The following is a 72,089-nucleotide window of genomic DNA, read 5'->3' as shown; positions in this document are numbered from 1 at the left end:
ACGTGCGGATTCAACTTGACCTTCTCATTGCAAATCATAACTTTAAAAAGAAAGTTGAGATTTTTTCCTATTAAATTTTGTTGCATTGTGAGTATGTGAGTTCTTTATGCTTTTTATTTTCATTTTATAGCTTCGAACTAATGTAGAAGTCCATATTTGTTACCAAACTGTTTCGGCTATTTAATCATATGAAAACATGATTTGAAGTGAAGAAATACCAACACACAATATTCGGAGCATATCACCGAGTGACATTTATATACGAACTGTAATTAGCCGGCTGCTCGAGCAGCCACTAATATCAGTTTACAGCACCAACAACCGAAACACTCACAACAATAGAAGTCCATAATTATTATTAAACTATTTTGGCTATTTAATCATCTGAAAAAATCATTTAAAGTGAAGAAATGCCAATGCACGTGGTTTCAGAGCACATCATTCAAAGACACACACACACACACATATATATATATATATATATATATATATATATATAGAGAGAGAGAGAGAGAGAGAGAGAGAAAGAAGTACTAGGCACTTAAATGATAAATAGATAAGAAACAATTTCAACCTTTGATCATTTCTAAATTTGTGGTTGAGAGGGAAACAATGGGAGAAAGGTGATGAAGCATTTCAGCTATATAGTATTAGTTCACACATATTTTTTCTTGTTTTTCTCTCAATTATTGATTTATAAAAAATCAAGGACTAAGATTGTTTTTCATCTATCTTGTTTTTGTCCTATTCAAGTGCTTGTTTTCTTTGTATCTGATTCCAATCAACCATTCTATCATGCCCTGTCCTCTCCTCTATCAACTCCTTCAGCCTGTCCGTTAACAATCAGCCTTGCATTTGACTATGTGGGAGGACCTCTTGAACACTTTGACTGTCAAAGATTCTCCACCTCCCTTGCAGGTTTCATGACACAACCACCTTCAATGCTCAATATCCACTTGTTAGATGAAACAATGTAATCCATCACCTCGTCAATCACTAAACACATAGGTACCATGCATCAGTATCGTCGGGTTCATGCACATGTCTGTGCTTCAAATCTCTCTTGTGCATCCTCCACAAGAGCAGACTGCTCCGTTGTTGCCTTGGTGCCCTAGTCTGATGTGCTCCTCACCTTCTTAGATGTCTGACTCTATGCATCTAATCTAAGGCTCTCCGAGGGCTTTTTTTTTTCCAACCTCTTGATTGAGATGTTTGAGATGCATATCAACTTCCTTTGGCTCGCGGATTCAAATAATGGTGGGGTAAAGGCTAGCCAACATTTTTTTTTTAATTTGTTCTTTTGCTTCTTCTTTACTTAATTTTCTCCTCCTGACATATGCTTATCTCAGTAATGCTTTCTACTTCTTATCTTCTCTATGCATTTCCTAGCTCTTTGAACTGTTACTAGTTATAGTGTGGTTTTGGAGTTCCAATTTTTTATTGGAATTCTTAGTAACTTTGTTTATAATTCTCTCCATCTCTTCCCCTACATGGTGGGCAACATCTCTTAAATCGTGTATTGTTGCTAACAAATTCAGAATATTGCTTCATAATGGAGTGCTTTGCTTTTCACTTCCATTCATTATTAGTGATGTGTATGGTGGACTTTAACTTAGTTCATCTCTGTAGACCAAGTTTACTTAAGTAAAGTTGGCTCTTTCTCTTTCCCTCTCTCTCAGTCTTACAAACCTACATTCATCATCTCCTCTTATAGAGTAGAACAACGAGAGGATCTACAAGGCTCCAACATAGCTTAGTCATTCTTCTTGAGTGTCCACTGTCATCTTCTAGTGTTTGAAGGGAAGCAGAGCCTATATATGGCAGAGCATGAGCACCCACCATGGTGACCCTCTCTTTCTCTCGCTCTCTCTCTCTCTTTCAACCTTCAATTTCTGCATGTTGTGCCTAAGCTTCTTTTTGTCAAGGACTTTGTTAATTTTGGGGGTTGAAAGTAGGGTTCTTTTTTTTCTTCAATCTTTTCCTTTTCTATTTCAACTCTAATATTGCTCTTCGAGGAAATAGATATTGAGAATATTTTTCTTTGTGCTTGTGAGCTATCAGACAAAGATCTTTTAAAACTAATGTTCCCTTTTCTTTCATTTAGAAATGTTTGATATAGTTGAATAACGAGAAGAATAAACAACAATTATTACATAATTCTTTTCATAAAAGACAAGTTTATTAGAGTTGCCAACATCCAACATTTAATGATAATAAATTTTCATCGATTCTGCGCTATTGAATATCTTCATTTAAGATAATGTTGATCTCAATCACATATGTACAACCACTTTCCTTATCATTTCCTTGTGAAGATATTTATCACCCAGTTTACAAACCAAATAAGAAAATGATTCTCATCCCAAGGCAGGAACTTGATCATTGCATTGAATATGTCATGTTCTAAGGACTCCTTTGGCAGCTGGTTCCAAACGACATAATGTTTCTTGTGAAATGTCATATTAACAACAACATAGAGAGCTGTTTGATTTTCAAAATAAGGTTTTGTTTAAGAGGTAATTGAAAGTCTAATAATATTTCTTTCAGCCAATAACTTCACATATTGCATTGGCATGACATGATATTTTCACTCACTTGTCGATCATGGCATAGTAGCTCGATTCCTGCTCTTCTAAGAAATTGGATTGGCTCCAACATAAGTGTAGTAGATATTAACTATGTATTGAGTTTGTGGACATGCTGCACAATCTGGATCTCACAAGGAACCGAATTTTAATCTATTGTGAAACTTGAATAACATTCCTTGCCTTTGACGAGGTATCTAAGATTATGTGAGTTGTCTTGTAATTGTAAGAATCTTCACATAAACATGTCTCTCCGTCTGAAAATCTGATAGATTGAGAATAGAGAAGAAAGAGTAAAAGAGTGAAAGAGAGGACGATGGAGGAAAGGAAGAACAGTCGGCCAAGCACAGCCCCTGCGTTCCTTAATCTTTCATTAAAACGTAACCCTAATTAGGTTACAACAGATTTGTACATAAAAATATAAAATATTACAAGGAAGCCACCGCTTAGTGACCTTAGGCGCGTGGATATAAAGAGAATGGATCGGGTCTGAATAGGCCCGATCCCCATACGCTAACAGCCCCCCTCAAGTTGTGCATTAGATTTGATCATGCACAACTTGTTCTTCAAATCCCAAAAATGCTGCCCTGTGAGACCTTTGGTAAAAAGATCAGCTATCTGTGCATGTGTGGATATATAAGTAGGCAAAATCTCGGCTTCTTCAACTTTTTGACGAATGAAGTGTTGATCAACCTCTATATGCTTGATACGATTATGCAAATGGGATTGAAAGCAATTTTTATTGCACTCTGATTGTCACATAGTAATGATGATCGAGCAATAGTGAGATTGAGCTCTCCAAATAAATGACGTAACCATGATGCTTCAGCCGTCCCTGCAGCCATTGCTCTATACTCTGCCTCAGTGCTAGATCGTGCAACAGCACACTGCTTTTTACTGCTCCAACAAATGAGATTAGAATCAAGGAAGAGACAGAAACCTGAAACTGATCGGTGGTCATCGGGATCGCCTGCCCAGTTTGCATCAGTATATGTATATATGCTGTGTCAAAGAGAAACATTTGGACATTTTGTGTAAACTAGTCCATCCCCAAGAGTAGCTTTGAGATATCGTAGGATCCGCTTAGCGGCATCCATATGTCCTTCAGTGGGTGCATGCATAAACTGAGAAATTTGATTTACAGCATATACTATGTCTGGGCGAGTAAAAGTAAGGTATTGTAACATACCAATAATGTTGTGATAGAATGTAGGATTGGAGTATGTAGGAGTTCCATCAAATGCAGTCAATTTAGTATTCAGAACACTAGGGGTAGTGATGAGTTTGCAGTTAGTCATACCTGTATACTTGTGTTGGGTAAGAGTTAAACTTTCATTTGTCCTGTCAAGTTCAACACCCAAAAAATATCGTAGCTTGCACAGATCCTTCATCTCGAATTCTTGCTTCAACATACCTTTAACATAAGATATATGTGAAGGAGAATTCCCAGTTATAACATTATCATCATCATAGATAAGTAACCAGGTGGTAGCTTCTCCAGTATGATAGATAAACAAAGAATGATTGAGAGAGCTTCGGAGAAAACCAACTTGTTGTATATGATGAGAAAAACGATCAAACCATGATCTAGAAGCTTGCTTCAACCCATATAAAGACTTGTGTAATTTGCAAACCCATTTTTGAGGATCATGAGTTGTATAGCCGGGAGGTTGCTCCATGTATACCTCTTCCTTAAGAATTCTATGAAGAAAGGCATTTTTGACGTCTAACTGATAAAGAGGCCATCCATATGAGACTGCAAGAGAAATAATCACACGGATTGTTCCCATCTTGATGACTAGACTAAATGTTTCATCATAATCTTCCCCATATTGTTGAGTGAAACCGCGCACGATAAGTCTTGCTTTATGCGGATCAATGCTACCATCTGGCTTATATTTCAGTTTATAAACTCATTTGGATCCCACAACATTTTTATCAGCTGGATGAGGGACAATCTGCCAAGTCTAACATTCATGCAAGGCTGCCATTTCCTCATTCATAGCTTCAACCCAACATTTTTCCTTACTCACATGAAGATAAGATTTTGGTTCCACCTTTTTGCTGACTTCTGTCATGAATAGCTGAAAATCCAAAGAAAAGTTGTTATAGCTCACCCATCTATCAATAGGATGTCGCACGCGTTGTGATTTGCGTGGAGCTGCAGTAGGAACTGATCGCCTAGAATGCACCAGGCCTGAGAACCGATTATGCATAGGTGGACCACTGGGCTGAGAAGATGAAGGCATGCTGTCCAAAGAAGTAGTGTTTTTCAAGGAACTACTTACAACTGTCTCGGGCTCATTAACATCTTGCACCTTGTGCTCAGTTAACATTTCCGCTCCTTGTCTTAAGATTTCAGCATGTAGCCAAGTATCATAAAACTCATTTTTGTCCTTGAGTGTCACAAGAGGAGCCTTGGGATCCTGTAACCTGCTTTCATAAAAAACAACATGCCGTGAAATATATACACACCCAGTTTTAGGGTTGTAACACCTATAACCCTTGTAGTTATCTGCATACCCAATAAATCTGCACAAAATAGCACGATCTTGAAATTTGTTTCGTAAGGAAACATCAACATGCACATAACACACACATCCAAAAACACGCAATTCCTCATAACTTGGTTGATCTTGATGTAATAGAAAAAATGGTGATTTTCCATCAAGCAAGGCCAATGGCAGTCGGTTTATAACATGGACAGCCGTGTGAAAAGCCTCGGTCCACAATGTCATGGGTAAGTCTGTGTCATGCATCATGCTGAGCACGCTTTCAACAATATGCATATGTTTCCTTTCAGCAATTCCATTTTACTGAGGTATATATGGACATGAGATTTGTCTAGTGATCCCATTATCTAGCAGGTACTCAGTAAATTCATTAGAAATAAATTCACCACCACCATCACATTGAAAATATACAATATTACTGGAATATTTATTTCGAACCAAGGCATGAAATTGAGTAAACAAGCGGAAAACTTCAGATTTGTGTTTCATGAAATGGATCCAAGTATAGCGGGAATATGAATCAATAAAAATGACATAGTATCTACTCCCAGAAGAAGAAGGAATTGGAGCAAGCCCCCAAACATCGGAATATATAGTATCAAAAACTTTTGAAGCTCTTTTATTGATTAACTGAAAGGGAAGGGCATGACTCTTACAAATATGACAACTCGAGCACATGCTGGACTCATTAACTGAACTCAGACTGGACTTATCTAAGAGCCCGTCTATAACAAGACTTCGAACAAAAGATTGACTATAATGAGCCAATCGACCATGCCAAATGGATGGCTTATTATACTCTGCGACATTGACTTCACTATGACTTGGAAGACATGAATCTGAGATGTGAGGTGTTGACAACTTTGGAGCTTCTTCAAGGACATACATATTTCCTTTGTGAGTGCCCTCAGCGAATGTCTTCTTGGTTCGAGCATCCTTGACATAAACAAAAGATGGCGTGAATTCAACAGAAGAGTGAGTATCATCTATAAGTTTGGATATTGAAATAATATTATTCTTGACACTTGGAACGACAAGGACATTCTTTAATGGAATGAAAGAAGAGCCCATATATATTTGTGCATTTCCAACGTGTGATATTGTATGATGGGAACCATCTCTTGTAACAACTGAACCTTGATCTAAATAAGGGAAAACACTAGAGAGATTACCTGTGTCACCAGTAACATGGGCTACTGCTCCAGAGTCCACATACCACTCTCCTTGCTCATTTTGCTTCAAGTGGAGCTTAGATAAGGCTGTCATGAGAAGTTGTTGTACGCCTGCTGAAACATTTGATGTTGGATTTGAGCCAGATGATTATAAAACTGACCCTGCGGCTGCTTTGTTTTCACGCCTGACTTGATTATGTTTGTTCTGATGATTGTGCCAACATTCTGATTTTACATGCCCTTTCTTGTTGCAATAGAAGCAAGTCGGAACCCTTCTAGATGTGGCAGAAGTAGCATTCATGTATGGTGATGTCGAAAGAATCCCTCTTTCCATTCCTTCTGAGAAGTCCAAGGATGAGTGCGATTCCCTTGCAGTGCATGTGTCTCTGTGATCAATACATTGTGGCTATTGCAAGGGATTAAATTCTGCCGCTGAACACGACTAGCTTCGTGTTGAAATAACTTAGCTTTCAGATCTTCAAAAGATGGAAGGACGGGTAGGACTTCTAAAGTTGTGCAAAAAATGTCAAACTCTGTTCCCAGGCCTCTCAAGGCTTGTTGCACCTTGTCTTTATCGCTGACGGGATGTCCAATGGCAGCAAGCTGATCACTTACATTTTTTATTTCATTCAAGTATTCCAAAACTGTACGCGTCCCACGCTTTATATCCTGAAATTGCCTCCTTAATTGCAGAAATCGTGCTTTAGATACTTGAGAATATGTTGTGGCAAGGGTAGTCCACAACTCCAGGGCTGTCAAATCATCATCAATGCTTCCTAATACCTCCTCTGACAAGGTAGAAGTAATATACGCAACAAGGGACTGATCGTGAGGCAGCCAAAGTTCATATTCAGGATTGTTTTCAGTAAGAGTCTCATACTCAATTCGAACTTCACTCCCAGCCGAAGCCCCAGCAGTTTCATCTCCCACCACGGTCTTCTTCACTTCACGGATAATATACTTTGGAGGTGCCACAGTGGTCCCATCGACATGCCCATAGAGTCTATGGCTTTTAATAAATGGAACAATTTGACATTTCCAAGTCAAATAGTTACTATGATTCAGTTTTTGAGAAATAAGTTGGGAGATAAAGCTAGAGGATAGAAGAGAAGGAGTCGACTGATCCATGATTGTAAAGATATGATTAGGGCAGACGACGTGAGGCAAAAATTAGGGCAGCAACAGAAATTAGGGCAAATCGATTTAGGAAAATCGATTAGGGTAAATCACGCAAAATTAGGGCACAAAGCGGAGGACGATGTAACCTGGCTCTGATACCATGTAAGAATCTTCACATAAACATGTCTCTCCGTCTGAAAATCTGATAGATTGAGAATAGAGAAGAAAGAGTAAAAGAGTGAAAGAGAGGACGATGGAGGAAAGGAAGAACAGTCGGCCAAGCACAGCCCCTGCGTTCCTTAATCTTTCATTAAAACGTAACCCTAATTAGGTTACAACAGATTTGTACATAAAAATATAAAATATTACAAGGAAGCCACCGCTTAGTGACCTTAGGCGCGTGGATATAAAGAGAATGGATCGGGTCTGAATAGGCCCGATCCCCATACGCTAACAGTAATGTGCTACATGAATCTACTTAAAACAATAATTTTGTATTGTATAAGGTGACATATATGAGTTTCTCACCAATAATGAGGAGTTGAATAATTCAAAGGTAAGCTTTTGTCATGCTTATGAAATTATTGATATGTGAGTAGATTTATGTAGCACATTACATAACAAGATCATTCATATAAACCAAAATTTCCAAAAAAAAATTAGACCAAATTAACAACACAAAGTAATCTACTAAAGATTGAGCTTTTTTTTTTTTAATGCCTAGGAAAATATTTAAAACCAACTGTGTGGAGACTGTTTAAGGTCGTATAGCCTTATAAATAATAAAGAGTCCCATAAGTAAATAAAGACCATTGGATTCTCTATTTCTAGTTCTATAATTAAACAAAGACTAACCTGCTCTAGCTTTAGTGAATCCATTTGCATCCAACTACCTTTACTCCATCATGTAAAGGTGCAATGGACTAACTATGATTTTGTCTAATGCATGCATTTTCAAGGCATGGATTCTCTCCAACACTTTGTCTTTACGACACTTTCCTTGATTTGAAGAGGGCTATGACAAAACTTTGATAGGTCTGAAAAAAAATTGGAAGTAATAGATAAGGGATAGCTTATTCCTTTCTTGGTCACTTGCATCCATTTCAACATTGATAATGTGACAAAGTTAGTGAGAATTAAAAATCCTTCAAACATATTGATGGTTTAGGTGTTTATTTTGACTGGTATTTTGCCATTTCAGGTTGTTGCTCCAATAAATTTGTGGGTAAGGATTTTGTTCAGTTGCACTAGGTTGAGGCATACTGGCTTTCACCAACTGTTTTTAACTTCTTCTATATGTGGTCAGCACATGTCTAACTATTCATCAAGGAAGCATTTGATTCACTTGGAACCAATAAAATTTTAAAATAAATTCTCGAAGATTAAAAATAGGAATTTCATTATCAAACAAAAAATTTGACTATGCAATTATAGGCTCATTTTGATTGGAATAATGATCTCACCCTATGGAGTGGAATTATGATTCTAAAATTAGCAATTTTTTGCATCTCTTTGGAGCAATGAAGACTTTAATTCATGAATTCTAGAATTTTAACTTTTTTATCAAACAAGTTATTTTTAATTTAAAATCAAAATTTTACACTATCAAAGTAAAAAAAATTGAAACTGTAATTTCATTCCAATTTCAAGTTGAGGTGGAATTGATTCCAAATAAAAATTATAAGACATCAAATTGTCCCAAAGCGACATAATTGGCATAGGTAGAATCAATTAATGTTCAATTGGTTTACTTAACTCAAAATTGAAATATTATTTATGAAAAATAGTACCCTTTACACTCTAAAGCAGACAATTTGTAGGCCTTTTGCCCATTTGTGTAGCCTATAGAAATAGGTTGGGCAGCCTTAGTATTGAATTTGTGTTTATGATGATTCATTTTTGTGGCATAATATAGGAAACCAAACACTCTAAAATAACCAGAAATTCAATTCCTTAAAAAGTGTTTCTAATTGAAGACATTATGTGGGTAATATATTTATCAAATATGTTGTTATGAAGACACACTCTCCCTAAAATCTAAGAGGAAAATTTGCTTAGAAATGATGAACCCTTCCAACTTCCAAAAGACGTTGGTGTTTTCATTTAACCACGCCTTTATGTTATGGTGTTGACATCCAACTCCTTTGCTCATCAAATTTATCCTCAAGAATAGTTATATATCTTCAAAGCAAACTCATACCCACTATCAAAACTTAGAGTTCCAATATATCTTTAAAATTGGACTGTTGTTTGTGCAAGAAATCTTTGATAAGTTGCAAGGATAATATACATATATTATTAACAATGCTAAGAAATAAGTGCTTTTGCAAGTTAATTTATCAATTGTTTATTTTCATAATTAGATTATTTTGAATAATTTATAGTTCTATAAATAAAGGACTTAGATCATATTCAAATCATTGTTACGTGTATGTAATTACAATACTTCAAACATAAGTCTACATGTGATTATAGGTCAATTTCAATCTCTTAGTCTATGAATTATAATTACGTAAATGAAGAATCTATATTTTGTTTTGATCTTAGTCATTCACACCATTTATGTAAAAGTGAATACAATGTTTTAAAAGTGCTTATATACATGTGATTACAAGTTAATCACAGCTTGTTCACATGGGTGCATATATATGACTAGAATCCTCAAAATGCAACTCTGTAAATATAATTACAAGTTAATTTAATTATGAATTTATAATTCTACAAAAAAAAGATTTACAATTTGTTTGAATTGTAATGTACAAGCAATTATAATATTTCAAATGTGACATTTTATATGTAATTATAAGTTAATTGCATTAGATGATTGATATTTTACAAGGGAATGACTTACATCTCATTTAAATTGTTACATACATGTGATTGCAATTTTTTACATATGACAACACATACAATTACAAGTTAATTTTATTAAACGATTACTAGTTTTATAAATGAAGGAGTTACACTTCATTCATATTGTTGTGTAGATGTGATTATAATACTTCAAATATATGGTTCATAATGTGTGTGTGTATAATTACAAGTTAATTTTACTGAAAGACTTACATCTCAATCAAATTGTTACATACATGTGATTTCAATTCCTCAGATATGACTCTATGCATGTGATTATATATTAATATAATTATTTAATTTATAAGTACTATAAATAAAAGACTTAAATTTTTTTATATTGATACTTTCTATATGATTTCAATCCATCATAATCCCATTAAAAGATTTACAATTTTATAAATGAATATCTCATTAGATCATTACTACGTTCATGCGATTATATTCATTCAAGTCTAACTTAACATATGTAATTATATATTAGTTTCAATCAACAATTTATAACTCTAAAAAAAAGGATTTACATATTATTTTAATTATTACATGCACGTAATTACAGTCTTTCAAATGTGACTATATACATGTGATTACAAGTTATTGCCATTTGACAAAGTTACAATGTATAAATGAATGACTTACATCTCATTCATATCATCATTATGTAAATGCGACTATAATCAAATTTAACTTTACATATTTGATTATAGGTTATTCTCAATCAAATATTTATAGTTATTCTAGTAAAATAGTTAATCTCATTCAGTTTATTACATACATGTGGTGTGATCCTTTAAATGTAACTCTATACATGTGACAATAAATTGATCTCCTTAAATGATTTACATCTATAAAAAAGAAGGGCTTATACCTCATTAAAATTATTGTGTATATATGATTACAATCATTCTATATTACCTGATATATGTGATTTCAAGTTAATATCTTTGAACAATTTACAATTCTACAACACATTGAAATCATTATGCATTTGTAATTACAATCCTTCTATGAACTTATAAATTTAATTATAAATTAATCTCATTAGATATTATTCTACAAATCAAAAACTTTTATCTTGTTCACATTACTAAGAAGGATTGGTTAAAATATTTCAAATGTGACTTTATATTTGTGAGAATCTCTTTAAATTATTTATAGTTTTAAAAATGATAGACTTACATATCATTCAGATCATAATATATATATATAGTTGCAATTATTCAAATGTGAATCTATACATGTGATTATTAGTTAATTTCATTGAATGATTTGTAGTTTAAAATATGAAGGACTACATTTCTATTATATCATTGCACACACCTGATTGTAATTCATATAATGTAAATCTATATATATTTTACAAGTTAATATCACTGAACAATTAAAATTTACTTTCCTACAAATGGACTTACATTTTGCTCATCTTGCAACATACATGTGATTAGAATCTTTTAAATGTGCCTTTGTTGATGTTGTTATAAGTTAATCTAATTGTATGATTTATTATTATACAAATGAAAGACTTACATCTTGTTTAAATTGTTACATACATGTGATTGCAATAAAATGTAACTCTATGCATTTGATTTTAAGTTAAGTTCATTGACCTATTTATAGTTATAGAAAGGAATGACATACATCTTGTACAAATTGCTATGTACATGTGACTGTAATCACTCAAATAGTTTTTGCGCGTGATACAAGTTAATTTTATGGTATGATTTATAATTCTACAAATGAAAGCCTACATTTCATTAATGTTGTTACCTATATGTGACTGCATTCATTCAGTTATGATTATATGCATGTAATTACAAGTTATTTTATTAACTATTTACAGTTTTGTAAATGAAAGGTTTACATCTTGTTTATATCGTTATTTACATGTGTTTACAATCCTATAATGTAATTATGTACATATGACTATAAGTTGATATCATTGAATAATTTACGATTCTACAAATGAATGAATGAATGACTTATATTTCATTCAAACCATTACATGCAAGGCCCTCTATACATGTAATTATTGGTTAATCTTGTCGTATGATCTACAGTTTTATAAATGAATGACTTATATTTCATTCAAATCTTCATTTATATGTGACTAACTCTTGTACAATCTCATTATACAATGTATGAGTCTATAAATAATTGATTTACATTTCTTTTACATCATTATGTGCATATACTTTAAATCTCCAAATGTGTCTTTGTACAAGTGATAGTAAGTTAATCTTATTATGTGATTTATAGTGCTATAAATGAAAGACTTACATCTCGTTTAAATCATTATGTATATGTGATGAGTATCCTTCATATGCGTCTACACATATAGTTACAAGTTAATCTCATTGATGATTTATTGTTATACAAATGAATGACTTATTTTTCATTTGAACCATTAATACATGTGATTACAATATTTTAAATGTGATTATAAAATAATCTCATTAAACAATGTATTGTTTTACAAATAAAGGACTTACAAATTCTTCATATTGTTATGTGCATATAGTTAGAACCTTTCAAATATGTCTTTGTGCATGTGATTACAAGTTAAAAATCATATTGTATGTTCTACAACTCTCCAAAGAAAGTACTTACGGTTGTTAAGTTTTTACATATATGTGCCTACAATGGTTTAACTTTTATGCATGTGATTACAAGTTAATTTTATTGAACGATTTACAGTTCTACAAATAAAAAATCTACATATCATTTAGATGATTATGTATATGTGATTACAGGCCCACAAATATAGATCTAGGGCTACCAATTAATCTCATTGTACAATTTTTAGTCTTATGAATGAAAGATCTTTAGATGACACCACAAAAACATCATTTTATAAAATTGAGGTTTTATTAAAACTTAGATTATATATTTGAGTGATACTCTAGGAGATGTACTTGTTACAAAAATCTTAAGGGCTTGCATAAATACATTGAACTAAATACTCGAGCTTAAATATGTTAAGTATTTAGTACAGGTATTTTTTTTTGTGGAACTTTTGTTTCACCTTTTGTTTTCTTTATTTGTTTAATTTCATTGAAACTTTTGTCCCTGACATTAAGAACTTGACGTGCAAAATATTTTTCTCTGTGTTAAAGTTCTACCAAAACAGGTGAAACTTTAATACTGGTACTAAAAAGTTCCATTGTAACTCTAAACCTCCCAACGCTAAAGTACCATATAGTAGTTATAACTTTTCATGAAATTTGAATAAAGTTTTAACTTTACAATGAAATAACATATATTCAAAGAGGCTCTTAAAAAAAATTGTTGACTTTCTTGTACTGTTTCTTTTGGTCTTTTTGTAAACAATTTTGACTATTACCTAGGGGCCATTTGACGCATTGAAAATATGAAAATAGAAAGAAGTTTCCAAAAACTTATTTCATGACTTAAGGAAATGAAAACAAAATCCACATTTCCAAAACCCTATTGTGTTTGCTGGATATGGATTTATATTTCTCAAAACAAATTTCATCATTTGATAGGGAAAAAGATAAAAATCATAATCGGTGGCAAAGGATGAAAACACACACAAGGGTTTTCTTGTTTTGTTTCATTTATGTTTTTGATATTTTTTTTAACACCTAAAAATTGACTACAAGCAGTTGGTGACAGATGACCAGTGATCGTCGACAAGCGAGAAAACTAATCAATGGTAAAGGATGAAAATGTAGTGAGTTTTCTCGTTTTGTTTTATTTCTGTTTTTTGATATTTTTTTAACATCGAAAAACAGATGACAAGCGGCCCACGATAGATGACTGGCAACCAACGACCACTGCCCGGCGATTGACGACAAGCGAGGGTTTTTGCTGTTCATAGGAAAACAAAAATGCTTAGTTTCTGTCATTCCCTATTCGCATGGTTTCTACTGTTCGCTGATGATCATCAATGGTTTCTGCCATTCCTAGGAAAACAAAAACAATAAGTTTCCACATTTTGTTGTTTGCAAGGTTTTTGATGTTTGCTGGGTTTTTGCCATTCGTTGGTGCTCATCGAGGGTTCTCTCGTTCATAGAAAAACAAAAACATTGGAAGTTGTTGAAGGTTGCCATCGTTCGCAAAATCGACCGACGAGTGATGCTAGAATCCACTATTCACAGGAAAACAACAACCTACTCTACATTCACAATTAGGACTAAGCACTGGCGCAAAGAGTATTCGGTATGCAGCCTGACTGAAGCCCCAGCCCAAGAAAAAGGGCATCGGGCAAGCTCGATTGAACCCGATAAGCTCGTATGGGCTCGATAATTTTTTTAATATTTACTTTATTAATATATATATATATATAATATTTTATTATGATTATTTATATTTATATATTTTTTTAATGAAATATATATATATTTTAATTTTATCGAGCCGAATACGAACCCAAACTTTAATGGCCGATTCCAACATGGCCGTTCCAACCCAGGTTTCGGGTGTCGAGATAGCCAGGCCTTGCTCCTTATTGGGCCGTTATTGGGCTTATTCATAATTGTGACCCATTGGTGCGGAACAATTTTTTTTTTTTTTTTGTCTCAAAAGTTTTTTTTTTTCACTTTCTAATACGATGAATTTTTTAAATTTTTAAATAAGGACAACATTTATAAACATGAAAAAAACAGTTTTCTAAAGTCAACCCAACTTAAGTTTTTTCAAGAGAATAAAAAAAAATTAAATTTTATTTTTAATGCTACAAGATTTTTCTTGTGTCCATCACACTTGCGCTGATAGGAAATAAAACCTTATTTTACTACCTCCAGAAAGCCAAACCCTGCCTTTCGAAGCTACGGCTTTGTAAAACAAGAAAAAAAGGTTTTTTTCATTCACCTTGTACTTTAGAGCGTTGTACTTTTATCGTGAAGTCCCCTTCCCCCCATCTCTGGCTCCGGTTTCCTCTCTCTGTCGTTCTGTCTGTGTCTCTCTCTCTTTCTGCATATGACCCACATTCGAAGATGTGATTCTGCAGCTCCTTCAACGTTCACCTTTGGTTCATATTCTCTTCCATTGGCGAGACCGTGTTTTCTTCTGTTGTTTCATTCCCAACAAGACTCTTTCATGGATCCATTCCGGGAGAAAGCGGCAGATAAATGACAGTGCCGCCTCCATGGAAGAGTTGGAAACACTGAAAACAGATACAATCTGATAGCAAACAGATAAGAGAGGCATGACCCAGCGGCAAACTAGCACCTCAGGTTGCAAAAATATGTTTCTTTCCTTGAAATGGATGACTGTTGCATGTAGTTTGCATTAGGCCTTTCATTGTTTCTTAATATTATGAGCTATTTTGGGCTTTATCCTGAAATTCATTGTTGAACTTTTAGGTCTTAACAGAAGAGCATCTGTCTCCACAATGTACATTAACTAACCTCTCATTCAAATGTCCGCGTCTTCAACCACAATGAAATGCTACAACAAGAGGCATAAGCGACCCAAGACGCGTTCTAGTGGCGGCAGGCCACCCAAGTCTCTAAACAGGCCCAGCCATGAGACGCCGACCGTCGTCATAGGTGATGATGAGCAGTTGCAGGAACAGCCACAAAAACCTAAAACAGGAGCCTCTGTTTTCTGGACTAAATGTGATGACTGCAATGTTGCTTACCTCTACAACAGGACAATGTTAGGAGAAAGAATCCACTGCCGCCATTGCCTTAAGAGTTTCATTGCTGTTGAGGCCACTTCCCTCAGTCCTCACATTGATAAATACATAAGATTGGGAAGCGCAACATCCCCGCACCACGGAATCGTGACAGGAATTGATTCAGCTTCCTCCCCGCATCAGCAACGCGACAAACAGGATCAGAATTGTAGTACTCATTCTATGGCATTTGTCAAATTTGAGTCTGTGAACCGGGAGAGGAAGAAAGCATGCAATGAAAGAGAACAAGAGAACATGAACGAAAAAGATACGGTTGTAGCAGGAGCAGAGTCGCCCAGTACATCTGTCCCAGTGACAACAAATTCATTGGCGGATTCTGACTTCTCAGGCGATAATAGTTTGTTTAGGCAAGGAATTTGGCTGCTGATAAGAGGCTTCAAGGACAAGCTCCAGTCTGCTGATGTGAAACAGCTTGATGATCTCTTGCTCTGTGGAGGAATGATACTAAGAACCATATCTGACCTTGGTCTTCCTGATCCTGGAATCGGTGTTTTGCTTGAGAATTTGAAGCTGCAGGCCGCTGAAATAATAAAACATTGTTCAGATATTTCATGTCTTAAAGAAGTGCATGTGTCATGTGCTGACAAAGTAAACAGGAGTTGCTTGCAATTATCTGACATGCAAGTCTCAATGGCATCCCTCGGTGAGCAAGTGGTTGGTCTCACTGAGTCAATAAGCAGAACACGGAAATCTTGGTTTGAACTAATAGCAAAAGAGGAGGCTATACGGAAAACGAGAATTAAAGTGGACGGGGACTTGGCTTGCAAGGAGAAGCAGTTATTGGCTTGTCAAAAATCAATTGCGGAGGCAACAGATGCTTGGAAAGAAATGGAGGAGAGACACAGCAAGACGAAGGAACTGATGGCAAAGGCGCAGAAGGACCTGCAAAGTGCTATTGAAATGTTGACAGAGAGTGAAGCAAAATGGAAGCGCCTCTGTGAGGAAGCAGTCAAGGAGGAGGCTTTGCTTGTTTAAATTTGAGTTGGTTGGCAATGGAGTTTCCCTGGTTCTTTACTTTTTCCTGATCTTTTTGCCTTTACAATGATTTCTGCTGTCTGTTGGACATTTCTTTTCTTCCTTTTTTTTTTGTGATGATAAAAGTCTAGATTGTCAATTGATGTGCATGACTAGGATATGTGATATTCAACCTGAAAGCTTACAATGGTAGCCCTGTGACAATTCATTTATAATGCTTCTGTAAGATTCAGTCTTTTGGCTACCTCATTTCTTTCCTGCTTCATTCTTTAGTTCAATATTGACATAGTGAATTAGTTAGGAATGCAGAATTCGCTGTTGAACTACTGGTGTTTTTGCATAGATGGTGACACAACTGTTGTCTAGTTCTTTGTGATTCATACCTGTACTTAGGTTGTGAGGAAGAGTGAAGCTGAAAGCTGTCATGCTGTGGTGTATGTAATGAAGGAAAAATGGAAGTTTTTTTCTCAAGAAAGAAGAATCAAGACTTGAAGATTTATCTGTATATTGAGGTACCTCAGTATTCTCTAGGTTGTTCTTAGCAAGCAGGGTTGTCACTATGAACTCCCATATGTTTTAGCACTTCAAATATTTTCTTTGGTGAAGTCCAGCAAGAAGATTTTCTTTACCTAGCGGACAATGATTGTGACGCCACACACAAATTTTGATACTGGCATTCCTCTATGATACAATCCTTTCAACGAGCCAAAGAAATTGTTTCTTGAAAAGTACGATGTGAAACTTGCAACATAGAATAGAAGATTAACAAAGTATTGGGGCCATAGTATATCTAAAGAACCCTCTCAGATTTTGCTTGTTTTGAGAATATTGATTTTCTCTTTTTTTATAAAGAACGAACCCTCTCAGACCAATACCATGTAGTTGCTTGTGAGATGTAAACCACATGGCAACCCCTGACCATCATGTCTTAGAGGACAGCACTATATGAAAACTCAGAGTGCAGAGTGACAGGGTTGGAACTTAATTCCAGTTGTTCCTTTGAGCATCCTTTGTAACTCTGCCATGCCACCACGTCTCTCTCCATCTTTTGGTGTCATTATACTTAGAGGAGCTTGATTATGAAGAATACCACTTTCTTGCAAATTATGAGCCTGTATTATGATGCAAACAACGGACATGCAGTTGATGTTTTTTCGGTTCTGCACATGCAAACGTTTATCATTGTGTGTCCGTGTAACATAGTGAATTTGGATTGCCCATGCCCATCTGATTGCAGTACATGTTTTTTCGGTTCTGCACATGCAAACGTTTATCATTGTGTCTGTATAACATAGTGAATTTGGATTGCCCATGCCCATCTGATTAATACTAAATTACGTGCTGTTTCCTTTATTGAGTCGGACTCCAAAATAAGTGGGTTGCTTAACAAACATTGGACCTTCAAAGTCAGCAACTAGGGTGGCAGATGTAAGGGGTGTCAATTGGTCAAGCCCCTTCTAAAACTTGGGCTCCAAACTGGGTCCGGCTTCCACATATTTATATGTACAGGATACCTTGACCTAGATCCCATCAGATTTTCACATGAAAAATCACAACCAGGTCCAGTCAAAAGCATACAAGTCTCACTAATTCATCACTGTAAATAAAGTTGTCTTTTTAGATTGAAATACTGCAGATCTCAATTGGTGGCATTCAATAGAAAAATTTTGAAACCATGCGCGATCTGCTTATGAATCATTTAGACAGGCTTGACCTACATAATAAACTCCACATCTTTTTTTTTTTTGGTTTCAGTTCCTGTTTATATCAGATTCACAACAGGTGGAAAGGTCGTTCTTCCAATCCATTGACACCACTAGGCTGGTTGAAATCAAGCCAGGTTATGTTTTGCTTGGGGGGTCCATTAGAAGTTAGAACTTTAGCACCATTCTACCTCCAAAGCAAGGTTAGGAAATCACATGAAAGTTAACATGATTCTTAAGCTAGCAACTTTATATTGTACTTTATCCAATAAAGAGAAGCGGTTCCATGAAGGTATTTATCCTAAAAATGATGAATTATCATGAGTATGTTCGGACATATGACAATGATTATGAAATATGAAGTACAAAGCATATATTTTACTCTAAAAGCATGCAAGTATAGAACTTATAACTCATTTGAACTCCAAAATTGATGAATGGACGTAACATTGATACTTACATACATCTCCTGTGCAGGCGGACGACCAGGTTGATGGCCTTTTGCAAACAAAACGGCCCACAAAAATTCATTTTCCAGCATGCAGCCCATTTACTGATTTACGGGTACTTGTTTTTTTGCTAAAAAACACATCCAATAAAAATATTCATTTAGATAGAAAGGTTTTCTTCTTTTGTAATCTCTCTCATAAGTTCAGAATTTCTAGGACCAGGAATCCCTTGGCAAAAAAATCATCACTTGTTTTTAACAGTTTTCAATGACTCTGATATTAGCTTGTCGAGCCAATTCTTGTAGGTAAAATGAAGTCTTTGCTTCGTCAATTTGTTGAAATAGATGGTTATGTTAACGATAAGGTTGAAAGACAACCATTTCAGGGAGATTCAAGGAAAGAATCCCAGCAAGATTAATCAAAATTAATGATAAAGGAAAATAAAATCTTTCCACAAAGTCAGATTTAGTTTCTTATATTTGTAGTTGCCAAGATTATGAGAACTTCACCTATTTAAGTTCTTTCTATACTTTGTGTAACCAAGGCTCATGATAGTCTTTTATGATAAGGACCCATGTTTAATGAAAATAAGTTTTTCATTGTTTGTTCTTATTTGTTCTACTTCTTTTATAGCCTGCAGACAACCAAATTGTTATGCTCTATTTTAGTCTTATTTCATTTTTGCATTCCTTACTTTTGAGTTTATTAGAGTTTAGTACGTTTATTAGTTTGGATCGGGACCTTAGTGAGGACCTAGACCCGCTTTCCTTAAGATGTAAGCTTTTATTGGGTGTGTCTAACCCTAATGAAATTACGTTGGATTGTTCTCTCTTTTTCTCTCTCTCTCTCTCTCGTCTCCCTTTCCTTCTTGCCGCCAGTCCTTGATAGCCGTAGAGGCTATCAACTGATATCAAAGCCATGACAAATCCCACTGCTGCCGACGTGGCTCTCGCTGCCATTGAAGCCCATCGTGACGAAATAAACTATCATTGAAGTCAACCGACGCCTCCAAACGATCAAGCGATCACACGCCGACATCGAGGCCTGATTGCATAGTGCCATCCAAGCCGCTGTCGATTCCGGCCTCCATGACGCCTTCCAACCACACCGCAGCCCTGTCGGTCCCCCTGCGTTGTTGCCGCTGCCATTGTCTCTCCTAACTGTTGGCGATTTGCTTCTTGGTATGCCCAGGGTGGTCCACAGCACACCATCAGGCGCAGGTGCACACGTTCACCCACGAACCAGCAACATGATGGGAGCCGTTCTGCCCACCCTACAACCGCCTGCCAATCGTGGGTTTGGCGTCTCCTTCGACGCTACCCAGGCTGGTCCCGGACCAACTTTTGGTGGCGGTTTTCCTGTCAAACATGCATTTGGCGCCCACTGGGGGCAGTTCAGCCTCGCCGCCGCCTACTTTCCCATAGGGTGGGGGGGGGGAAGCAAACCCATGGAAGCCGATCAAGATGGATTTTCCCCGTTTCAATTGAGATGACCTACCAAGTTGGATCTTCAATGTTGAACTGTTCTTTGAGTGCCAAGGAATTTTGGAGACAATGAAGGTTAGACATGCTGCCATGAATTTTGACAGACCCGCCATTCAGGGGTTTCAGTGGTTGGTTTTGCAGCATGGTCGACCCGACTGGCAGCAACTAGTGACCGCCATGACAGTTCGATTTAGACCCTCAATATATGTGGACTATAATGCAGAACTCTCTAAGATATGCCAGAGAGGAAGTGTGGTAGAGTATCAAGAACAGTTTGAACAAACTAGCAACATGGTTCGAGGCTGGCCCATGGAAGCACTCATAGGAGCATTCGTGAGTGGCCTAAAGGACGAGTTGAGGATCAAAGTGCAAGCGCTGCGACCCACTACACTACATGCATGCTTTGTCGCGGCTCATATGACTAAAAAAAGCACCAGCGCTTCTCCCAATTCAACAGGCCATCCAATGTTTTTGTGCACAACCCCAAAGTATTCGATGGAACAAGAAAAAGCGATAAGCAAGGCATTGACCACAGCCGGTCCCAACCAGCCAATCATGCGTCGCCTCGCACCCGAACAGATTGGAGAAAAACGATGCCAAGGAATCTACTTCCATTGTGACCAACCGTGGACAGGGCTTCATGCAAGCGCCTTCACATGTACTTAGTGGAGGAAGAAGAAGAAGAAGTGGCACCAATCGAGGAGAACACCACCGGGGCAGCAGGGGAATCTTCGGCCATGAATATGACAGTGGGGTGCCTGCCAGAAATATCTCTGCATGCACTTGCCGGGAATGAGGTGCCTCAACTGATGAGAGTGGAGGGAAAGCTCAGAGGCCGAACCGTGAGTGTGCTAGTCGATACAGGCTCTATTCACAACTTTATTAGTGAGAAATTGGCAAAGGCATTGGGTTGCAAGATTGATACACAACCGGTGTTTGATGTGGTGGTAGGAGATGGCAACACTCTGAAATTCAAAGGGCGCTGCAACGAAGAAAAGTTGGAAATTCAAGGCCATTGTTTTGCTGTGCAGGTGTATACGTTGGCCATGGTGGGCGCCGACCTCGTGTTGGGCGTGCATTGGTTACTAGGGTTCGATGAAGTGATGTGGGATTTTGTGGGCATGCGCATGCACTTTACACAAAATGGAGACCGCCGACTCACGTTATCAGCGAGAAAGCGACCCGCAGCTATAGAAGCTTCTAACTACAAAATATTTAGAGGAGCAGCAGCAAGTTTGGTTTTACTCATGAGTAAGACAGGGCCAACCACAACAACCATAGATGGAGTACGTCTATCCTCTCCTCTTGATGATTTTTTTTTATGTGTTTGCAGTTCCTAAAGGACTACCACCGCCGCGCTCAAGTGACCACAGGATCGATCTTCAACCTAGGGCGGTGGCCATCAAACTATGGCCCTATCGGTATAACCCGTTTCAACAGGAAGTACTCACACGACTTGTACAAGAGATGCTAGCTCAAGGCGTCATCCAGCCTAGTCGGAGCCCGTTTGCTTCACCAGCATTACTGGTACTAAAGAAAGATGGAAGTTGGCGTTGGCATTTTTACGTCGACTATCGAGCCCTCAATGCCATCACGATCAAGGATCGATAACCTATCCCTATGGTGGTGGATCTCCTGGATGAGTTGCAAGGTGGTTCCTTCTTTTCCAAGGTCGACTTGCCAGCTGGCTACCATCAGATCAAAGTGCTTGAGGCTGATGTGCCTAAGCCTGCCTTTCTCACCCCCGATGGCCATTATGAGTTTTGTGTTATGCCTTCTGGACTTACCAACGTGCCGACAACGTTTCAGTCTCTCATGAATGACGTGTTTCGGTCTGATTTGCACAGTTCATGTAATGCTCGTTGGTTCGACGGGTCGGGTCGAGCTAGGGTCCAGACCCGGAACCGACCCCCACTCGCGTAAGGGCCCGACGCGAGGCCCTTCTCCCTCGCCTTTCTCTTCCTTCTTCGTTGTCTCCGGTGGTCTCCTGTGGCAGTGCAGAGGGAGGAGAGTGACGGTCGGGTGGTGGTGGCTGGAACGGCGACGGCGACGGCGACGGAGGTGGCAGCGGCGACGGCGGCGGCGGCTGCTGGGTAAACCCTCTCTCTCTCGTGCGATTTTTCTTGCTCTGCCACTCATGCCCTTTTTTCTGTTTTGCTCTCTGCCGCACGTCCCCTCTTCTTCTCTCTCGCCATTTTCTTTCCCCTCTTTCCGCTGGTTCTCTACCGCTCGACCCTCTTCTCACTCACCCGCACTCCCCCGCCTGCTCTTTCTCTCTCTTCTCACCCCACGGCTGTTTTCCCCCTTGACCGAACCCTTCCTCTCTCTGTCTCTCCTCTCTGTCAGCGTCCCTTTTCTTTGTTTATTTCAGTTTTTTTTCCCCAACTACTACCGTGGGTCTTTCCTAGCAACAGAGTTGTGTTAAACTTTTTGGGCGTTTGGGGTTGGTTTGCAGTTTTGGGGACGTTTTTCCCCTCTTACCTGCTAGTAGGGTGTGTAGTGAGCAGCGACAGCAAGCAATCTCGAGCATTGGCACTTGATCGGACGTGTGAAGTGGTTGCTAGAAGGGTTGTAGCAGTTTGGACGCTTGTTTGGGGTGAGCAATACCTAATCAAGCTCAAAATGATGAGTATTTATCTTTTAGAGCATGTATAATTATGGTTCGAGCATGCTAGAGCTTAGAATTGATGATTTTGGGACACATGTTAGTAATTTTGTTTTTGGGGGAAACTTAGGATTTGCGTTGGAAAGTGATGATTCACGTACTTAATGATCGTTTTAGCATGATGGATTAAGTTTCGAAGCTTTAAGGAAACATGGTAGAGATTGTGAGGTTGTGGGAAAGTTTTGGAACCGTCTTAGGGAGTGTAGCGCAGACTTCGGTGAACGGGTGTATCATGAAGTTAATTAGAGATATATGCGTTTTGGGATGTGACTTGAGGTTGATGTCTTACTTAAAGAACGTTATTGATGAAGGATTTAGTGACGGTTTGATTGATGGTTGAAGGCCTTGATAATTCAAGGCAACGTCAAGACGTAAAGGAGGAGGCCTTGTGGAGAGCCTGTTGGTCGACACTACCTGTCGATGCCCTCTTGAGGCGCTGACACGTGCCTCAAGGATTTTATTTTTGTATCTGTTCATTTCTGGTTGATTGGTGTAGGAATCTAGTAGAAACCTTATTCTTGTTTATGTTTGCAGGTGCACCGGGCTCATCCCGTCGACCTTGAGTTCGAAGCTTGAGGCATTTTGAAGAATTTGGTGAGCGCGCCACAGGTATGGCAACTTTCCAGGCAAATTCCTGCCTGGGGCAATTGTGTGATTGGGTGCTCCTAGGATCAAGGGATCCTAGGATTGTGATGTTAATTGATTGACGGTTTTGTGATTGAGTATGTGTATGTTGCTTACATAATATGAATGGGTTAGAAAGATTATTAGTCATTCGATTTAAAAATGTTACGCATTGGCATGTGCATGCTAGAATTGATATCTGTTTAGGACAGATGAGGTGGGGTATCGAGTCGAGTGTCTCCTCGACCCCAATTGTGCATTAGAAAACATCATAGAATGATAACTGCATAGGACAGCTACGAGCCAACCGCAGATCGAGACTACTCTCTGTGGATTGGCTATGTTTTTCAAAGAGGTGATTGACATGACTGATGTGATGATTGATATAAATGTGTATGTTGTTGCATATGCATTGCCATGGGCAATGATGCAAATGGATGTTTGGAGGGTAGTTGTACCCGTATGGTATGACGGCTAGCAATGACTGTTACTGTATGTATAGACCTCATGTGGAGGTAATCGGAGGTGTAGGTGCACTCGGGAAGTGTACTAACCTCGTGTGTTAGCCAGTCTTCTTGTGAATGTGTAACTGTAATGATAAGAATGAATAACTAAGAGATGAGAGGCCAATGGGATGTGGCTATGTGTTTGGGAGACGTTCCCCTTGATTGCCACTGGTCTCGCCTGTCAGAGCGCAGGCGGTGCAAGGCCCCAGGGTTCTGTTGTGTGTTGTGCTTGGAGCGTTGGGCTCCTGCCTTCCCAACCTGGGTGTCCTAGGGAAGGCTGAGTATCTCACCTTGGACGTCACACATCCAGGGATGAGTGCTCTACCGCTGCAGCGGGTGAAATGGATCCATACTGTTATGGGCCACCACGGGGGTTGTCTCTCGGCTGTAGGCCGCCCGCGGTGTGCACGTGCCTGTGTTGCACCCACAGGAACTATTAATGCACTAAAGTTAATGAAAATGCAAAGTGTTTGACAGAATGCATGTGACTGACGTATATGTGATTGATATGAATGCAAGTGTTATGTTTAAGCATGCTTCGCATGTGACTGATGTTGTGTTAGTGTGGCCATCAAGTGGCTTTTACGTGTCGCACTCAGACGTGACATGACGATAGATGGGTTGATATTTGTCCCTTTATTTGAGCCTTACTTGAGAGGGTTTGGCATTTTTCTGGCTTGTTGCCATACTGCGAAGGCTGAGCCTTCAGTTGTTTTCTTTTTCAGGTTTTGGCGGACCCGGGGCAACAGGTTGAGCGGATGGCTTCACTCACGTCCTACTGGGGTGGTTTCGGGATTGTCGTTTGTAGTGCCGGCGCGTCATGTTTTGGTTTTATTGATGTCTTCTTTTTGTTAGGCATCAATGTTATTGATTTTGGGGCATTTTGGTCATGCACATAGATGTGAATTTGTATGAAACAAAATGGTTATATTAATGAAAGTTCGCCCCATTGTTTTGAATTGCTTGGCTCATCGTCAATTTGAATTGTTTGGTAGTCACATCTCGATGCTTTATGTTTTGAGAAAAAAAAAATGTTTGAGTGTCAAAAAGGTCGGGGTGTGACAGTTCATCCTTATCTTCTTTGATGACATTTTGGTATTTAGCGCAAATGAGGAAGCACATTTTAGCATTTGCACGTTGTCCTATCCCTTATGCGGCAGCACGTACTGCGCGCCAAACTATCAAAGTGTACATTCGGCATGTCTCACGTCACGTACCTGGGCCATGTAATCAGTCGCAGTAGTGTCCAAATGAAGGTGGATAAGGTACTAGCTGTAAAAGAATGGCTAGCACCCCGCACAGTCAAGCAGCTTTGTGGTTTTCTTGGATTGGCAACGATTTGTCTGCAATTTTGGCACCATAGCTGTCCCATTGACAAAGAGGAGTGGTTCCAGTGGACTCCCCAAGCAAAAAAGGCATTTGCGGCATTAATGCAAGCGGTCATGTCGGTGCCAGTACAAGCAATGCCCAACTTCGATATTCCCTTTGAAGTTGAAGCCAACGCCTCCGACATAGGCATCAGGACAATTTTGAGTCAAAACCAACACCCACTTGCATTCTTCGGTTGCGCAATGGGCTCGACCTTCCATAGTAAGTCGGCTTATGTTCGCGAACTGACTGCTATTGTGCTAGCAGTGTTGCATTGGAGACACTACCAATTGGGACGAAAATTCATAGTACCTACATATCATCATAGCCTTCGCTATTGTATGCAACAGTCGACCCTACTCCTTGAGGTCCAGAAATGGGTATTAAAACTTAGTGGCCTTGACTTCAAGGTCAAACATCGAAAGGAAAGAGATAACCTCGCGGCAGATGGACTCTCCAAGCGAGGGGGGAATCCTCTAGTCAGTTCTTGGCTGCGACTTCTATACAGTGTTAGATTTGGGATTAGATAGCCAGGCACACAGTACAACAGCTTCGGTTCAGCGCATTCGCGCCACCATGCAGGAGGATCCTACGCGTAAGTATGGGTACATATGGAATCCCCCCTATCTCTACTTCTGGGATCACATTTATCTACCCACTGACACAGATTTGCCAGGCGTCTTGATAACGCATTTCCATGATTCTAAAGATGCTGGTCACGAGGGAGTGGAAGGGACGTATCGCCGACTGTGGACCGCGTTCTTTTGGCCAAGCATGAAACGACATATTCGTGACTATATCAAGGGGTATGATGTTTGTCAGCGTAATAAGTACAAAACACATAAACCAGCCGGATTATTGCAGCCATTACCCATTTCTGAGCAGATTTGGGAAGATATTTCGATGGACTTCATCGAAGGCTTACCCAGGTCGCGCGGCAAATCAGTAAACTTAGTGGTGGTAGATCGACTTTCCAAGTATGCACACTTCGTCGCGCTGGGTCACCCTTTCACGGCCAAGACTGTCGCCCATGCCTTCCAAGAACATGTGGGGAAGCTTCTTGGTATGCCTCAATCCATTATCAGTGACCGAGACTGGATGTTTCTTAGTGTGTTCTGGAGAGAGTATTTCCACTTGCAGGTTACTAATCTAAAGATGAGTACAGCTTACCACCCGCAGACGGATGGCCAAACTGAGATAATAAATCGCTGTGTAGAAACCTACCTCTGATGTTTCGCAGGGCAGCACCCCAAGGAGTGGGCAACCTATTTAACTTGGGCGGAATTGGCATACAACACCGGTTGGTGCACTTCCACAAACATCACCCTTTTTGAGGCCGTGTATGGGCGACCACCTCCGTACGGTTCACCGCTATTTGCTGGGCACTGCAGGTGATGACATGGTCGACACTCAGTTATGCTGCCGAGATGTTATTTTGAAGGACCTCAAAGACCATCTAGCGACTGTCAGAAATCGCATGGTCTTACAATACAACCACCGGCATCGGGACGTGACCTACCAAGAGGGCGATTGGGTATTCCTGAAAAGACCACCGCAGCGCACGGTGCAATTCAAGGGAGTTGGACAGCAGTTACTCTCTCGTTATGTGGGACCCTATAAGATCAGCCGCCGGATAAGTAAACTCACTTACGAGCTCCTTCTTCCAGCCGGTAGTTCAATAGATCTGGTATTCCACGTCTCTAAATTGAAGCCCTGCACCATGGTTCCCACCAGCAACGATATCCAATTTGCTCCCATCTTGGAAGAACCTCCTGCCCTTTCATCTCGAGATGCATTGGCATAAAGAAAGTTAAGATAGATGACAAGTGGCGTCACCAATGGCTAATTTGAATGGTTGTCCAATGAAAATGCACCGTCTCGTTTTCCTTTATTGAGACCTTGAGGACAAGGTGTTTTTTGGAAGGGGGAGTAATGTTATGCTCTGATTTAGTTTTATTTGAGCTTTGCTTTCCTTATCTTTGGGTTTATTAAAGTTTACTAAGTTTATCAGTTTGGATCGGGACCTTAGTGAGGATCGAGACCCACTTTGCTTAAGATGTAATCTTTTATTGGGCGTGTCTAACCCTAATGAAATTACGTTGGATTGTTTTCTCTTTTAATCTCTCTCTCTCCTTGCCGCCAGTCCTTGATAGCCCTAGAGGCAACCATAAATACATCGTTGCCTTCTTCACCAAAGCAAGGACTCGATCCTGTGAACAAAATCTTGAAGAATCAAACTTGGGATTTTTGAATCGCTGCCAAATTTGGGTTTGCCAAATCACTGTCCAACAGATGACATGATTACTTTTTACAAAGTTCTGTAGCAAACTTGGACTTTTAGATCCATGTCAGTTTGAGGGAGGATGTTAACGATAAGGTTGTGTTCTAGAGAGATTCAAGGAAAGAATCCTAGTAAGATCAATCAAAATTAATGATAAAAGAAAATAAAATCTTTCCACAAAATCAGATTTAGTTCTTCAAGTTTATCGTTGCCAAGATTATGGCAACTTCACCTATTTAAGTTTTTTCTATGCTTTGTGTAACAATCAAGGCTTGTGATAGCTTTCCATGGTAAAAAACAAAATAAGTTTTTCATTGTTTGTTCTTATTTGTTATGTTTCTTTTTTATATTTTCTACTTAGCTTTTGAGAATTCACAAAGGTCATGCTCATATGTACTTGGGTTTGGCCCCCGTTATTCTGTTGCTCCAATCAACTTTGCTCCATGGACAGCAAGACCGGCTGCATGGCTAATCCGGGTGGCGTGCCTCCTCCGCGGCAGCCCGGGGCCTGATTGTTGTGGGAACACATGTGTTAACCTGCTGAATGATGGAGAGAACTGTGGCCTGGGGGCCTGATTGTTGTGGGAACACATGTGTTAACCTGCTGAATGATGGAGAGATCTGTGGCCAGTGTAGACACAGGTGCAGGGATCCTCAGTCATGCTGTGGAGGTGAGTGTGTTGATCTCTGTCGCAACTGGAAGTATTGTGGGATATGCTATTATAACAAATGCAACAAACGGGATTCCTGCCCGAATGGCATGTGCAACTATGCCTAGCTGCACCTTGGCGTTTGGCTCAACTCCTTGTTTTATTTTCTCTTTCTAAACCTTTTTTTTCCGCTTTATTATGTTACGGTTCTTGGATTTTCTGCTTTTGCATGTTGGCTGAAGACAATGCACGTACCCACAAAAATGCTGTCGTGAGTGGTGGTGCCACTTAATGTTTCTTTATTTTCACATTAATATATTTAAATATTTGCCTTCGGCTCCGACATTGAGCTGTTGACTAAATCTTTCTAGACTTTTGTGTGATATCGTCCTTAGAATTGTTGCATAAAACAACTATTTAATCACGAGTTATCAAGAGCACAATTGAAATGCTTTGGAAGGGATCGTTGAGAGAAGGAGTTTGATAACTACGGTCGTTCGAACGGTTCATTAATGTTCATGACCGATCCTCATGACCAAAAAAACATAAAAAAATAAATTGAAAAAGGAGACGGTAAATGGAAAAGTTTAATTTCTATCTTAATCAAGCTGTTGAGTATCATTTCTTATTGGAAATTTACTCTAGTTGACAAGGGCAGAGTCCAAATTTTTTGACTAAGGAGTACCAGTAATAAATTTTAAATTTTTAAGAAGCATGAATATTTAAACTAAAAAAATGAGCCTATCAATATAAAAAACAGATATTTTGTGGATTTGTGTAACACCTCATAAATTTAGTCTCGTATGGAAGATTATGAAAGATCTTCATAAAGGGAGACCATTAAAGAAATGTTTGTCTGATTCTTAGTCTTTTTCTAGTTAGGGTTGAAACTATTAGCAGACGGGTTGTGATCTATTGAACTAAGACCCCGAGCTCATGAGTGGGTCCCATCAGGCGGCTCCCCCTGTTTCCCTGTGGGACCAAAAAACATGATAGTTCTGCTCTGGTAACAGCACACTTATCCTGCACTTTAGATGATTATACACAAAGAACCACTATAGCCACATGTGACTTTTCAAGCATGCTCACTTACCTCACCCCATTTCCCCTTGCTTCATAGGCCATGGGGGTCTAACATCACTTTTGTTTCTTAGGGGAGTAAATATGGATTCTAGTCTGTTTCCCTTTCCTCCTCCTAGAGGCTCGTTCATTTTATCTTTGGAGAACTATTGCTATGCCTTTGTTACAGAGAGGATGGAATTAAGAGCTATGACAGAAGCCACCTGGAGCTCCTGGTTTAATGCAGAGCGGCAGTTCATTCCTTAGGAGATGAGGGACTTGTACATGGTGCTGACGTTCTTGCGAGATTATTGGACAATTACTTTATATTGTCCTAATAGGGTGTAAACTGTAGAGGCACTTGTGGCTTCCCTAGCTCTAGATATTAGCAATGCCTTCCAAAAACTAGGAATATAAAATAAATAAATAAATAAGTGTATATATATATATATAATTTTTTAAATAGTTATTTAACTATTTAGTAGCCTTACTTAAGTATAAACTTTTTGTATTAAAGCTAGTTTAGTCAAGCATGCATTTAAAACAATTAGTTTTGGCCCAACCAGCATCTACATGGGTGTGACAGATGTTTAGGAGCATCCATGTGACGGAAGCTGCTGGCTATTCTGCTATCGAATTTCACCATCGGTGAAAATTTACAAACATTCCAAATATATATATATATATATATATATATATATATATATATATATTTATTTATTTATTTATTTATTTAACATCCTCACTGCGTCTACATCTAAATTGTTTTGAAAAATTACACTCTCACGAGGGACACATCACAGGTAATCCACAGGCAGCTCAAAGCCTAGAAAAAGTTATATTGCCTAATATATATTTGGAGCTGTAAAAGGATCATCATGATAAATCCTAATCTTTATCATTACACCTGGCATCGGGCAGGGTACTAAATTGGTACTTGTTATCCCGGCTCGAAAAAACAGACCCGATTGGGGCCCGATAACAAATGTTTTTTTATTTTATTAAAAATATACATTTTACTATTAAAAATATATTTTATATTCATAAAAATATTTTATATGTTAAAAATTATTTTTTCTTGCGATCGGACCGGCTTGGGCCCGAGCTCGGGCTCAAGTTTCGAATATCGAGTCGGCACTATACCTAGGTCTATAGCAGAAGAAGAAGAGCAGCCCAAGCACAAATACAATTCTAGTAGTGTATTTCATAACAAGGTTCTAATAAAGATAAATACCTAGTGAACTTAGATGGTTGAGAACTACTAAAGACAAGTACCTAGTTAACTTAAATGGTTGAAAACTACGAGAGTTTTCACCACTTGTTTATGGGATCGATGCGATGTGTTGGGAATGCTATCTATAAAGCTATGTCACATGAGTGTGGGGTGTGGATGTGGATGCGGGTGTGGATGTGGATGCAGTAATTTTTAAAATAATTTACTTTATATATATATCATTTGTCATATAGTTATTTAACTATTTAGTAGTCTTATTTACATATAAACTTTTTGCATTAGAACTAATTTACTCAAGTGAACATTTAAAGTAATTAGTTTTGTCTCTATTGAACTGACCGTATCGGACGTGCTCCAACAAAGAAGCACCAGTACCATACCACCGTCGACGCGGGTGTGACATAAGTGCGGCAGGTGTTTAGGAATATAAAAAGCTTGCTAAGAAATATAAACCATGGTAGCATAAAAAATATGTTTAAAAAGAATTTGTTTAAAATTCTTTTATACTTAAAAAATATAAACAGAATAAAACTGTAAAAGTCCCGTGTTTTGAAAAATACAAAACAAAAAAAAATCCCAAAAAAGGAAAAACATTTTTTTTTGCACTTTTGTAGTTTTCCATGTTTTCTATTACTCCATTTTTATTTTTGCATTTTTTTGCGTTTTATTTGTAGGATTTTTCATTTTAATTTTTTTTTACACAAACATTGGTAAGCTGCCAATTCTCCCTACAGGAAATAATGTTTATATTAAAAATTCATAACAGACGGCAACAGCCTTAAGACTACAAGTTATCTATCACAAACATAGGTTAATGACTCATAGGAAATGTCAAAAGCTAGAATAAAGAGAATGACAGTGAACATAATTTAGTCATCAATTGTGAAACATTAGCATGGAGCGTTTGCAGGGTGGAAACTTTCTTTTCCTTATGTCATTCCGAGAGGTGGCAAGGTAGTCCAGTTTATCTAAGGACTAATGTTCGAATCTTGTAACGGTCACTGTTACGTCTCAGTGCGTTTTATTTCTGAACCGTAAAAAGTTTCGAAACATGTTCTATGAACACAAGGATGCGGGCACAGAGGAAAGTCAGTGGCCTCTTTTAAGGGTGATAGAATGAACCACTTACACTTAAAAAAATATATATACATATATACTAGGAACTTCACATCATAGTCACAAACATCGTTAATGCATTTTAAATGAAGACAATTTTTTTTCATATTTTACGATAAAGCTGAAAATTTCTGCAATTTTTTTAGAAAGGAAAAAAATCATAAAAAATTGGAAAAAGTAAAATAAATGAAAAACTGACAAGAAACATACAAAAGAATTAGATAAAATGATAAAAATAAATGTTTAGTAATGAGTTTAGAGTAAAAATAATGAAAAAATGTGAAAAAACCATTTTAGATTAAAAACAAAAAAGAAAAAGTCACATTTTTTTTGTTTTCACCATACGTTATTATCAAGTTTTATTTAAAAAAAACACACATATTTTCTGTTACTACGCTACAAATGCAAGACCAAAATGGGTGTTCAATGAGTAACATCATATCATATGATATGAAGCAGGTCATAGAACATGAAAATTTTGAAATTCGTTATCCAAATAAAGAACTCATGCGCAAAATCTGCCTGGCACGAAAATCACCTCCAACGTTGAGCGACTTGTCGCCTCAAATGGAAGATGTAACTGCTAGCAACAGCGCGTGCTCCACAGCAGATGTTGCCAATACCAAAATAGGGAGCAGTGTAATTGTCCTAATTCTCAGTATAAATTGCTGTTCAATCCAATATTTGGGGACATTCATATAAAAAAGCGTAGCAAGCAAAAATAACTAAATTATTGTTACTAAAGAATAAAAAAAATACTTGCAGAAACAAATCATTCTAAGATCGAACTGTTCAATGTTTACTTATAGGAAACCACTTTCAATGTAAAACTCTCAAAACTATACTCTTATACATTCAAGTTCTAGCTTGCTTTGGAGGTTCCATGGACCTATGGTATATCATTCAGCTTGAGTGTTGTGCTTGCCACTATTTGTAGCCTAAAGAAATAATACACCAGAGGATAATCACATGATTCAAACCTCATACCCCTAAAGTGTGAGCTGTTTTACTCAGTGTTGTACGTATCGTATGGTACGAGGCCATATCATATGATACGTAACATCGTGTTTCAAAAATGCGATACGATGCACACCTGTATCATAAACAGGTGGTGTATTCGTACCTGTATCGCATGTATCTTAATACAAGCACTGTATTGCATGATACAGTTATGATACGTTACAATATAGTTACGATACGTTGATTTTTTATGATTTTTGGGATTTTTTTATTATTTTTTATTATTATTTTTAAATATGATATAGTTACCATATCTTAAAGCCAGACCAATATGAGGTTTTATCACAAGTTGCACCAAACATATAGTTCAACAATGTCATATTTAGGATATCTACATGTTCATTGACCTAACTTAGTCAAGGAATGTTTGCATTGATTCCTGACACTTTCAATTAGCGGTTCCACCAACAGAAACAGCAAATGAGAACCTTTTTGCTATGCGGGTACACATGCCCATATGACTTAAATTAAATTAACTATGACGAGCAAAGTCGCATACTTCTTTGATGAGCAGTAGACAACAATGTAGGTCGACAGGGGCAGGTCTCTCATACAGAAGGAAAGCGTCAGTTCACAATCCTAACTGAACCAGAGAATGTATCGTCCTCCATTCTTTGATCGTGAAGAGACGATGTATATACCTCTCTTAAAAGTTTGCGTTCAATTATTGTGTGAACTGTTCCCTTGTGCCCCTACGAATTCTCTTCCCATTCATAAGGCAACTATTTGTCTTCACATAAGGGACATTTAATGTTTGGATCTAGATCCATTATGGCTGGATTCAAACCTTTGAGATCCAATATTCTTCCACTCACACATTATGGAAAGGAAGACTGCGACACTTGTCAAGTGTTTTGGGTATGCATTCTCATCTAACATACGATGAGATGAGGTCGCACCACCTGCGAGCAATGACAAAAATTGACCAACTAGGGTTAGTGTGACATAGTGACCCAACATTGCAAGAAAAAGAATTTTGTGCAGTGAATTGTGTAGAAACTCATGCAAGTGCAGCTTAATCTAGTGTGCCCTCTTGGAGGATAGCTTTTAAAACCATAGAACTCTCAGACCAACTTCATATCTCTTTTGAGTTTTTATTTTTATTATTTTATATCTTTTAGGGCGTGTTTGGCGGAAGTGGGATCCTCATCCTATTCCGGCTCCATAATGTATGAGCCGCCCTCGACCTAGGCATTGGGTTGGCTCGGCCTGGCCCGGTTAAAATAAAAAAAATTAAAGTAAAATAAAAATATTTGAATATAATATATATTTTTAATAATAAAATATATATCATTATTAAATAAAAGTAATATAAAAAATTAATCAGATACCATCAGGCCGACCCAGGTTGATTTTTTTGAACTCAGGCTGATTTTTTCAGAGTCGAGTACCGGGTTCTCGATGTTCATGCTTAATTTTTTTGAGCTGATTTTTTCAGGGCCGAGTACCAGGTTCTGGTTGGTTGGGGAGGCCCGATGTCCATGCTTAATCTGCCCAATGAAGATCCCAAATGTATCAGAAGTACAATCTTAGGGCCATCGCCGCCCCCGGATGCCACTGGGGACGGCGATGGGGAAGGCAAAGTAAAAAAAAAAAGAAAAAAAAGGGCGGCGGTTGCTACCCTTGACCTTAAAACAGTTGTCTGAACGGCAAATTTTTTTACCCAACGCTATCATAAACAGCGGGGGGGCCGCCAATGCCGTGAAAGGGAGGCGACAGCCTCCCCCATGTCCGGCAGCTTTTTGGTATTGTTCCTAAAAGCTATTGCATGAAGTATGAGGGATAGTCACCCCAGTCATTCCTATATGCAAATTAAAATATAATTTCAAATTTAACTTTTAGGAGTACATATAAAAAACAAATCACAATATATATATCATTAGAAACAGTTGCAACTGGCCCTAAAAGTAATTAAAAAGCCACCTTTAAAAATACATTAAAATGGCCGTTTGACCGTTCCTAATTAATTTTAGAAGCGGTCACCTTAGGTTTCTGGCCGTTCCTAAAAATTAGTGTTCCTAAAATCCCAGCGACGGGTGCCCTTAGATAGCCTATGAGTAAACACACAAAAACTGGGTCATTGGAGGGCAAACAGCAGCACACGAGTGACATTGTGTGGCCACAAATTTAGGGGGCACATCTGGTTACAATGTCCAAGACAAGGGACTTGTAAGAAATTTGTCATCGTTAAAAACGTGAGCACAACTTGTTCTTATGCTCTTTTTGTTGATGTGGGAACCATTGTAGTACTTTTTTTTTTAGTATTTTGTAATAGCAACCATGATATGAGGGATATTTTGGTCATTTACTGTAATAGCTCTAATGACACGAAGGCGAATTTATTTAATGGTGGTGAGGAGAGTGTCTTTGAGACACTTTGAAATATCAAAGGAAAAATAAAAATTCCAAAAAGCAGGCCTTTTTTTTATGTGCTTATTAATTTGTTAAGTGTGTGTGTAAAAACATTGCTAAAGAGGTGTACCTCGAAAATATTCATAGATATATAAGGCTATACATGAACTATAGGTCGAGTTTGAGCTCAGCCAACTCAAGCTTGACTTGAGTCATATTTTGCTCGGCTCGAAGTGGGCTCGAGCTGGAGTCAAGCTGTACAAGTTCAACTCAAGACTGGCTTGGACATAGTATTTTCCTCAATAGTGCATGCATATTGTGAGAGAGCAATGAAAATTTCCCATTTAATAAGGAATGAAGACGGGAGACATAGAGAACTTCAAACATGCATTAAGGGAAACATCCTATTTACAATATTACAAAATCTGAAAAGAAATAACCACAGTTTTCAACATTGGTCATAAAGAGGGATGGAAGAAATGAACCTCACATTCATGGCCACAAAATACAGATTTTGGCGAACCGATGGGAGAGCCCAGAAAATTAAGTGGCATCAATGTTTGTGGAGACTTAAGAAAGAGATAGAGGGAAGAGGGAGTTTGTTCCACCCAATTACTTGTGGCGGCCGCCGAGTGATTCGAGTGAACTGTTGTTGATAGGGGGCTCATTGGGGCTCTGGTCCCCCTTCAATTTTTTTTTTTAATTTATATGTAAATTTTAGAAAATTTCATTTACCGTATATAAAATTTTTGAAAAATGACATTTCAACCTGTGTCAAAATTTGAAAACTCAAAAATTTCTAGCTTCGCCGTGGCTCGATCACCGGAAAAATCTAGAGCGGGCAGGAAAATGTCTTTTGTGATCTACCGGGAAAAGGTTCACAAGTCCGAGTGAAGGTGGTCTATCGCCGGGAAACGGTCGTTCAAAGGCAAAAAGAAAAGAAAAAGAAGGCAAATCGTTGACCTCTACATAATGCAAACCTTTTATTCTAAAGCCCTCACAAGGAATTTGGCATCGATCCAACTTTAAGAACAACCGCTACTTTTCACTTCATCCTGTCTTTTTCAAGAATCTGATTCTTTGTCCCTCTAAAAGGCCAAGGTGCTATTGTTGTTGTGAGTCTGTAGTCACAGAAAAGGCGTCTTTTTTAGACAAAACATGATAATAACGTTAAAAATGATGAAAACAAAAAAAAAACGTAAATATTTTTTTCACATTTTTTCATTATTTTTACTTTAAAGTCATTACTAAAAATTATTTTTATCATTTTATCTAATTATGTTTCTTGTCAGTTTTTCATTTATTTTACCTTTTTCTAATTTTTTTAGGATTTTTTTCTTTTTAAAAAAAATGCGGAACTTTTCCTATGTTTTTCAGCTTTATCGTAAAATAGTTGAAAAAAAAAAACTATCGTCATTTAAAATGTACTAACGAAGTGTGGGTAGTGGTTAGCTTGGGCGTGTTTGGTGGCTGAGATAAGTTTTACTCAAAGCGAGTAAGAAAGTACGTGAAATGCATTCATCTTCTTGAATTGCAAGTTTGTCAATGCATGATTAGTTTGTGAAACGTTGCATACAGTGGTGGAGGCAGACATATTTGGCTAAAAAGCTACTTAATTAATTACTATATATTTGAGGGGCATTTTATGTATGAATACATGAAAAATTGGGGTCAACCAATATATAAATACGAAATGATTTTATTGGAAAACTGCCCATATGTTAAATCTCCATGTTACAAAAGCTGGTGTAAAAATGTCAAATCCTTTAGGCTTCAAGCACCTTTTGTTGCAGTGCCATATGTTAAAGCCAAATCTGCTACCGGTTGGAAAGACTGCTATCGGTTGCTTGTCATAACATATTAACTGGCAGTAGCAGAGCTACCATGGGGTTGGTGTTGCCCACCTTAGCTTGTGTAATCTTTTATAAAATTTTTATTTATCCTGTGTTAAGAATGATCAGCTAAAATTTTCTGTCTCCGCCACTGTTAACTGATAATATCAGTTGGATTTAGCCTTCCTAACTCCATGAATTGGTTATATCAGCTCAAAGTTTAGAAGCTTCTTGATGCTGCGCAACTCTCCTCAACCCTCCCCCTCAAGTTGGTATTTCAATTTCTAATATTTCCAACTTATCAACTTTGCCATAAGTTGTCTCTACTAATGCATTAGTAATTGCTTATTGCTTTTCATTCAAGTTGTTTAAATTGTGCAATTCACTTCTATGTGCTTAGTGTTTTCATGAAATATAAGGTTAGCATTGATATATATAACTGTCCTGTTGTTGCATGTCAATTTCATTGGTTCATCCAATGTAATACCAATGGCATTTAACACATACTTCACCTACTTTGATATACACTAGGGCCATGGAGTGGTTGCTTTTGCAGTCACCTTGCAACCACACTCAGGGGCAGAGACAAGCTAGGGCCCGCTTGGGCCATGGCCCCACTGCAATTTTTTTTTATAAAAAAAAATATATGTAAATTTTAGAAAATTTTTCATTTGCTTTATATAAAATTTTTTGAAAAATGATATTTCGGGCCCAGTCAAAATTTAAAAACTTTAATCCGCCTTCCTCATGAAAATTTTTTTGCTCTGCCCCTAACCATACTGTAGTTTTTACTTTTCCATGTGACTAGATTATTACAAATGAAGGCACAATAACCAGCAATAGATCTTTTGTCATTTGGGTCTCTTCCTGTGCAGCACAAAAAGAGAGTCACAATCCCGTTTCCCCGAGGAGCCTTTCCGCTATCCAAACTGAGAAAATATAGTTTTGTGCAACTAACACAACTCAATATCTATTGGTACTGTTCACAAAATTGAGATCATCTTGGAGATTTATCAACTTGTTAAAAAATGAGGGGAACTTCAGGTTAAGTTCCATTCATTTGCCTAATTTTAGATATTGGGCACAGCGGCTGCTACCTTCCATGGCAACATCCAGTGGACTCTAGAATTAATTCAACCTCAAACAGAGGGATCATATGATATTTGGGGTGCTGAAGTATTTGTGATCCTTGTTAGAGTGTGGAGTCTCATCTATACATAATAAACTTTCCTTATTTCTACAAAAATTTTGTAAAGGCATTTGTGATTTCAAATTTTTATGGTTTTGACTTGATCCTTATTTTCTCTTGTCTTCTTGATCTTTCTGAAATTAACTTTGCCTTGGAACCACATAAAAAATCCTTATGTCTTCTTCTTCTTCCCCTTCTTCATTTCTTCAATTGGTGCCGTAAGTGTGTGTGTGAGAGAGAGAGAGAGACCTCGTTCTTAACAACCTTGGGGTGGTTGATGGTTCTTGAGATTTTGAACATGGGAGATTTAAAAAACCCATTTTGTGATATTTTATGAGAGAGAGAGACTTAAGGATGTCAAGAGATTGAGATTGAAACGGACATATGCTTAATATATCTATTTTTTTTTTCAGATATTCACATATTTATGTTTAAATATGAATTCAAATACAAATAAAGAAAGTTATATACCTGAATCCGAAGTTCAATTTCACAATCTGAATATGATATTTACATCTGTATGCAAATTTCAATTTTGAATTGAATATGGCCAATTTGCAAAATGTAAGAGTATTGAATATAGGATATATATTTAAAACCAAATCTGATTCAAATCAAGATCCAATCATATATTTATATATATCTGATCAGATGTCATTTCTTAAACTTAAATCTAACTTGATTTCTTAATAGAATGTAATTTTTTTTTGTTCCATATCCGACTATTTAGGAATAGTTTTGGTAGGTTTTTGGATCCAAATTGAAATATTTGTCTCTATGTATCTAACTGAGGTGGTTGTATGTTTCTTGATTATCAACATTCTTATGGCTGCTGATGTTGCCGTATGACTAAATATTAAAAAAAATAGGGCTAAATGTAGCATAGTATGTCGTTAAAAGCACCGTCAACAGTCACTATACTATGAACTATTGTTAGTGCTTTTATTATATGACACTTTTAACCAGTTTTTAAATATCTGATCACCCCCCAATATTCTTTGATTTCAATTCATTTGTAACATAGTTTAATAAAGTTCAGCCACATGCATAATTGGGCCTTTAGAGGGTATATGATGAACAAAAAAATTGTATTCTTGTAAAACCTGTTCCTAAAATACATTATTTGAAAACAACATGTTCTTCTTCCGGAAAATATAATGTGATTACGGCTGTGATTTCAACATTTAACAAACAACAACTAGCTATAATCATGTTTCTTGGAACATGACATTTTTGAAATGTGTGTCATAAGTACATTTATTTCAAGAACACAGTGTTATTAGAATTTAAAATATCCTCCAAAAAAGAAATAGCAGAAATAGAATTTTTAAATGCAATAATGCCTTGAGAAAATTTCCAAGAGAAATGCCTAAAGCGTTCTGGCAATCAAGCATACATCTTCATTTTCCACACTTATCTAGTTTAGACGCAAAAAAATCTCAGAAATTATGACATGGTTAAAAATAATGCACCAACTGTAATGGCTATAGTTTTATGGGTGATGGTGAATATTGGGAAAACTTACCGGAGAGTATTTGGATATTTTAACGCGTTAACTCAACAAGGTCTAATGTTAACAAAGGTTACAATAACCAGTTTTTCTAGTAACAAATCAAAAAAGTTGGGAATATCTTCAAGAACATGAATGCTATATATATATATATATATATATATATATATATATATATATATATATATATATATATATATATATATATATATATATATATATATATATGAAGGTCATATCTTCACAAATATGTTTCCTGTGTACCCGTTTCACTGCTTTAAACGGTCTTTTAACAAATATAACTGTATAGAGAGATATTGTGTATGAAAATATATAACTTAAAAATAAGTCTTAAAAGTTTAACGTCTGGATCTAGATTGGATTTTATATTGCATGTCAAGTTTCAAAACCTTATAAAATCTAATTTATCAATCTGATTTGCGTGATTCTTTTTTGAGTTTTGGAATTCTAACATTTTACATCGAATTGTATGGTCGAATCTATAGAAAACCACGGGCATAAAGTTCCAGGAAGTATAATATATATATATATATAGCAACCACACTTCCATATATACTAAACTTCATGAGAGTTATTCCAAAGATATTAAATGGTGGAAATTGCAAATATATATGTCAAGTTTTTTTTTTTTTTTTTTTCAAGAGTTAGAAATGCTCCTCTAAAGATATGGGATTTCATTTAAGGAAACTCATTTATCTCCCCATTTTTTCTCTCTTTTCTACTTTGAAGAGTATTTTGGACTATTGAAAAAATAGCTGTTTTTCATCTTCGCAACTTAATATTTACCATTTGATCTCATCGGAATTGATGACCCATATGATTCTTGTTAAAGTACGGTATTATAATAATAAAAACAAACACTGAATTACACCCCGACCACATGATCCACTTCCAATCCCAAGGACAAAATCAGATGAATCGAACCTGTCACCCCTAATTGACTCCACCTTAACTCAGGCCTACTCGCTTGATTCAACTGCAATGATTTACACTATGGTTATTTGAATACTCGAACGAGTCGATGAGTCAACTCGTTAACCCAGTGACCCAATCATCTGCGATCAAATTTTGATTCACGGGTTTGCCAATGGCTATAACTTGCTTTGGGGCCAAACTTGCTTTGGAGTCAAAGTAATCTAAAGTAAAAGGCCAAAGCCCATCGGCTATGGCCAGTACTTGCTTGGCATGTTAGGAGGCAAGCTCGAGCTCGACTCGTTTAAGCTGATCACTTGATTCATGTTTTTTTTTTCTATAAATGAAAATGAAAGCCATAAAAAGGGTGTTCAAATTCAACTGGTTCATTTTTTTTTTCTTTAGATGAAAATGAAAGCCATAAAAAGGGTGTTCAAATTCAACAAAAATTACCGACATCTCCTTAAAGATTAACAAACACGTAAAACATAAGCCAAGTCGAGTTTAAGTGAGTCGAGCTCGTCGGCTCCTTTATTACTTGAGTTTTAACTTAATCTCAAGTTCGAGTCAAGCTTAGAAGGGCGAATTCGAGTTGGCTTGACCTGTTGTACATCATTAGATTTTTACCCAATCTGGCCTACTTGGTTCTCATCAAATCTATCAAATATTAGCCAAACTCGAACTTAATTTTCCAACACCGAATTCAAATCAAACTAACACAAGATTTAACATTTACATCTGGTACTCAAAAGTCCTTTTCCTGTTGGATTTTTATTGAATCTTGAATCTACGTTCAGATTCAGTTGCAAAACTACAACTTCTTTATCAGATCGAATAAACAAGTATGGATTTAGATCTATAATCAAATAAAATCCCACGCATTGGTAGTCTAGAATAGAAACATATCGAATGTTCTTGAGGTCGGCTTCTAAATAGGGACAGACTTTAGGCCCTTTTCCGATATGGTTCTTCGTGAATACTGAAGGAAGACCAAAATCGTCCTTGACCACAAAATGATGCCCTTCTGTTGTTGACCGAAAAAAGGAAACCAGGTAGAACCCTGTGATCGTAACCCGTCCAGGAATATCCGACGCCCTGGGGGGCTGTGGGGCCAACGACGTTCCGGTCAACTATCGGATCTGGATATACTATCTTACGAAACGAACCCGAACAACCCGGAGAGAAGCATATAGGAATCCCCGATCTGCCCTTCTTCCATCCCGTCCACGCGCTCCTCGCTCGCCGCCCCCGTCCTCTCTCTCTCTGTGCTCAGGTACGCTCTTCCTTTCCCAAGTGTTCTGTTAGATTACTCTCCGTCTTCCTCGCTCTCTCCCTTTCTCGCTTGCTGAGATTTCATGGTGCTTTTGTGTGGTTAGAGTTGCAATTGAGGTGTGTTTGATGATTTATGGTTGTTGAACCTGTGGCGTTTTACCCCCCAATGTTTCCACGTTCATGGAGAAGTTGGTTCGTTGTTGAGAGCCATTTTCTTGTTTTTTTCGGGTTTCAAGTGGTTGCACGGCCATCTTTTAGTGGATAGGTCGTCAAATTGTGGGTGGTGTTGCAGGGTGGCTTCTGTGTGTGTTTCAATTTCAATGTTTGAGGTTTGAATTCTTCTTTGTTCGGTTGCGGCTGGGGGATCCATGTGTTTGTGGTTGATTTTTGTGGTTTGTTTTCATTTTTTGTTTGAATTTGGAGTGTAATTTTTGATTTTTTTTTCGTTGGAATGGCCTTTGTTTCTGCGATCTTGCGGCAGGAAATCGCGGGTTCAATGTGCTTGATTGATTTTTGACAACGTCACTGGTGTTGATGTATCATGAAGTTGAGTTTAAGTGATTGATTATTTGCCTTCCCTTTTACTGCAAGTTAGTGTGAGTAAACCTGTGGTTTTTTGGCATTTACTTTTTCCAGAGTTGACCCTTTTAAGTTTTTTTCTAAACATTGAGCTGCCTTTGCATAGTTTGCAAGCTATATTTTTACCGTACAAATACTCGTCGTAGATTCCATAGAATTTTTGGTAGTTTTCTTTATAATGCAAATAACCCTAGTGTCTAATGTGGGTGATTTTAAAGTTGTCTGCTAAGCTATTGATTGTGGGATCATCAAAAAGGTTTGAAGCCGTCAGTTCATCAGAAACAATGTGAGCACGTTCCACTGTCAATTGGGTCAATCCAGGCCATGACTAAGTAATCCATTAGGTGTTTGCCTGAGGACATGTAACTCTATTTTTGTATAATTCGAATGAAATGAGATTTGTATTCCTATTATGTTAATGGATGCAATTACCACCATTATAATCATGGTTGCCTTCCTTTTTTTTCCCTGTCAAACTACTACCATTTTTATTCTTCTTCTTTTCCTTTATCATCAAAAGTTCCATCACTCTTTCTATGAATTATGTGCTTTCATTTCACTTGTTGTACCAAAATTTGATAACCAGGCAACATGTTGTCTATTATTCACCAAGGGTCTGTTTTGGCTCGTAAGACTCCCATTTAAAGCACAATTGCCTAAGTTAGTCACTGTTACAAAGAAGCAGCTGCCTCAGGCCTAAAGCACTTGGTGATGAGTTGATACATACAAGTGCATGGAAGACAAACTAAAAGTCATGTCATGTAAAAAAAAAAAGTTTAGTTGAACTTGGAACCACAAAAAAAGGGGGAAAATAAGGCAACATGTCAACAAGAGAATAGAAAGGAAATTGTGCCACTATAAGCAATTTTGAGACTGGAAACTAGTTCATTGCTAGAACTTTCATTTATAGTTCTTCTTTATTAATTTAAGTAAAACCAGAAAGAAGTCTTGAGATATTTCTTAGAAAATAAAAACTTTAAACAAGATTGTCTGCAGAAACATGTTTGATTCTTAAGCTTTTAGTCTTTGAATATTAAATTGATAGCAAGTTGGTTGTTAGATGGATTTGCATGGCATATACTTTCTCAGCAAATATCAATAGTTTGTTGTTGATTGAAGCTAAAAATCCTATTTGACAGTATATTAGGCATCCAAAAAGTAACGGCTTATTGATTCTTAAATGGTATTGACATGCAATGTAAGTTTTGAGCAAACTTCAAGTTCGAGGTGAATTGAAGCTAAGGAAATATCCTATTTGACACCCAAAAGTAATGTTTACTGTCTGAACAACTAATAAAAAAGAAGGTGCTATTGTTAGAGGCCTACTGTTGGAAGTCAACCTAACAGAAAAAGAAGGCAATATGGCTAGAGGCTTACTGTTGGAAGGCAACTAATAGAAAACAAGATATGGCTAGAGACTTACTGTTGGAACCACAAAGAGAGAATGAGAGAGAGAGAGAGAGAGAGAGAGGAGTGAACTGAAGCTGTTATGGCTAGTGACTTATTGTTGAAATAACTAATAGAAAAAGAAGAAGGTGATCTAGCTAGAGGTTTACTATTGGAATAACTAATAGAAAACAAAGGAGGTGATATGGATAGGGGGTATGTTTGATGTCAATTGAACATGAGGAAAGATCATAGTTGGCAGTTTGCTATTGGGATAACTAATATAAAATGAAGGAACCGATACTGCTAGAGGCTTACTATTGGAACAACTAATAGAAGAAGAAGAAGAAGAAGAAGAAGAAGAAGAAGAAGAAGAAGAAGAAGGGCTATGGAGGAAAGATAAAGGCATTCAGTTGCCCAAGGGAAATTCGGTCACCAAAGCGCTATATGGTGTGAACTATATGTTGTCTATCTTTTTCTGGTTGTAATCTTCATAAAATATCATATGGTGTAAACTATATGTCATTGTTTAGCAGAACTTTTGCTTCCAAAGGTTTTCATTGACTTGTATGCTTATCTGCTTATCACTTTGTTGATGCACCGGCGAAGCAGCTTGGTGCTCCTGAAATCTTTCCATATGTAATAGGAAAAGTTTTCCCTTGAGTATGTTAGCTTCATCATAAATTGGTACACTCTGTTTGAGGCACAAGCAAGAATAGATGTATGCAGTCATTTATCTGCTGGGAGGCTTTTATTTGCAAAGATGCATTTTGAATTCTTCTCAATGCAATTTTAGTTACATATGGAGAGGAACTGCTGTTGCAACTATGAACATCTTGTTGCCATTGCTTCAACTATTAACATTTGAACCTTTGACATCTTGTTATTTGGTAATTGTAAACAAGTAGATAAGCATTTTGTTTGAAACTCTCCATACACTGGCATTGTATTTCATATAGGAAAGACACAAACTCTTGTTTTGAACATATAGTGGTCATTTAGAAGCAATTTGCTTTTCTGTTGATTTTGCCTTTACTTGAGAGCTGATTAAAATATTGTCTTCACGTTTTGAGAGAGCCAATGATGCAAAGCTATTTTGGTTTAGTTTTCTTTCTTTTTTGATAGGTTCTTGGACACATTGTTTTGATGAGCATCAAAAGTTGTATTTGTTTGAAAAAAGTGGCTTTGAAGAATGGGTACAGAATCTATGGCATAATTTTTTAAGGGAGTGTACGATGGACATGCAACTTTTTATTATTTTGTCTTTTTAATTCTTGCAGGTCAGCAAGGAGCTAGCTCTTGGTGATGCAACTCAACGACTTTGTATAGGAAGATAGCAATGCCTGCTGTACAAAAACTTTATGATGCTTGTAAAGCATCCTTTACTTCAGATGGACCAATATCTCCAGAGGCCCTTGAAAAAGTTCGTGCTATTTTAGGTTTGTAAGGCATTTGCTTGCTCTTTTATATATAAACTGTAAATGGTTATCCTTAATTAAAAAAGATTTTGTTGGAGTGCTCATGCTTTTGTATTTTATAACAAGATCTACTTTATCATTCCTTTCTTGGACAAGGCTTTTCATAGTAGTCTTATCTTGCTTACAAATCACATTACTCTGGGCCATTTGATCTAAATGGTTCCCTCTTCTGGAAGACAGTGTGCCACTATGCTCTATTGTTGCAGAGATCACATTATTTTTGGGTAATTTTTTATCTAAATTGACTAGCCAACACCTGAAACAATGTCTCCTTCTCAAGCCCTAGAAAGGAACCTAACATTGTTGCTTAAGTTGACAAAAATGGGTATTTGCTCATGGTATTGGTGGTATGGATATGCAGTACTTAGTATAATTTATATATCAAACAGTAGGCTGCTGCATGAAGAGTAGGTCTGGAAGCCTGATTATTAGAAGGGCTGGGCAGGTCCAATTGAATAATTTTGATGCCTATTACCCAGCCTGCTAATAATCTGCCATGTCGGGCCCGAGGTTTATTGAGTATCGGGCCAAATCTGCTGCCTGATACGCAGCCTGACCTGATAACCATGTTTCTCTTTCCTGACTCGTGTCAAGGCCCGAACTCGGGTTAAACTTCATTGGGCTCTTGAAGCCCAAGAGCAAATGCAAAACTAGTTGAAGGCTCCTGACCCCTTTTTATATGGGAGTCCTGGGTGTGACTCCTCAAAAAGTATCGATACATGACTTAAAGGTAAAGAGGAGTGACACCCCTTCCAAAAGACCCCTTGTCATAATGGAGACTTGGGCACTTGTGCCCCTCAAAAACTTTGATATAGGATTAAAAAGGAGATTTGATTACACGCTTTTAAAATCAAGATGTTATTACACGCTTTTCAAAATTTTCAAGTCATGAAAGTGTGAGAGGCACTTTATTTAATGATTTAATCAGGTTCTGTAGGCTACATGCCACACCTTTGTGACATTGGTGGGGGAGATGATTCCTCATGAAGTTTTAGTTTCTTAGCTAGTTTTAACGCTAGTGGTGGTTGACATCAGTGTGTGTCTGTGTGTGTGCGTGTATATCTATCTATCTATCTATATATATATATATATATATATATATATATATATATATATATATATATATATATATATATATATATATATATAGAGAGAGAGAGAGAGAGAGAGAGAGAGAGAGAGAGTAAAAAACTGTAGATAGTATGGTTTTGCCGAATTTTACTGAAATTGTGTCTTGCATCCCATGGATTATCCATATCTGCTCTTGTATTGCATCCTACCTGTGTATTTGATTGTTCATACCTGTGCATCATGCACATGTCATGTGCTTGGCACAACGTGAAATTCACAAGGATTGCTGAATCCTCAAATTCCTTTCCACTTCCATGTGAGTAGATTCATGTCATATTGAATGAAATTGGATTGAATGAACAAAAAAATATCTTTATTATTCAATTTGGCATGCATTTTTTTACAATGTTTTAAAAGCCATATCGTAACGCCGTGTTGGCCTTGCCGGCTTGTACATGTATCATAATGTATTCTACTTACTTAATTATTTTTTAAATTCATAAAAAATACAAAAAAATAGAGAAATGGAGAAAATTCAGGTAAAAATAAAGACAAACATTTTTTATATAAAATAACTCATCACACTATCACACACATAATAAACATTCATGATTCGTTATTCATAAGTCATAATATGATAATGATGTCAAGCATAATAAAGTTTAAACTTTAAAGTCTTTTACATCACATCAAAAGATCCAAACATATAACTTATTCATGTTCTTCATCTTCATCCTCTTCTTCATTCTTATTTGGTTCATTGCCGTCATCGCCTTCAAATGGAATGTTCTCACCAGCATATGCGTGCTCCCCTTCTTCACCAAATTCTTCTACTCCTTCAATATTCAACAACTCAAGATCATCCTCATCAAGTGTATTGGCTGGTTCTTCTTTAACCCAAGAATTTAATTGGTCAAGATTGATGATATCAAATGGAGGATGATGCTTCATTCCAGATGTTGCTTCTAATTGCCTAAAAACGCCAAGAAAAAAAATTAACAAATTGTTAAAACATATTGCAAAACAAGTGTATTTACCTTTGTTTTATCTTCATATTGTATCGAAAGTTCGAAACAATGTCATTCAACCTTTTGTGTTCCAGCCTATTTCTCTTCTTACTATGGATATGTTGGAAGCACTCCAATTTCTTACACATCTATTAGCACTGCACATCTGATTGAGGATTCAAACTACAAACTCTCTAAGTTCTGGGCAATGAACTGCAAACCTACTCCACTATATGTCTAAACAACAAACTGAAAAATGCATAACAAATAAATACTGTGAGGAATAATAAAATAACACATGAAAACCCGGTAAAGACTTAAAAACCATTTTTGTAATACCTGGTTGCATGCTTGTCTTGCATCGAATTGTTGTATTTCTCCTCTGTCACCAAATGCTATATCATACTTGTTCAGCAATATGTGAATGACATCTTGTCCTTTTGTAATATTTGAGTAACATATCAATGCAGTCCAACCAACCATGCTGGACCTCTTTAAAAGTAGGTGGAAACCTGATGGCATGATTCAAATATTAAACTGCTGCATGAAGATGCTGATGAAGTTGTCCTGACCACCTTTCATCTATAATTCTCCATATAAGCATATACAACTTCTTCCTTCCCTTGAGGTTGTCTTGGACGACCTCCTTTACTCTGTCCATAGCTTTGTATAAATATCCTATGGGAAGTCTATCTTTACTATTAACCAATATGAGGACTTTACCAGAGGTACACAAATTTTTAATAAGTTGACGTATGATTCTCAAAATTTAGTGTTGAATATTATTCACAATTGCCGTAGCCTTTATTTTATATGTATGTGGATACATAGCTCACTCATCACCAGAGAACATCTGCCTAAGAGGACTCCTCTGCTTGGCTATACCATGCACAGTCAAAACATTTGTAGCAAACCTTGTATGTGTAGGTCGGATCAATTCAGCTCTGTTTGTGAATTTCCTTATCAAAATTCAAAATATAAGCATGATTGTAAATAAATTTCATGATTTCTTGGCATGTTTCCATAGTTCATTTCATATAATCTCTTTCACCAAAATCATGAAACATCATATTTACATAGTGAGCAGCACATGAACTCCAATAGAATAACTTATATCATGATGTTAATATCTCACCTGCAGCTTTATAATTTGCTGTATTATTTGTAATTAACAGCACAATATATTCAGACCGAACTTCACATACAATTTCATCAAAAATATCATATAAAACATCAACAGTATTAGGAATATCAGATAAATCAACAAATTTTAAAAACGTACTCAAGGGACAAAGTTTACCAAGGTTCTGTTCTTTATATTTTTCCATCCATATGCCATCACATTGCAACCTGTGTCTTCCTGACTCAACCTTAATTGATCACAATATGCCTTCACATCTTGACTTCAGAATCAATAACTTTACTTGGTAGTTTATGTTAAAAGGATATTTTATACCGACAGCCTATAGAAGTGATCGCATCTGCCATAGGATCAAAATAGATAGAATTGTCTGTATTAAAGTGAATGCATGCATCATAAAACCATCTTCCCATTGCATTGTCTGACTGCTTGACAATTTCCCTTGAAGTCATTGTTGTACGAATCTCATGTTGGGCACCTAGAGTGGTATAAGTAGGGAAAAAGATTCTTGATTGAGGTACTCGACTTCCCACTACTACAACCACAAGACCTCCCATGATCACGTCTCCTGCAACTGGACCTCTTCTCTTTCTACCTGAAGAAGTTCCTTTATACATGATGCCTTCTCCTTTATCCAATGTGCTTCTCAAACTGACGTCAACGTTCTCTTATTCAGCACCATCAAAATTTTCATCTTTGCCTTCTCTCTTTTCTTCAACTTCTCAGGGCTCCCCATATCCCTTCCCTGCATTCTGAATTTCTTTTGCAATCCTATCTATGGCCAGAGCATTAATCATTTATTGGCACTGGTGCCTGACATATGGCGGCATGGGGCTCCTTTGCGAACCCTTGCATGGTGATACATTTTGGCTTGTTCAAGCTAAACGATGCTTGAAATGAGAGATTCCTTCTGATATTACTTATTCACAAGAATTACGTTTAATCTTTAGCCGGTCATTGGGATTCACCCTCTTTCCCCACTGCCATGCAGGATCTTCAGAAAACAATAATTTGTATATTTTTTGTAGAAGAAGAAAAGCAAAAGCCCTCTTTCCAAAGATGAATTAGCTTCCCACAAACAAATCTCCCTTCAAACTGGTGATTTTTTCCCTTAAATGGACAATTTCTTGACGATTGCTCTCTAAATCAGCGAAAACTCCTACCACAGCTCCTAGGAATGCTGAAAACGAAAGGAAGGAGGAGGGTTTAACTTAAAGCACATCAAAAAGGGGCTTTGGGCACCCTTTTAAACAACAGGCCCATTTCACACGATACAGCAGAGATGAGCATGATATGTGAGCAATTTGCATATCATGGCAATATCGTATTAGTTTTTTTTTTTAACAATATAATATAGATAAAACTGGTTTTTTCCATTTGTATATTTCTTAACATTTTGTCCATGGGAATAACAATTTCATCAGTAGATGAGTTTAATGTGCAGATACAACATATAAGCAGGAAGAATATTGATGCTCAAAATCAATAATTGAGTTATTGCCAATCTTTGTATTGGGAGCATGGCCAGTGAGTTTGGCAATATTTAAAAATATCATAATTAGTATTAAGTATAAAAATGACTTCGAAGGTGTAATCTTTGTGAGAAACTGATATTATGAAGAATTTCCGTACCTCGTAGTTCATGATAATACTGTGATGTTATGCACCTGCCTTCTGTTAAAAGCTCCTATAGATTTGTAGTAGCTTTTTGCATTGACGAATGCATTTTCATTCAGTGTAAAGTTCACAAAGCAGTTAGTTCGGGAAGTTTTGGTTGATCTTGGAGTGCTTTTGCTCCATGGATGTTGCTAGCACAATCCAAGAAGGCTTGAAATCTATCTTGTTACATCCTTTGGTTATGAAGATTTGTCATGCTATGCATGTTGTTCCTGTGAGATCCCAAGTTTGTGCATTAGAAGTTGAAAACTATGCCTAGTTTGATTTCAGAAGTCATTACGGGTTTACAACTGTCTCATACTATCAGTTGTCCTTGTTTGTATCCCTTTTTAGGTGCCAACCAAAGCTGACTATGAGATGGGTTGGGATCGTCAACATGGAGCACTTAGGTCTGCCTTAAGTTGGGTTACTATAGTTGGTGCCAAAGCCAAATTCAAACACTGGGACTTAGGGTCGAACGTGCAAGGCCTGCCTTAAGGGAGGTGCAATATAGCATCTCAAGTTTGTAGAATAGTGTGAAAATTGTGCTAGTTTGAACATTTTGAGAAATCACCGGGGGCGTATATAGCTGTGTCTTGTACTAGCTGTTGTCTTTCATAGCTTTTGCTCATATTGAGCACTTTGGTCACTTTTGGGTTGGGTCATTACAATTCTATTCATTTTGCAACTTATGTATGAACTTGTTGCTAAGAAAATCTTGCTTGAGTTTCTCACAATTGCTGAGTTTTTATCTTAAATTGTCTTGTTTCAGATAATATGAAACCTTCTCATGTTGGGCTTGAATCTGAGGCACAGATGGTGCGTGGATGGAAGGCTACACAACATGGTACAAATGGGAAGAAAAGTCGCAATGGGAGCAACCATTATCCACCTCCAATCACCTATCTGCATCTACATGAATGTGAAAGCTTTTCAGTAAGTCCTACCGTCCGAATGATTTCTTCAGCTTTATGATAGCTGCTTAAGGCTTTTTTTCTTTACGAGGAATCTCATTGTAAAAGTATGTAATAACCAACCAATACATGGAGCATCCTATTAATAATCATGTACTTAACTATTCATCTGCTTAGATAGACTATTTCTGATTTCATTTGAACTGGATTTCATCTAAATGCTGTCCTTGTTAATTTGCAGATAGGAATATTTTGCATGCCACCTTCATCAATTATTCCTCTTCATGATCACCCTGGAATGACTGTGCTGAGCAAGCTACTATATGGTTCATTTCATGTTAAGTCGTATGATTGGATTGATTTACCGGAAGGATTTGATACATCAAGAGGTGAACTGACCTCCTCAAAGGATGCTTCTGCTTCTCTGCTGTTTTTGCTTATAATGCTTAGACTTCCATTTAACAAGTATGGTGGATCTGTGGCTAACAAAGGCTTATTCTTTTTATAATTTTCTTCTTCTTGAATGTAAGGGTGATATGTTCTGAATAGAAATAATCTATCCACCAGCACCCACTCATAATCTATCTCAGCCAGAAAATGGGGCTTATTTTTTTTCTTTCATGTTTTAGTGAGAATATGAGCCATTTCGTGTGGAACTGGCTGATTTTCGCTCGCTGAAAGAATCTGATGCAGATTATTGGCTCTTGAAGAAAGTGCGATGTCTTTCTTTTTGCGTGGCACTTGCATATGAGAGTGAGTTGCACCTTTCCTAGGAAAAACATTATCTGCAACTTTTCTTAATGGATGTCTAGTAAGTTCAAGGATGTCATCTCCCAGGTATCCTAGTGGTCAGGGATGGATAGTGAGCTGGTGTAAACCCATGATTGTATTGAGCCAGGTTTTTGTCTTTCTCAAATGTAGAATAAGTAAGCCTGATCTTTTTGAAACTGCAACTTTTTGACATTGCATGTCCTCTAAAATCTTGGAAATTAAAAATAATAGGACAGGAGAGCTATTGAGTCATCTCTAATATGACAACATGAATTCCTTAAAGACCTCCAGTACCATTTCTTCCTAGGGACCTTTCAGATACTAGGAAATACATAAATACTAGCTACCCAAGTTGAAAGGTCTTGAAGACTAAATCTAAAAATCAATTGAAATGATATTTTATAAGTTTTTATTTTTATTTTTTGCAAAGGCTGTTGACCTTTGATTTTTTTCAAAGCATTTCTCATAAAATCTTTTTAGACTAGCAAATATACATAGTGAATATAAACATAATTTTCTGTGTACATACATTTTTTGCTTGTATACATACAATTTTTAAGCTTACATTATTTCATGAATTTGAAAAACTCCCTAGTTTTAACATTTCTTTTATTTAATTATTAAACTAAGGAAAATAATTTGAACTGCATTTGTTTGAATCATGAAAACTTTCTCACAGAAGGGAAAAAAAAGAACAATGAGAACTTCAATAGCATTATTTTTAACTTTATTTTAGAACTGAGAGGGAAGAAGAGCTCTCCTTCAAGCACATCTAACCTTAATTTCTTTCACATAAATCCATTCTTTAGTCAATTTTACAGAATTCATCAAACAGTTTAATTAGGTAAATTTTTGGTCTGTTGACGGTTGTTTTAAAAATATGGATGGTTTAATAAAGTGAAAAAGACTTCTAAGTTTTTAACCAACAAAGGTTCTGAAGTTACACTAGAATAGTTATAACTTCCCTTTATGTTTTGTTGAGATTTGATTAGTAGGAAGATTGGCAACTTTTGATGCGAAAGAAGAAAAGTACCTTAACTTTTGCTTTTTCTCAAGTAACTTTGTAATATAATGGACTTAAACCTTATGATGTTTTTCCATATAATGGGTTCTTGATTTTTTTTCCCCTTTTGAGGGAACTTGAAAAAAAACATACTATGGTATATCTTTGAAAAAAAGACGACTATGGTATGTCCTATATACTGGTGAGGTTGGCATTTGACAAGATTACCTCCACTGATGGTATATGTTGATCGAAATTTGAACCATTTTGGTTCATGACGAACATTTGAGGTGGCTGGGCATTCTTTACAGTAAAGTCTTTGAATGATATAACCAATTAATATTTTCAAAATATGGTCTTGCATATTGCTGTCTATTTTAATGTAATTGAGGTTCTTCTTGAGAAGAATAGTGAAATGGATTGCATGCAACTCCCAAAGTTATGCACGAAGTGCAAATTGTTCTGATTCTGGAGCACTAACAATGACATAGTCTTGTAATGCACAAAATGGTGGTTTGAAGGGGTGATATTTAGTTAGTTAAACGGTAGATTATAACCATTTTTATGATTTGTTGAAGTGCAGCTGCTTTTTCTTTGCTGGATCCTTTGAGTTGGATGCATCAAAATTCAAAACAAAACTCCTCTGTCAATTGAATACTTAAGTGAAGAGGGAGTGAGAGATGGGGACTGCTAATACATTTCTAGGTTCAAGTTCGATATTCATCAACATATTTATTTTTTTCTTTATTTTCAGAAACACCCCGTATTTGAATGGTTGCGTAAAAAGATCCGTCTCTGATAAAAAGTTTTCTCCACTTTCCCTTTTACTGGGTGTGGAAGTGGTGATAATTTCTAGATGCTCTATTGAGTTATCACACTTGTAGTCTCAATTTTTCATAGTTGAGGTTTTTCTTTTGCTAGATGTTCTTGTCATATTGCATTTTTTTTTCTGTGTGAAAATTTCAGTACTTTTGGAAGAAAACAGCCATCATGCTCCTTAATGGGAACTTCCTTTTCCCTTTTCTTTGTGACAGGACGGCCAGCAAGGCTTGTTAGAGATGGTGAGATGAGTGCACCATGTGCGACCACCACTCTGTATCCAACAACAGGTGGAAATATTCATTGTTTCAAGGCTTTGACCTGCTGTGCACTATTTGATGTCCTATCCCCTCCCTATTCATCAGCAGACGGCAGGCATTGTACATATTATCGTAAATCTCCAAGAAAGGATATTCCTGGTAATTCCTGGTTTCCTACTCTGCCACATTAGCATTGAACTCTATATTAGTCACCATGAACACGTTCATGTTAATGCTGCAGTTCTGAGCTAATGAGGTCAAGTCTGTGCAATGGATGGACTAGCCAGTCATACCAGCAGGATGATGAATACTTTCTACCTTTTGGGGAGATTCTTAGGGGTTATTTGCAATAGAGACACTTTGTGGGTGTCCCATGAATCTATATTAAAGATTGGGCAGATTCATGGAACAATAAATCTACCCTATTATTAGGAAAGATTCATGAGGCACTCGCAGTAGTGTCTCTGCTACCAAACGACTCCTTAAGGAACTTGGTGTTCTTGGTTTTACCTGTATTTGTCCATACATAGGAGGTGATGGGTGCATTAGCTGCAGTAAAGGGATTTGTCTGGGAGGACTTGCATCCTTTATTAATTATGAAAGAACCTTTAGCTAATTCCCTTTCAAACAAATCAAGTGAGCAAACGGACACTAATAACTGATCTGCTGAATTTACAGTTCTAAAATCCTGGCATGTGTCTCGATCTATGCTGCAGGGTTTATCCGAGAAGCTGGTATCAAGGCATCCGAATTTGCTTGGCTAGAAGAGCATCAACCCCCCGATAGCTTTGTGGTTCAAAGAGGACTTTACAAAGGCCGTCCCATCTCCATCTGACGTTCTCTACTTTCTACTGGTGTAACATAATATCTATCAAATGACTGATCTTGAGGTTTCTTGTTTCCTCTGATCTGTCCCCTATATTAGTTTGTCCATAAAGTTAGAAATAATATCTTACTGTGGTGGTTCGGGCCTCATTCTGTATATGCTGTTTTACAATTTTCTTGAAGCTTGATTCAATGTTTGCGAGTGTGTCGCATCTCGAGGGAGTTCATCTGGACATGTAATTTGAGGTATAATGCTAGTCCAATTTGAGGTAAGATAAGCCCAAGCATGATCAATTTTGACCTGATCTCTTGCTTTCTCCAATACATGCTTTCTGATGTTGTAAAGCGTTGTGATGTTCAACGGAATGTTCGATCAAGGTGATGCTTTAGAACCTGCTTGGATAATGAAGCTGCAAAAGGATTGTTGTATGAAAACGAATGCAGTACCACAGAGAAAATGTTTTCCTGTTTCACTCATTAGACAGGGAACCCTTGGCGTTATAGGGGCCGTTTGATGAGAGTGGATGTTACTGTAACGAGGGATAGAGACCCTCGTTTTTCAGTTCTGTCCATGTTCCATCACGCGCGGTAAGAGTGTCTGCGCTCTGAAGGGAGAGCACATACTGTTTGTCCACGGAAATCTGTCGGACCTATTGAGGTGCGACATTTACCCGCAGACAAAAATTTTGCCCGTTGGCTTCATTCTCATCTCGCACATTCTCACGCAGCAACAACCACTACGTCCACTACCGCCGTAAATTGTTGATTTCCACCACGGCATCTTCCGCAGCGGAAGGAACCACCACTGAATGTTCAGCAGCCTAGCCATAGTAAGGTAGCCTCTGTTGCTTTCTCTCTCTCTCTCTCTCTCTCTCTTGTGTGTGCTCTGTCTCTGGTTTCTAGGGAAAATGAACAATCGCTCGCGTTCTCCTTCTTGCCAGCAACCGTTATTGTCTATGATGGCTGCCGGCGGGCGCTCCCATTCCTTCGTCGTCCTGTAGCCATTGGTGTCTGCAGTGGCATCACCCTGCGCAGCTTTGCTGCCCCTTTTCTTCCTCGTCGGCGGTTAAGCTTCTTTGGTCCATCTAGTCCGCTTCTCCTCCTTCCCTCCCTCCCTTTTCTTCCCACTGGTTTTATATTCCACTTTCATCGTGCGGCTAGTTTTCTTTACTCCTTGCGCGGTCTATTTCTGCTTATGACGGTTTGCCTCTTCAGCACTCTCTGGTGCGGGTTCTGCTTCTCCTCATTCGGCCTCTTTTACGATCGTGAGTGTCCGGCTTGCTGCACTTTGTGTTGGGAGAGAACAGCTCCCTCATGGGTTGTTTCCCTTGTTTTGGTACAAGGAGGAGTTCAGTGCTAGCAATGGCGAGCATCTCAATTTTCGAGGATTTCTTCGGGTGGTGGCCTGTTGAAATTGAGTCTTTCTGGGGAATAATAATGGGTTTGAGCATTTTAGGGAAAGGATCACGCTTTCTTGGGTGAAATTTCAGATGAATTTTAGATGACTATTATGGAAATTGATTTCTTGTTTCTTGGTTGTCGGGTTTTAGATGTGAATTAATTGTTTGTTTCCCCATGTTATATGTGGAAGTTTCAGAAGGGTAGGACTAAAATCGATTGCCTTTTTTTTTCATGGTGGCTTTGTTATGATCATGCACTATTAGTTTGAACGGATTGCGTGAAAATATTATTTTCTATCTGTGGTTGTCAGTGACTCGGTACCTAAATTTATTTTTAGTCTCTTCAACCGTGAACTTAGAAACATTTTAGGCTAATTAAGAAGACAACTTTTGGCAATATGCTTCTTACACTTTCAAATTTAGCCCTTAAAACCATTAAAGAATCTATGACATATTTATGGCCTCTTGCATCAGATTCTAGCTTTCTATATTTCAACATTATTTACACTTCTGAAATTTCACATTAGGAAACATCATGGAAAGGTCATATGATATTTATGAAAACAACTTGAATAGAGTGAATAGACTCATCTCTTTGCCTAAGACTTCTCCAATATTGAGCCAATTGGTATCGTCTTCCTCAGTTTTGGCTTAAATGTCTCTTGCACTTTCAAATTTAACTACGCTCAGGACTGTGCTTGGTTCCATAGCTTCAAGTATCTGAGGCTTCACCTTTGAATTAATTTTATCAGTTCACCACAAGCTTTCTCAAAGTCCTCATTGTCTTCTTCTGGTTTTTTATTAGACCCATCTACATAATTCCAAAATCCAAATCCTTTCAAAATGAATTTCATATATTCAGTCTAGTATGCATAATTTGAACCATCAAACTTTACAGCTATCACTAGCTAAACCTCTTTTTTATCTATACTTGCATGATTTAACAAACAAAATGCAGTCATAGCAAATACTAATATTGACTGTATCCAACACAAAAGCAAAACAACTATAACATGAAAAAACAGCAAGCTACAATCGAACAACCTTCTAATGATGGAGAAACTTTCGATCCCCATGTCACCACAATAACAATCAGCAAACAACACGGTGAAACAAAAAAGTGACACTTACATAGGTTGCCAACAAATACAAAACAAGGTCCAACAAACCTCATCCAAAACTGACCCGGTGCATAACTTCAATCTAAAACCCTAATGCAGCTATAAACATAATAGATTAATAGAGGGAATATGAAGAATCACCTCAAGAAAAGAGAAACATCTAGTTCTCCTACACCATTTCATATTCTCCAGCTCTGATAGCATATTCAAATATCACAATCCCACAAATCAACCAAGAAAATCTGCAAAATTTATTCCAAGCATTAGTATTAGACAAGCAGTGCTTGCATCTTAAAATTGATTTGGTTTCTAGAGCGTGTAAAGAAAAAGAGGTTTTTGTTTTGAAAAGAGAGAAAGAGACTCGCCTTGTTAGTACAAGGCCCGGCCATTCCTTATGCTTTTGCTGGTGTAATCAGACCAAGAACTAGCATGTTTGCTTTGTAAATTTCAACATTTTTAAGCGCAATTAGACTATTAGAGTATGTTGAAATCCTAATGGGGTTGACTGGGAGAAACTTAGGGAAAAGATGATGCCTTAATTAGAAAAAAGTGAAAAGTTCGAACACGAAAAGGCAATTATGTGTAGAATTGGACCTTAAAATTAAAATTCTCCTACAGCTAGAGTCTGTCTCTCTTTCTCTCTGCGATCATTTTCTCCATTGATCGGAAGCCTGAGTGCCGTAGTCTTAGCCTTCGATGGCGAGGCGATCCCATCTGACGGAACTCGGATGCATTGCTTGCAAGGAATTGGATCGATTGGGCGCCGGAAAGGAGGGCTGGCTCGCCAACGATCCTAATCTCTTCCTTGCCCTCGACACCAACTCCCTCGCACTCGCCAACCGATCCTTCGTCCTCGTCGTCGATTGGAACGACTCCCCTCCTGTCTCCATCCAGCCGACTCTTTCTCCTTCCGTCGAGGGAGAGATTGCCGCGATCGAGTGGTTAATCTTTGATGATTTCCGGGTCCTCGCCCTCGGGACGTCAAACGGGTTCCTCCTCTTCTACTCCATGAATGCCGACCTGATCCACAAGCAGGCAAGTCCTTACATTCCGTCCGATAATCTTGATTTTCTGATTCGAAAACATTGCTGCTGGTTGTGGCTGACGCAAAACTGAGATCTCTCTCTCTCTCTCTCTCTCTGGTTTGTTTTTCCATCTACATTCCCTGGTTTGTTTGCGTTGTGACTTATGATTCCAGGTATTGCTTTTGTCAGGGGAAACGGTTCCTTCTCGGAGTTGTTACTTGCTTTGGATTTCGAATTCGGAAATTGTTTTGTAATTAGAAGGATTTTTCCGTCAGGGCTGCTTCTGTTAAGGGATTCACATATGTAAAAGTTGTGTTAGGGTTGAGAATGGCACTATCCTCAAGGTTTCTGCTCATCGAAGAGATTCCATTTTTTGAAAATTGTGAGGCACCGATTTCAAAAAATTGACAGCTCTAATCTTGTTTGTGTAGGTTTCCACTCACCGATGAGGTGCCAATTTCAGAAAATGTTTTACTCTTAAAGATGATCCTTTTGTCTAAAGCTTCTACTCACAGATGACGTTTAAATTTCCCATAGCTTGTATTATGTTTTAGAATGAACCTTCAGCTAGCGTTTCTGCTCGTGCAAGATATCCAAATCTTCAAGGATTTTATGAATTAGAATTATCCCTCCCTAGGATATCCATTCTATGAAGAAATTTGAAACTTCTAGATCATTATATGATTTAGATTCTAGAGTGGTGTGATTTAGAATGAACCTTTTTGAGGGTTTTGCCTGGCTGAACATATTAAAATTTTCAAAAGTTGTGTTTCGTACCTAATTGAGTTGATGATTCCGTGTGTCCAATCCGTGTGAAGATGGACTCCTGCTCGGTTACGGGCTACTCTTCATTGAATGTGTTTGAACTTCTAGTATCGGATGTTTTAACCACGCCAATTTTGGAATTATTGTTTTAGGGATTAGTTGGATGTTTCAGTGGAGTAATTTGATGCGAAACTTCTAGATGAAAATTTGCTTTTGGAGCCAAGCTTGGGTAGATAATCAGGACTATGAGAATTAGTTGTATATCTTACTGAACTGATTCAATTGGACACGACGTTTGCTGCTATTGATTTGATCAGTTCTATGTTCACATTTGATGTTCTCGTTTTATGGAAGTTTGGGGGAATCACTTAAAATAAGTTCATTCATATGGAACAGGAATTGAAAGCATGTATATGTTGTATTATTTGAGGCTTGTATAGTCTACGGAATAACCACTGATTGGATCACATGACTATGTCAGAATAAGAAAAATTTAGGATGACAAACAGAAATGATCCTGTCTGTTCATTTTTCTTGGATAACTTTATGTACATTTGTGTCCACATGTGTGTTTGTTGTGTTCTATGCTTTCTTTTGTGAACAATGTTGCTCGAAGCTTCAAGAATGAAACATCCATGGTCAGCTGTCTCCTTTTCAAATGTCAATGATCTGCAATTGCTAGACATTATAAATGCAACATGCCTTATTCAATTGAGCTATTTTAACATTCTATTCTCACTTTGCGAAATTTGTGCCACCTGACCAAAGATTTTGTCATGTAGATTGTACATCCTTCACGCATTATTAGAATACGTGTTCGAGGAAGTGATGGTAACTTTCCACAGAGCACATCTTCAAACGAAATATGCATAGTTATGCCAGGCATAATTGCACGTTTTGATGGAGCAGATATTCAGGTATGTGCTGTTTCTTACCTTTTATAAACTAGAGAACCCAAAATTTATCCATTTGTTGTAAAGGAACATCATCACATTACCACAGTTTGTCTGTTGTCTTTTGATCATGCATCTTACTTCTGCTATTCACCTTTGTGAGATTATTTGTGCAGATGATATATCTTTCACACGTAAGAGTTTCTACTGATCTTTATATTTCATCCTTTACTTGGCCTAGAATTTTCTTCAAAAATGGTTCCAAGAAATGCAGTCATATAGACGGGAAAATGATTATGGGAGGTTGCCCTACCAGCTATGGAATGTTGGGAAGTTTGGACCATGCACTGATGCTGCAATTACTGGGATCATGCCTCCTCCTCTTCTGGAGCTTGAGGTGGAGAATCTGCTTTAATACAACCACTGTTAGCTTTTTGTTTAATTGAGCCATGATTTTTTGTTCTCCTGTCATTTCTCATAAAGTTTCCTCATTAAGTGGAAGCTCTCTGAAGCTATTCTGGTATTTGAATTCAGCTGCTTTTATTGTTGGGCAGTCAAGTCAACGTTACTACTGTGCAGTTACCATTGGAGAAGATGCTGTAATTTCCGCATTCAGGTGGGACTGACTGGTTTCAACTGTCTGCATGTGTGAAATTTACTAGAAGATATACATTTTTTTTCAATCTTTCTCAACCTGTTATATGATCCATGTGCTTATAGGCTTTCTGAGGACAGAAATAGGTCTCTAGTTGGAGCCATTTTGTCGAAGGTTGTGCCAGCTACATTTTCAACACTTTCATCCTTCTCAAAAATGATATGGCGGAGCAATCAAGAGGCTGACAAGCCAAAAGAAGTGAAACCTCAGGCCTTTGCTCGAGGTTGGAAATTTTTGCAGCCTTAATTCTTGTCTGCTGCTGACTACCACCAGGATCTTCTGTGTGTTTTTCTTGTCTCATTCTCAATCAGTAATCACAAAAAACATAATTCTTGTCTGCTGTTGCTACCACCAGGATCTTTTGTGTGTTTTCCTTGTCTCGTTATAATCACAAAAAACTTTCTCTCGTTTTAAATAGAGAGGTTTTTCTCGGTTATAATACGATGGATGAACTTCAAAGAAAAGGAAAAATTTGGTAAATTTTGTAAAAATTAAAAAAAAAAACAAATGAGGGAAAAATAAAATAAGTGGGAAAAACTAATAACACAAGCATCAAAAACTAAGTAGATTTTGCAACAAATAAAAATTCGAAACTGAAAACAAGCAGTTTGGCATTTAAAAAACATGAAAAAATGAATAATATGAAGACAATGTGAAAAAAACTTTTTATTTGCGTTTTCTTTTCATTTTATGCGTCTTTATAAAAAAACAGCATTTTTTTTTTAAGTTTTAAACACCTGATTTATTTATTGTGTTTTTTTTTTCCGAAGAAAATACATATTTTTAACTATGGTCTCATTTAATCATCCTCTTTTGTTAGGCCAACTATTTTCACTATATAGTTTTCAGTATGGAGATAGTTTTTGCCTTTTCTCTCATATGAAGTCATACCCATGGAATATCAGAAATATGACCTGCTGGGATAATCAATCTTCACCTTTGAAAAGATTTCAATGTTTATTTGTTGTTCCTAAATGGCCTAGAATTTGTTGCTTATTGATCATTATCAGTTACTTTTGCATGCCTGATGAACCATCCTTGGTTAAAAGATGTTTGCAAATCTTTTTAGGCACTTTGGCATGGTTGCTGAGGGGTATTTCCTTATGGGGCTTTTATGGATTCCTTTCTAGTTTCTATTGGGCTGATATACAATCTTGTCTATATGAAAATTGCTTCAGCATCCAGAAATCTGAGTTTTTCATTTCCTAATGGTACTTCTTGACAAACTTTGGTTCACTGTAAAAATAACATGACTCCAGGTTCTTATGTGAATCATCTCTTTCCAGTCTATGGTACTTTGATGACTCATTTAGTGAACCGATGACATGATTTCAAAAAAAATGTTGTAAAAAGCGGTATGTCGACATTGGCTGATACATGTTGTTTCACTGGTGGGCCAAAGTGATGGGGCCTGATATGGCCCCATTCATTTATCAGCCGATCTGGCCTGATAAAGTGCAACAAGGAAAAATAATTCGAACGATGGCTGATATGCAACATATGGGCTGATATATGCCATATCATTTAGGCTTCCAATACACAACATTTTCTGATTTATATAACATTGTTAGAAGGCACATAAGTATAAGAATGCAGTTTTCTCACACGATTTGGTTTGCTTTGCTAGCTATACTGTAAAAAAGTTTGCTTATTGACTTTTTTAGGTGAGTTTGTCTAAGTTTTTCACCTTTCAAGCTGTAGGTGAACCCTGACCTGGTTGACCAATTGAAACTTAGAACTGCTGTTCACATTGTGACATTGTGTTTTGTGTGAGCACTTCCTTGAGAGACCAGTGTGTGAGGTCTGCATAGTGTCTCACACCATTAACAGCTTCCTGCTTAGCTCATTTGTGAGATAGTGTTGTATACTTGTATTGTGTTGTTTCCCATTCAACAGGAATGAGGCTTGTTGTTCTCACAGATCATGTGAAATTGCATTTGCTCAGTGGCTTGCATCTAGTATTTTTCTCTGTTTAATTTCATGGTATTGTGCTCTTCCATGACTAGAGGCGTGTTTGATTGATCCATTGGCAGTGTAATTTGTGGCAGCATCTGTATTGACATGCTTGAGAGATCCTCCAAGAAAGGGGGAAAGATTTGCGCTGTCTCCAAGCGGTTCACTGGCTGCTATTGCTGATTCACTTGGCCGTATTCTTTTACTAGATACCCAAGCACTGGTTGTTGTGCGACAATGGAAGGTTTACATTTTACTGTCTATCACATTCTTTTAGTCCGGGAAAAAGGCCAGTATGTTTCTCATATATTTTCATAATCTTTGTGCTCAGGGCTATCGTGATGCACACTGTCTTTTCATGGAGATGTTAGTGAGCGGAGATGCATCTTCCTCAGATTTGCCTCATTATGAAAAGTCAAAGAGTGATTATTGCCTGTGCCTAGCTATACATGCCCCTCGAAAAGGCATAGTGGAGGTCCTAGCTTTCCTTTGACATCATCTTGTGGCTTTTCATTACTTACCTTTTATGTAGCGTCCTTATAGAAACTTTTAATAATCCATTATAATTTTATTAAAAAATTACGTGTGGTATTCAAAATGACAAGTATGTCCTATATTTTCACAATGGGTCTATAATCATTGCAACATGGACACGGCACTTTGGGGGCCACACCCACGGCGATGTGACACATCTACTCCTTGGGTGTGGTACTCACCCACAAATGGGAAAAAAGAAAGAAAAAAATGGGAAGGACGACGGGGATAAGAAGAAGAAAAAGGAGAAGAGGAGGGGAGGAGGAAGAAAGAGGAGGAGAAAAATGGAGGGAGGAGGAAGAAAGAAAAAGATGAATTAAGAGGAAAGGGCATACCTGGTGGCTGGGCAGGAAGCAAACAGCACAGGAATTAGGACTTTATAAATGTTTCTTTTTGTTTGAAACCTTCTTTTCATTACCATTTTCAAATAGAGACCTCTTTTTTTTTTTTTTTAATCTTCCTTCCAAACTCTCTTTTATTGCAAGAAGCACTTATTAGAAAAACACTATTTTACTTTTGACTTTTACAGACACACACATATACACAGACATATTGCCTTAAGTTTTTCTGAGAAAGTACCACATTCAACCGGCACACACATCGACGTACGTTCTGTTTCACCCTCTTGCTGAACAATGATGAATATTCCATGTTATCACTAAGGCACAAAGAAGCAATTTAGACACATAGATTGCCACACATTCACCAAAGTTTTTTTTTTTAAGTGCTGCACTCAACCGGCGCCCATGTTGATATAGCTGTTGCTGAAAAATGATGAATAATTCAGTGGTATCAGAAGGCACAAATAAGCAACTTAGCCTTTTCTTAATAGCAAAATTTCAGTTTTATGAAGTAGGTAAAGAGGTTCACAAATAGGACTATGCACATGTTTTCTTGGCTTGGTAGTTTTCATCCTGATTAGGAGTTCTTGCTCTTATACATGTAGGCTGAAATGATTATCGATGGGTACCATCTAGTTGTAAGGAAAATGTGCATTTGATGTATTGTTTTTCTGAATTCTGTAATCTCTCCTGATTACTTGTATCGGGTGAGGCAATTTCCACTTTTCTGATGGGTAGAACGAGGATTCGGGTCAGGATACAATCTTTCTGATTTTGCCTCTCATGGTTGATGCAGGTTTGGAAGATGCGGATTGGTCCACGTCTCCTATCGGTACAATGTGCAAAAGGAAGCAAGATTTTGCAGCCTCCGCCAAAGCTTGATTCCTCAGTTTCTGACTCATCTGCTTACACGCCTTTAGAAGTTTTCTTGTTAAATGGTGATTCAGGGCAGCTATCTTTGTTGAGACCGTAAATATATTGAAGGACAAGTTTCTTCTAATTCTACCTGCCATCTGTTTTCATAATCAAGGACTATCATATTATTCTTTTGTTTATATTTTTGTTCAGTAATTTTATATATAAACAATATTTTACCAAATTTATGTCTAATTAAGATTAGTTGCAGCTTTCCAGTTTATATTTTAGTGATATAACTTATGGTGGCCTTGATGCTGCTGGTTGCTGGTGTTTGGAGTCCACAAGACCAAAAGCTACTGATGATTAATAACTATATATATATATATATATATATATATATATATATATATATATATATATATATATATATATGGGCTAATATGAAAATAAATAGATTTTGTGGGGCCTGCTGTGGACAACTGCCAGCTCTTATATAGGATGTTTTTTGTGTTTATACAATAATAAAGCTGTTGCCGATCATTTGTACATGCATGAAGATTGATTCGCTGAATGACTTCATCTTTTGTACTCACAGTGTGATCAAATGAAAATTCTTGAAGATTTTGATAGGTGAAATTGAAATTGAAATTGAAATTGTGTTTTCTAAAATTTCAGGGGGGTGGGGCGTCATGGCCCCTGCTGCCCCTTTAGCCTGTCTAGGGCAAGAAGTGCACCGGTGAAATCCCAAGCTTCATTATTCTTGTTGGGTGTGTTTGAACAGTGTAAAGAGTCTTTCTACGATGAGTAGGGATGTCAACAAATTCGATGAACATCTGATATGATCGAACTGTTTCAAAAAAAGTTGAATATGAAAACATGACATGAAATTAAGGAAAATGATTGGATTCGGTTTTAATATATGATATCTGGGTCGGATTCGTTTTTGGTTTGGATATAATCTTATTAGATACATGTCTTATATCTAACATCTATACAGTATCTTAACATATGGTGAAGGGGTTTGAATTTTGGTTTAAAAGATGGATTCAAATGTTAATCTAAAATATGGAGACAGATTACTACATGAATATACATTTTTCTTCATTCAAATTGGAATTCGAATATATGGACATCCAACAAAACAAATATTTTCAAGAGTATGTTGCTTCAAATCCAATCCATTGACATCCCTAGCACATCCCTAGCAACACATCGTGTCAAGATCACACCCATTCATGGGATGAGACATCATGCCACCCTTTTTCTAGTCGCACCTTGGGGATGCAACAGAGATAAAGAAAGGTAAGCATGTAATGAATGATCTGCTTCGTTTCGACTCTATAATTGCTTCCCTATTATTTTGCTAATCCATTTGTACATTCGTGCGCATTAGCATTACGTTTTAACGTGATAAACTTGCCACTGTTTCCATATTAACGCTCAACCCGATTAAAGCCAACTTTAGCATGAGGAAAATATTTCATGTAATTTTGGGGAATAATCATCACCATTTCATATCATTTCCAGATTCTACCAACTGGTTAAGTGGTTCACGTGCTGATATCAGGAGATTAGAGAGATCTATTCATGCATATTGAAGCGTGTTTAGTTGATGCACGTCTGCCTTAACGTTGAAGTTGGCAAATCATACTGTTCTCCAACGGGCAAATTCCACAATAGCTGAAACAAGTTCATGGTTTGGCTACAGTTGTTACGGTAGTATTCCACTATTATACATAGATAATTAGCAAATATTTGGGGCCTGCATTGCAAACTGGTGGGGTGGGTGAACTGATCTCTCATTTATTTTGTGGTGAGGAATGTTTATTGCAGGTCTCCAACTTTTGATGTTTCATAACCTTGGTCCGGTGCTCAATATGTCCTCGACAGTGGTTAAAGGGATGCTATGTCCTGGAAAAAAAATTTGACGGACGTCGATCCAGCTTTTATTGACGTTTCTCCTTTATCAATAAAACTAGATTTTTGAAGTGATAGTAGTCATGAATAAATGTGGGCAAAGCCATTTTTTTGTAAATATATAATCCCTCATGCATACCATACATGTGTATCTATTTAACTGTAGATCACAAAAGTTAATAGTGCATTATGCACACACACCCACACATATATACTGAATCAACGAGATCGAGTTCATGCACCAAGTGGCCCCTGCAATAAACATGCACAGAAAGAAAGAAGAGGGGGGTTGGGTTATTTTAGATTTTTTTTTATAAAAAAATACATTTTTGGACTTTTAACTTTTTCATATTCCTTTTTGTCCTATAGAAAAGCTCCTTTTTTACTTAATCAGAGGCATTTGGGTCATTACACATTCTACGCACAATTTTCTATGCACAAGGGTGTTCGTATAACCAATTTTGCTGAATCAATTACTACTTTCTTTGGTACATGGACAATTGATCATGGACTTGAAGACATCTGCTTTCGAAGAAACTAGATACGTTGCTAGGTATACTGACTGTCTGATGCTCTCCTTCAAGTTATTATAATCAGATTTATTCAGGATCTTGGTACCATTGATTGGATGGCCCAAGTATTCTGTTGGTGACACTAGTTTAATCATTCTATGGTTTGTAAGGGAAATTATCAGGTCCTATTATCATCATTAGAGCATTCATCGTATTAGTAAGACAGTGCTAAACAGTTCCATTTAGTGACTCCACATTAAGTTTTTATGTTACTTCTCATGTATGGGGATGGGATAGGGAATGATCTCTGGCACAAGAAATTTGTAGAAAAAAGACAGCCACAAACTTGGTCTGGTGAGTACCTTACATTTTGATTTGCATCTTTTACTTTTGAGCATCAAATCTAAGTTGACCAGAGGGTTGGTTGGAAGCTATCAAACTAGGAGTTGATCCAGTTGTAGGTTGGTTTGTGTCAAGCTTTGTTAAGAGCAAAGAAGAAAACAATAATAGAAAAGAACGAGAGAAGATAACTTGAGGAAGAAAGAGAATTACTGTTCTCTACTTTTGATAAGAATACTTGAGTGCTACAGTAAAGCATTTAATATATGTCAGTACATTTCTCGAACCTTCTTTTTAATGGTATCTAGTTGTACACAGCTATGCAGTTAGAGGCTTCCTTGACACACTTTCGAGTTCCTCTCGAACTCTTTTTTGGGTGGACTTCAGCTATGCTTCACTTTGTAGATAGACAACTTCTTTGAGATGCTTCTAAGTCTCCTAACACTCCGCTTCAAGTTGGCTGACCAATGTTTTGCATACCCAACTTGCATATTATTTTGTGGAAGTCGGTTTTGTTCACTACTTTAGTTAATATATTTGCTAACTGGTCCTACCTTGAGACATATTTTTGACTGACTATACCATTTTTTATTTTTTTATATGAAGTGACAGTCTTCAATATGCTTTGTTCTCTCATGAAAAATAAGGTTATTGCCGATATATATTGAAGCTTTACTGTCACATTTCAGTTTCATGTCATTGATGATTTCAATACCCATGTCTTTGAGTAGAGATTTGATCTATATTAGCTCACATGAGCTATGACCATCGCAAAGTATTCACATTCTAAGCTAGACCTTCCCACCATGTTTTCCTTTTTGCTCCTTCATGCTACAAGGTTATTTTCAATGAACTGACTGAGTATATTGGCTGAGTACGTTATATCCAGCCTAGTAAGTAGATTAGGCATCCTATCAACCTTGAACTCCCCATGTCCTGTAGGAGATGCCCTTTTTCTTTCAGCAATTTTTGTATTGGTTTCCATAAGGTAGCGTTTGATGGTCAGGAAGTTTCCAGTAGCTCATGAAATAAAATTCAATTTTTCAAAAGATTTCCGGTTTATCAAACACAATTTTTTTTTACTGTTAACGTTGAAATGAAAAACATATTTTTGGAAATATGTTTCCACCGAGAGGGGTAGAAGCATATTTCCGGAATTTTTTTTTTGGACCGTTAGGGCACGATCGCGGGAGGAGGGAAGGAGGCGGAGGCGGAGGCGGATGAAGGGAAGGAGGGAAGGAGGCGGAGGGGGAGAGGGGAAGGAGGCGGAGGCAGAAGAAGGGAAGGAGGGAGGAGGCGGAGGGGGAGAGGGGAAGGAGGCAGAGGCAGAAGAAGGGAAGGAGGAGGAGACGGAAGAAGGGCATGAGGGAGGAGGCTGAAGAAGGGAAGGAGGGAGGAGGGAAGAAGGGAAGGAGGAAAAAAGGGAAGGAGGGAGGAGGGAAGGAGCCGAAGGAGGAAGAAAGGGAAGGAGGCGGAGGCGGAGGCGGAAGAACGGAAGGAGGGAGGAGGAAGGGAAGGGAGGCGGAGGAAGAAAGGAGGGAGGAGGAGGAGGAAGGGAAGGGAGGCGGAGGAAGAAAGGAGGGAGGAGGAGGAGGAAGGAAAGGAGGGAGGAGGGAAGAAGGGAAGGAGGAAGAAGGAAAGGAGGAAGAAAGGGAAGGAGGAAGAAAGGGAAGGAGGCGGAGGTGGAAGAACGGAAGGAGGGAGGAGGAAGAAGGAGGAAGAAAGGAGGGAGGAGGAAGGGAAGGGACGCGAATGAAGAAAGGAGGGAGGAGGAAGGAGAAGGAAGAAGGAAAAGAGGGCGGAGGAAGAAGGCAAAAGAGACCCAAAGGCATTTCCCCTTCCCTTCTTCCGCTTCCTTCCCTTTCTTCCTCCTCCCTCCTTCCCTTCTTCCTCCTCCGCCTCCTTCCCTCCTCCCTCCTTCCCTTCTTCCTCCTTCTCATTGTCTATGGTGATGGATTGCAGATTCTTTTTCCCCTTTCCTTGCATCTTCGTCCCAAGTTACGCTCGAGCGCTTGCTGCGTCAGTGCGTCTTCGTCTTCGGCTGCTGGTTTCCCCGCCGTGGATCCTTCACTTCGGCTATTGCTTTCCCATTTCCACCGATTCTTCCTCTCTCGCCATCAAACGCAAAAATTTGTTTCCAGAAAAATAATTCCAAGTTAACAAACACAACATAGTTTTGGAAATTTGGAATTTTATTTTTCAAAAACCAATTCAATAAATAAATTTATGGAAACTTCTTTCCAGAAACATATTTTTAGCCATCAAACACTACCTAAATGCATTGGCTTCTTAAGCTCCTGTCATGCCTGTATCCCTTAGTAGGTCTCAGACATACTTTCATTGACATATGAAATTCCTTTCTTTGAATGAGTTACTTATATCCCTAAGAAGTAATGTAGAGTCCCTAAATTCTTTATTTCAAAATATTTCTTTAGGACCCCTTTTGTCTTGTCAACGTAGGCGTGGTTGCTTCATGCTATAATGATGTCGTCCAAATATATTGCTACCACAGCGCTCTCTTCTTCCGTTACAGATATAACAATTATCCATAACATTCATTTTAAAGCCTCCTCCAATTAGGATATTGTTCAATTTAGAAAACCATTTTCTTCTAGATTATTTCAGGTCATATAATGATTTCCTTAATCTACCTATCAAAAGGCATTTGGATTGAGGCATGAGGCATCTCCATGTATATTTTCTCATGTAGATCTCCATGAAGAAATACATTCTTCACGTCTAGTTGATATAGTGGCCATTTTTTCAAAACAACAATGACTATCAACATTCTAATAGAACTCATTTTTCGCCACTGGGGTGAATATTTTGTAGTAATTTACATCAGCAATTTGAGTGTAACCTTTGGCTACTAATCGTGCTTTGTATCTCTTTAGTTATCCTTTATTATTATATTTGATTGTTTAGGTCCATTGACATCTAATGGGTTTTTTATTTTCTTGTAACGTCACCACTTCCCAAATCTTATTTTTTTTTCAAAGCATCTAACTCCTCTTCCATTGCCTTCCACCACTTCTTATTTTTCATAGCTTGAAAGCTTTGCAGTTCTTTCTCTATGGTATATTTTTGTTAAATATATTTTATGTTTCTCTATCATTTCTTCACTAAGCGTGTAATTTGTCAAAGGATACTTAGCCTATTTTTTATTATAGTATGTGTGGATGTCTTTCAGATATACAGGATGTCTGCATATTCTTGATGACCTCCTGACCTATGGTGGCACCAAAATCTGATCTATCATTTGGATTGTGTCATTCCCCACACCATGGCCTTCATGTTTATCTTTTTCTTAAGCATTTTTGGATGAACCTATATTTATGCATTCTTCTTCATTGGTGACTGGTAGTTTAATATATCAATATTTTTTTCTCTAAAGGAAAATATCTATACTTGGCTTTACAAAAGAAGGTTGTGGCTCTATAAATTTTACATCTCTAAAATGGTATTTTTTTTTAAGTTTACATCTATACATTTGTAACCTTTTTTACTAACTGAATACCCAAAAAATATACATCTCACAACCATTTTTTCTAGTTTGCGTCTAACATGTTCTTGAAGATAGATGGAAAAAAAATATGCATCTGAATACCTCTACCTCTAGGTGTTTTAATTGACTAGGCCTTCTGTTTAGAATTTTTAGGGGGCTTTTCAGGTTTACTTTTTGACTGACTATTTGGTTTATAAGATAGCAAGCAGATGCAACATCTTCAGGCTAGAATTGTCTTGATACATTCATGTACATTATTATGGACTTGACCACATTCAATAAATGCTTATTTTTCTTCTGGCATACCCTATTCCATTGAGAAGTTCTAGAACAAGTTGTTTGTTGTAGTATTTTTTCTTCTTATAATAGTCATCTACTTTATAGTTTACTAATTCTCCCCTATTATTAGATCTAAATATTTTTACTTTTTTGTTACATTGAGTATCAACAAATTGAATAAACTATTTAAGAAACATGAACACTTCATTTTTCTTATTCCTCAAGTACACTCATGAAGCTTTTGATTTGTCATCCACAAAAATTACAAAGTATTTAGATTCAGTCCATGCAGTTACAAGTGTAGGACTCCACACATCGGTGTATACTAAGTCAAAACAAGACTCACTTTGCTTTCTGTGGTAGTAAATAGTAGCCTAGACATTTTAGCTAGTTTGCAATCTTCATAATCTTCAATATTTGGAAGTGTAAGAAACATGGCCGTGATAATTTTATTGAAGGGGTGCCCTATATGGGAGTGCTAGAGTTGGGCTTCATTATTTGATGCTGAGGCAATCCGTGCTCACTACACTATGAGTCTTCATTATGTTAATGTTTATTGAGACCTCTCTTTTAGATACTCTAAATGTTGGTAAAACTTTGATCATCTTAGTGTGCTTTTCAGAAATTCCTTTTCATCTCTCAAGAGCTTCTGAGATCCAATTTAAATGGTACTGCAACTAGCTTAGACCAAGATATCATCCACCTCCCAAAAGGATGCTGCTAGACATTTCTTGAGGGCCCAAGTTGCCAAATTGTTGGATTCTTCCACTCGCTTGAGACCTCTCTTTTAGATACTCTAAATGTCGGTAAAACTTTGATCATCTTAGTGTGCTTCTCAGAAATTCCTTTTCATCTCTCAAGAGCTTCTGAGATCCAATTTAAATGGTACTACAACTAGCTTAGACCAAGATATCATCCACCTCCCAAAAGGATGCTGCTAGACATTTCTTGAGGGCCCA

General features: G+C 37.4%; 5 protein-coding genes across 9 annotated transcripts; all 5 read left to right on the top strand.

Annotated features, from left to right (window-relative positions):
* Positions 1-15,056: 15,056 nt before the first annotated feature.
* Positions 15,057-25,251, top strand: LOC116260085 (uncharacterized). Of its 4 annotated transcripts, XR_007574349.1 has the most exons (5): positions 15,057-15,437; positions 15,567-16,907; positions 19,057-19,143; positions 23,712-23,786; positions 25,033-25,251. XR_007574349.1 is itself a non-coding variant. In XM_031638170.2 (3 exons), exon 2 carries the CDS (start codon positions 15,623-15,625, stop codon positions 16,874-16,876), a length of 1,254 nt encoding a protein of 417 aa, XP_031494030.1. In that variant the 5' UTR covers positions 15,057-15,437; positions 15,567-15,622; the 3' UTR covers positions 16,877-16,907; positions 19,057-20,447. The 4 variants fall into 4 exon arrangements, 2 of the variants coding, with proteins under 2 accessions (XP_031494030.1, XP_049935726.1); XR_007574350.1 differs by lacking the exons at positions 23,712-23,786; positions 25,033-25,251 and adding an exon at positions 19,907-20,434; XM_031638170.2 differs by lacking the exons at positions 23,712-23,786; positions 25,033-25,251 and having other exon boundaries at positions 19,057-20,447.
* LOC116261101 (uncharacterized) lies at positions 20,481-22,922 on the top strand. The gene is made up of 2 exons (XM_031639714.2): positions 20,481-21,763; positions 21,846-22,922. The coding sequence occupies exons 1-2, from the start codon at positions 21,169-21,171 to the stop codon at positions 22,121-22,123; spliced, it is 873 nt and encodes a 290-aa protein (XP_031495574.1). The 5' UTR covers positions 20,481-21,168; the 3' UTR covers positions 22,124-22,922.
* Positions 25,252-25,506: 255 nt separating the features above from the next.
* On the top strand, positions 25,507-26,905 carry LOC116260216 (uncharacterized). The gene is made up of 2 exons (XM_031638376.1): positions 25,507-26,014; positions 26,184-26,905. The coding sequence occupies exons 1-2, from the start codon at positions 25,507-25,509 to the stop codon at positions 26,903-26,905; spliced, it is 1,230 nt and encodes a 409-aa protein (XP_031494236.1).
* Positions 26,906-42,048: 15,143 nt separating this feature from the next.
* Positions 42,049-55,345, top strand: LOC116260751 (plant cysteine oxidase 4-like). Of its 2 annotated transcripts, XM_031639208.2 has the most exons (6): positions 42,049-42,124; positions 45,369-45,527; positions 51,214-51,377; positions 51,597-51,744; positions 54,164-54,367; positions 54,925-55,342. In XM_031639208.2, exons 2-6 carry the CDS (start codon positions 45,428-45,430, stop codon positions 55,041-55,043), a joined length of 735 nt encoding a protein of 244 aa, XP_031495068.1. In that variant the 5' UTR covers positions 42,049-42,124; positions 45,369-45,427; the 3' UTR covers positions 55,044-55,342. The 2 variants fall into 2 exon arrangements, with proteins under 2 accessions (XP_031495068.1, XP_031495069.1); XM_031639209.2 differs by lacking the exon at positions 42,049-42,124 and having other exon boundaries at positions 45,372-45,511; positions 54,925-55,345.
* Positions 55,346-58,206: 2,861 nt separating this feature from the next.
* Positions 58,207-64,830, top strand: LOC116260750 (uncharacterized). Its single transcript, XM_031639207.2, has 8 exons — positions 58,207-58,589; positions 60,127-60,261; positions 60,479-60,634; positions 60,792-60,853; positions 60,958-61,115; positions 62,941-63,089; positions 63,177-63,320; positions 64,517-64,830. Exons 1-8 carry the CDS (start codon positions 58,251-58,253, stop codon positions 64,691-64,693), a joined length of 1,320 nt encoding a protein of 439 aa, XP_031495067.1. The 5' UTR covers positions 58,207-58,250; the 3' UTR covers positions 64,694-64,830.
* The last annotated feature ends 7,259 nt before the right edge of the window (positions 64,831-72,089 follow it).

The sequence above is a fragment of the Nymphaea colorata genome, chromosome 9 (genome assembly GCF_008831285.2).
Source record: "Nymphaea colorata isolate Beijing-Zhang1983 chromosome 9, ASM883128v2, whole genome shotgun sequence".
Taxonomy (NCBI): Eukaryota; Viridiplantae; Streptophyta; class Magnoliopsida; order Nymphaeales; family Nymphaeaceae; genus Nymphaea; species Nymphaea colorata.
Note: the sequence above shows the minus strand (reverse complement) of the source record. Positions and strands in the feature narration are given on the sequence as shown.

Excerpts from the sequence above, each read along its gene's own strand:
- LOC116260216 (XM_031638376.1), top strand. The coding sequence starts at position 25,507 with ATGTCTCACGTCACGTACCTGGGCCATGTAATCAGTCGCAGTAGTGTC. Across the intron at positions 26,015-26,183 it reads TCATCATAGCCTTCGCTATT|TGTTAGATTTGGGATTAGAT; the intron begins GTATGCAACAGT and ends ACTTCTATACAG.
- LOC116261101 (XM_031639714.2), top strand. The coding sequence starts at position 21,169 with ATGTACTTAGTGGAGGAAGAAGAAGAAGAAGTGGCACCAATCGAGGAG. Across the intron at positions 21,764-21,845 it reads AAGTTTGGTTTTACTCATGA|TTCCTAAAGGACTACCACCG; the intron begins GTAAGACAGGGC and ends ATGTGTTTGCAG.
- LOC116260751 (XM_031639208.2), top strand. The coding sequence starts at position 45,428 with ATGCCTGCTGTACAAAAACTTTATGATGCTTGTAAAGCATCCTTTACT. Across the intron at positions 51,378-51,596 it reads ATGAATGTGAAAGCTTTTCA|ATAGGAATATTTTGCATGCC; the intron begins GTAAGTCCTACC and ends GTTAATTTGCAG. Across the intron at positions 51,745-54,163 it reads AGGATTTGATACATCAAGAG|GACGGCCAGCAAGGCTTGTT; the intron begins GTGAACTGACCT and ends TCTTTGTGACAG.
- LOC116260750 (XM_031639207.2), top strand. The coding sequence starts at position 58,251 with ATGGCGAGGCGATCCCATCTGACGGAACTCGGATGCATTGCTTGCAAG. Across the intron at positions 60,635-60,791 it reads CTCCTCTTCTGGAGCTTGAG|TCAAGTCAACGTTACTACTG; the intron begins GTGGAGAATCTG and ends ATTGTTGGGCAG. Across the intron at positions 63,090-63,176 it reads TTGTTGTGCGACAATGGAAG|GGCTATCGTGATGCACACTG; the intron begins GTTTACATTTTA and ends CTTTGTGCTCAG.
- LOC116260085 (XM_031638170.2), top strand. The coding sequence starts at position 15,623 with ATGTCCGCGTCTTCAACCACAATGAAATGCTACAACAAGAGGCATAAG.